Below are 72,089 nucleotides of genomic sequence, written 5' to 3'. Positions count from 1 at the left end.
TGTTTTGGAAAAGGCACAGATCAATCTGCTCTTCAATAAAGAGAGCAGAAACATATTTTCATATTTCCATGAAAGTGAATGAAGTGGCGTGGCTAGAGGGGGTACAAAGGACTAAATTTTGGAGGGAGCCTCACCACAGAGTGCAAACGGCCCCTCCCCCTCCCTTTTGGAGCCACTCCAGGTGGTGGGAGGAAAATGGAGGTGAAAACCTGTCTCCGAAAGAGGAAGGGCTGCTTGCACACTGCAGTGAGACTCCCTCTAAAACGTAGTCCTTGCACCCCCTCTAGCTACACCACTGAGTGAATGCAATATTTCCATTTTAAACATGACAGATTTCCTTTCACTTTTGGCATCCAACTAACCCACTTAAATTTCTTTGCAATAGATGTAATTGCTCAGTGTCTTTGTGTCTAATTTAACAAATCAAATACATGCTTTATTCCTGATGTTACACACTGTACTTCACGTTCCAGGAGTTCTAAGCCTTCCCTCTGAACAAAATGGGATTTTCCAGCATTTCCTGTGTGGTAGACAGGAGCCTAGATTAAAACGATAGGCTTGCAAGACGAATTCGTCCCCTCGTTGCAACCGTTCTGCCTGCTTTCCCTCTGCATTTTTCAGGAGCCAAGCTAAGTTTTCTGTTTAAGAAAGCATCATTTTTTCCACAAAAAAGGCCCCAAATTTGAGAGGTATTATTCAAATTCCATAATTCATTACAGAATTTCAAAAGACGACAACTGCCTAGAGAAGGAAGAAGAAAATAAAAATAACCCAAGTGCATATATATTAATTTCCAAGAAGCACGACACTCGGCAGGCCTGAACTAAAGGTTAAGGCACAAAAATGGATAAAATTATTGCAGAGCCGCAAAACTTGCTCCTGAACAGCTGTTACAAAAGGTAAAAAAAAAAAAAGATAAAATATTGAAAATTTCCTAGTGATGTGTGTTATAAATGTCTTGTTCAAGGACGCCAAATTTGTGGAACTCAGCTGCAAACATAGGGAGAGAGGATAGGTGTGGCAGCGATAAGTTTGTCTCCCCTCTGATGGTGGCTGGGTAAAAACCGAGAGTGTCCTGTGGCTTCCACACCTCTGAGACTGCGGAGAATGGCCCAGAAAGCCTTGCAGTGCCACAGCAAGGGCCACCCCAGCTGCTGACCTCGCCACATGTCACTGTTGTCCTGTCTGCATACAGAGCAATTTTTGCTTTTGAAATTGCACATTTTTAACCCTTTCCACTCCTTGTTCACCACACAGCTTGTGCCAGAGGTTATCAGGCCAAGTCCAATAGAAAGGAGGAGAGTAGGTACCCTTGTCTCATGCTCCTGGATACCTCAAAAACCAGAGTTAACAAATCGTTAGTTACTAATACTAATACTATTAGTAATGATTAATCATTTAATAACATTTTTAAAAGTTTAGATTTACATTCTCTGTTATAGAATCTGAAACCAGCAGATACATTCAAAAAGAAGTCTGAAACCCCCCCCCCCCAAATAGGGCACGAAGATTACTTTGGAGTTATCTATCAAATCCCAGAATCAAAGGACCAGATGTAAAGAAAGCTCATTCTGACTCATAGCCATTCAGTCAATTGGAAGATAGGTATGGTCTGATCCCCACCTCCCAGGGACAACCCCTACCTATCCCAGGTGAAGGAAATGCAACAAGGCAGCTCTTTAGTCCTTTGGGCTAGGACAGTAGAAAAAGTGTCAGAGGAAACATGAAAGATACAGGTCTATCATTATTATAACATAGAGGGGTTTTGATATGGACTGCATATCAAAGAGATCCTGGCATTACAATGGGCAGTGTATTTAGGTCCTAGGCCACTCTCACTGGTTTCCAAAGGTAGGGGAGATTTACACTATATACTGGGGCATACATACTTAGGGAAGATTTACTGGTCCTGAATGAGCTTGTGTGGCAGACTTGAAGGGGCCCTTGAGGATTCTTGAGAGAACAGGGTTGAGGATAACCCAGAAGAAGAGGCAACAGGCAAAAGGGACAGATACAGCTGCTTTATACTGAAACAGACCAGCTAGCCCAGGACCAGCCATCCCATCTCTGCTATTTATGAGCCTCTCTTACCTATCAGAGACTGAGGCTGGACTCTTCTGCATGCAACACATGTATTCTACTCACTGAGCTATGATCCATCCCATGTAGAATCAGACGAATGGTTACCCTAGTCCAGTAATCCACTGACTTACCCATGAACATGGGAGAAAACTGTTTAAAGGTTGGCTCTTGTTACATGCAGGGGTTCTGTTCCCAGACCCCCTGTGGATACCAAAACCCACGAATACAGAAACCCTTCTGGTTGTGTCTGGGACGCCATGTCATTTTTTATTTTTATTTTTGCCAAAAGTCCCCTGTGGATAACAAGGACCAACCTATAGAAACATTTTCTCCCACCCCTACACATACAGGATGAGCAAAATGCTATTCGCTTGGCTTCAGTGAATATCACAAGCCCCAAACTGGCAGCCATAATGACAAGCCCCCATATTTGCCACACATCCCAAACTAGGTTTCTGACCTTTGCCCTTAATTGGGGTGAGTGCCCTGGCTTTTCCCCATATTTTTTTTGCCCAATTTTCTATATTTTTGGAAACTTAACTCCCCAAAGCACTGTCTAGTTTCAGCAGCCTAAAAACCTGCTGGGGCATCCTTAGCAAACAAACTTTCTCCTTTGTTTGAAAACGCCATTATTCCCCAAACATGTTCAGTTTGTGGATTTGGCAGGACTGACAGCCATCTCTCTCCCCCCCCCCCCCCCGTAAAGACTGGCATAGTTTAGCAATTGGACAGCCAAATCTGTCTGTCGAGGCCAAAGGGTGTGATGGAGAGACCAGCTGGACTCCACTCCTCGAGTCGGGTAACCTGATGATGCCCAAAAAAAGTGATATATTTCCCAGCCCCAGAAGTTGTTTTCTGCCAGTCACTTTGAGTGTCCCACTCATTCAGAGCTCAGATAGGAGCACCCAATTGCTCACCCATAAATGCAAGGGCTGAGGATTCCTTGAGCAATGCAAGTAGCCTTAGACACCATCTAGTTAGATTGCAATCAAGGACTTTTTCCTGCTTTGCCTGTTAAGTGACTAGCAGAGGGGGGCTGTGGGCTGAGACTTTTGAGTAGCATTCCAGCTCCATCTGCTGGATGTTAATGGCTACTGCATCCATTTGGCAAAAACATTTCAGCTTTTCAGTCAAGCTCAGGCATTTTCCATCAGCCTGCTTGCACTTTCTTTCCCCATATTGTTTAATTCCCTTTTTGTTTAGCCTTTTAATAAACTAGTGACATTTTGACCCTTTGTCTGCCCTGATCCATGTTCATGGGTAATTCAGAGTTATATCTAGTCACCCTGCATATGCTACTGTGGGCTGGACTGTTAATAAGAATCCCCCCCTCCCGGATTCAGTGCTGCCTAGGAGGGTTTTCTTTCCCCAAACAGTTCTCCTCACCTGGTCTCTACAGCCTGGGGCAGTGGCAGCTGAAACAAACTGCCAAGGTTTTGCCCACTCTGCTTCTAGAATGTAAAGGGACAGCAAGGAGCAGAAAGAGTGTGTGCACACTACATACTAGATTATACTGCCCTTCGTCAGCTGGACTCCTCCCAAGAGTCACTTTCCCTGCTATTTATTTTCTTGTCAACATGTATACACTCAGAAAGGAATTTCCTTGCGAAGTGGCATGTTAGAACATACAGTTGGTGAAGACGTCAAAGATCCTAGTCTGACAGTGCGATCCTAGGCATGTCTACTCAGAAGGAAGCCTCACTCAATTCAACTAAAATTTAACAGAAGTGTAGGACTGAGTTCCCAGTTATAGGACTGCGACTTGAATCTCCTGCATTTCACTGATTCCTTTCCAGTAAAATCAGAAAACAGATATCCACTATTATTTGTAAATGTTGTAAAATACTACTCTAGCCACCTTCAAATGCTGTAAACCAGTGCATTTTAAATCTATGTCTGGAATCTCATGCATAAATTGGCCCAATGCACATCTATGTATGGAGCCAGTGGAGGAAGAGGGACAGAGAATTCATTAGAACAGAGTTGTCCTAGAAACAGAGTCACAGAACCTGGAAGAGTTTTTCAGTTATTTTCAACAGCTGTACCCCAAACTCCCATGGCACACCTGCAGACCTTTGGAGGCACACCAATATGCCAAGGCACAGTAATTGAAAATTGACCCATTAGAGCAAGCCCCTTGGTCACTTGGGTCTGGACAGCCACCACACCAAAAACCTAGGAACTTTTATCATACATCATTTCTTAGCCCTTGGTAGCAAGGATGCAGCTTCCATGCAACCGTCAAGGGGTTGCAACAGATTCCATGATTTCCAGTGCAGTGGCAGCAAAGTCTTCCCCATAATTTAGATCCCCCTCTCCATAATTTCACTGACAGCTCTACTTAGAACACTCCATAGCAGATACGACCATTTTGGAAATAATTCTGCTGCCTTTTCCTACTTCCGCTATCAATGCTCCAATTTCCTAATACGAATTATTTTCTTGTTCCAAGAAAGAATCAAGTACGTAAAAAAATGAGCTTTTACTACACTGGCAAAAAAAAAAAAATCTTAGAATTATTCAAAAAGGCTTATATTATAGTAGAATTTAAGCTCTGGCAGACAAAAAGCAGCCAGGCTTTTAAATAAGATTCCAGGCCCAAACCTGCTCATGTTTAAGTCAAACTTGGGTCTACCGATTCACTTCAACATCGGCTTAAGTCTGTGATGAACATGTGCCTTCACAATGAAAGCCGGGAATGGACCAATCTTGACACAACAGCCACAGATATGAATTTAAAATATACAAGTCCATTATTATCACATGGGGGGGGGGGAAAAGGTTGGTTGGCAAGCTACTGATCCAGGAGACCTGGTTCCTCAGCCTGTACAAATGGCTAACTGCAAAGCCGCTATACTTGAGCCTATATACATGAGAGCTTCAAAGCAGCAATTTGTGCCATATACACTTGAACACAAGTTCAAGTGAGAATAAATGCACAAGCTAGCACATTAATTGCACCTCAACGGTACAGATCAAAACCAATGGACTGTATGTATTCCATGGGTCATACCATTTTCCTCTTAGACAAACACACACACACGCGCGCGCACACACACACACACACTTCTTTGGATTGTAGTAAAAAATACCGCTTAAAAATCAAACATGTTGACATCATACAACTCCAGTTTTCAACAACACTTAAGGTTGGTTTGCACATGGCTATTTCTCACTTAGCAACTTGTGTGTGTGACCTAGTCACTGGTAAAAACAACAGGTAATCACCAGGATGTTTTATCTCTCATGATCTCAAAATGCAATGACCCAGTTCAGATGTTAGCAGGAAAGAATGGTTTGCCACTACACGTACTACCCTCTATGACAGCAATTTTCAACATTTTTCTTGTCATGACACGCTGACCTCTACGGTCTTCTCTATGGTCTTCACCTCTTGTGATGTTACTTCCAGCTTCCAGGAGACTGATACCAGGTTCTGAGACCCCGTTTCTAGGGCAACCGTCTGTAGTCACAAATTGTCTGCCCCTCTTTCTCTGCCAGCTTTGCCTCACACAGTCTCTGGCGTGTGCATATGTGTCTGCTGATGATGCCTGGAATGGCTCAGAAAGGGAGAAAGAGGGGCCCCTTCCATGCTGTAGTGAGGCTCCCTGAAAAACTTAGTGCTTTGGACCCCCTCTAGCTACGCCACTGGTTCTGGGTAATCCAAGGCATGGCGGTGCAATGCATATGGTGAATCAGCTCAAAAATGTTGCCAATAACTTCACCTTCACCTTGTCCTACTAGACCTGCAAACTTTGTGACCCACTCAGCCAAACACAGTTTGGCAGCGGTTCTCCAGAGACCTAATAAATCTAGTACTGCTGACTGCCTGGCACTTCAAAAAGAGGAAATGTGAGCTGAAATAGATGGCAGGTGGCCTGGATCCACTTCGGTGAATCTCGAGATGCTCAGACCTGATTAGTTTAAGCACAGAATGTAAAAGGTATTACTGCTCCGTTTTTCAATTAAACAAGACGGAGAAGGTGCAACATTAAATATCTGAATTTGAATAAGTTCTTTATGCTTACCCATAAAGTGAGCATTACACACCTTGTATTGCTTTGTACTAATGGAAGACAGTGAGGAGGCTCTAAAGAACCTCCTGATGAAGGTGAAAGAGGAAAGTGCAAAATGTGGCTTGAAACTTAACATGAAAAAAACTAAGATCATGGCATCCAGTCCCAACACCTCATGGCAAATAGAAGGGGAAGAAATGGAAGCCGTGGCAGAGTTTATCTTCTTGGACTCGAAGATCACTGCAGACGGAGATTGCAGCCATGAAATTAAAAGATGCTTGCTTCTTGGGAGGAAAGCTATGGTAAGCCTAGACAACGAAAAGCTGAGACATCACCTTGTTGACAAAGGTCCGTATAGTCAAAGCTATGCTTTTCTCAGTAGCAATGTACGGCTGTGAGAGCTGGACCATAAAGAGGGCTGAGTGCCAAAGAATAGTTGCTTTCAGTTTATGGCATTGGAGAAGACTTCCGAGAGTTCCCTGGACTGCAAGGAGATCAAATCAGTCAATCCTACAGGAAATCAACCCTGACTGTTCACTGGAAGGACAGATGCTGAAGCTGAAGCTTAAATACTTTTGTCATATCATGAGAAGGAAGGACTCTTCAGAAAAGACCCTGATGCTGGGAAAAACTGAAGGCAAAAGGAGAAGGGGACAGCAGAGGATGAGATGGCTAGACAGTGTCACGGAGGCAATGAACATGAATTTGGACAAACACCGGAAGTTAGTGGTAGACAAGGGGGCCTGGTGTGCTGTGGTCCATGGGGTCACAAAGAGTCAGGCATGACTTACCAACTAAACAACAACGCTTTGTACATTGCAGTGTATACTGTCGGTATTGGGGTCATTTTTACCCCAACTGCATTGAATGGGAAGTTGAAATTTAATATGCACATACAAATAACTGTTATTGATTTTTTGCTGCTGCTTTATCCTTATATTGCCAAAGGGAATTTAAAACAACAGCTGGCTTTTCATCTTTTGACCTGAAGGCAACTCCTCACTTTGCCAGCAGTCTGAGGCAAAGAGGCAAAGAAGGAAGGCCCATAGCCAGGGAGACAGACCAGGGACACACTACACTTGCTCCCGGTGTGGAAGGGATTGTCACTCCCGGATTGGCCTTTTCAGCCACACTAGACGCTGTGCCAGAACCACCTTTCAGAGCGCGATACCATAGTCTTTCGAGACTGAAGGTTGCCAATACAATACAACTCTTATTTTGGTGACTTAAGCTACATTTTATCTTAACACCCCATTAGTAAAGTACACTTTTTATTAGGGCAAAGATTAAAAGGAGGGATCCCAATGCATTCAACCTCCTTCAAGAATGCATGAATAGTTTCTTGAAGCTCATGTAAATCTACTCACAAGTGTGTCAAATAGGTGGAAACACTATTGCAGTTAAAAATAATGAATTGAAAACTTAACATCCGTATTTATAACTGCTCACAAGACTTATTTGGGGGGGGGGGAGTTCTGTAACTGGATCCAGATATCTAGAATCATGTATAGAATCAAGCAAGATTCTCTTGTTTTACTGTTGTTGGCATCCTTCAGTCTCAGAAGACTATGGTATTGCGCTCTGAAAGGTGGTTCTGGAACAGAGTGTTCTCTCCAGTGCGTGAAGCCTGGGTAAAGTAGGTATGGAGGATAGGCTGTTTCCCATGCAGCAAATTCCCCCTCTCCACGTCGCTGAAATGGTCCAATGGAAAGGCAGAGGCCAATACGGTTGGTTCCAGCAGCATCGCAGGAGTTGCCAGAACGTGACTGCATTCAGCCATGAACTGTCTCAGGGACTCCGGCTCTGGATTTTGACTCGAAGTTGACTCCTGAAGCCTTTTCCATAACTGGATGTAGCCACAAGGCAGTGGAGGTTTGGATCAGAGTTTTCCTTCTCTCAGATGAGCTGCCTTCCCAGGCTGACGAGTTCCATCTACCCGGTGGCTGTTTAGTCGCCTCTTACGACAAGTACAGCCAAACTGAGGGCCTATTCTTATCCCCCAGCCCCCAGGGGAATTGTTTGACTATTATCTTTACAATCCTTAATGGCTGGCTGATTTCACCTGACGGGTGAGGTTTCACTTTGATATTTTTTACATTTTAATACTGCCCTTACTTATATTAATCTATACAGCTGAACAATGTGGCCATCCCCGCCAAAACAGATGCTAACAATAGATTGTACACGCATGCCCAAACTTTGCCTATGTTCATCTGCATTTAAGACTAGGGGCCCAATCCTATCGAACTTTCCAGTGTAGATGCAGCCCCATGGTCAGGTTCCCTGACCTTGAGTAGGCCCCTGTACCTGCCCCTCCCCCACAGAGGGCACATGTCCTGTTGGCGTGGCTGGATGAGCACTGGGAAGTGGGATAGGATCGAGCCCTGAATGTCATTAATACACACATGCCCAACCTATGTCCCTAACCCACAAGGTATGCACTGAAGCCTACCAAGTGTTTGACAGCTCCCTTCCTTGTTTTCACAGCCACATGCAGGCACCAAACAAAACCATCTCCTCCTGGAGGCTTATTATGCACAAATCAGCCCTCCCCCCCCAGTTTGGTTTAGTGGATCAGGAGATGCAAAGGTCCAAATTACAGCAAATAGAGAAGCTGCCAGGGAGTGCGCGCAGTTCAATTCTAAAATGAAAAAGCACAATATTGAACTGTGTAGTCCTGGTTTCGACTGCATATCTACCTGTGCAAATGGAGCCTCTCACTGCTTACCAATTCCTCTCTTTGCTCTTTTGAGGGAATGTTTGTGGCTCTCAAGGATCATCCAACGGCAGCGCTCTCTTCATTTTTTCTTTTACGCCCCTAAATGCTCACTTTCCACCTTACTGGTAATGGTGACAATAGAGCTTATGGAAGATCCAGGAATTTTTTCCCTTCTCTCTTACTTACTGAAGAGTTGGGGAGAATATTCTAGCATTTTCCTCAGCATTCCTGCATGGTAAAATAGGTGCTTTACATATTGCCCCCATTTTTCCAATAGTCCTTTCACACAGCTTTGGTGGGCCAAATGATGGAGCAGAGAAAGATCTGTGTATTTAACTGTATGCATGCCACCATCGCACAGAAACTGATTTCAACAGTAAAATTGAAACCATTCGCCATCCGCTGTACCTCCCCACATTCACTCTGCTCAGGCACTTTTTCTCCCAATCAAGCTTACTTCTGGTATCAGAGCCCCACAGAAGGAAGACTATAGACACCCCCCCCATATCTGCAGGGGATGGGTTCATGCCTCCCCCACAAACCCTATGTCCCCCCACAGCCCCTTATATTCATCTGCACACTGGTGGGGGGGGGACAACTCAGTGAACACTGACAGGAAGCAGGGGGGTTGCACAGAATCACGGATACCAGATCCATGGATACCGAGGGAACGCCTTTGTATATATTGGCTAAAGTATAGGTCATGCAATGCTTGGAATCCGATCCCACTGAGTTGAAAGTCAAGTTTGGGATATAACCACATAATACCACAAACTGTGTTTGCGAAACCAAAATTGGATCATGATAGCATTTTTTTAGCAGATCTGAGGCTTGGGGAGCCTTGCAGAGAGGTCCGTGGGCTTCCCACACCCTCCAGAGAGCTAGTGCTGCCAGGGGTAAGTAGAAAAACAACCCATTTGTCTCTGGCAGCAGCGCAAACATAGGGTTGGTGTCACCACCACTGTCCAGCCCCTTAAGGGAGCAGAGATAGGGCTTCGCTGGCCGGGGCATCACAGTGTCCCAGTTTGGGAACCTCTACATGCATAGGGTTGCGCTGTTAGTTTGTATATGCATAATTGCAAATATATCCACAAGAGAGCTGCAAGCTGCTACACCCTTTGCTACTTAAGCAGAGCTATCAATTTCTGCCATGGGAGAAGCAGGAAAAAAAAGAAAAACAGAAACCACAAATTTCGCAACAAATGAAACAAAGCGCATTTGGACAAAAGCTCTCTCACACAATCACAATCTTAGGTTGCTGATTGAATCCTTATCTGGATACTTTAAGCCAGCACTGACAATACTAAGCTCGTCATACGTATCATATATGGCATGTTAATTGTGTGCAAAATGAGCCAAGCAATATGCATATTTTATTTATTTTTCCACAGTTTTATACAGCCCTTCCTCCAAGGAGCTAAGGGTGGTGCACATGGTTCCTTCCCTTCTTTAGTTCTCACAACAGCCCTGTGAGATAGGTGAAGCTGAGAGATAGTCACTGGCCCAAGGTCAACCAGGAGGCTTCAGGGCTGATGTACCAGTCCTATCCAACATTCCTGCACTGATGCAATCACGCAGGGCACGTCCTGCAGTGGGTGGAGGAAAGAGATGGAGGCCTCCTCAAGGTATCCTTGGGGCTGTGTTGTGGCTGCATCAGCACTGGAAAGTTGGATAGGATTGATCCAAATTTTTCTAGGCTTTCACATCTCTAGATGAACCTGCTGTCCTAATACTAGACCCACTGGTGGGTGCACCATCGATGCTGGTGCCATACTACACCAATGCACTTTCAACACTAGCACAACAATAGCCAGAATAAACCAACCAAACAGGGTGGAGATGTGGGTGGGATGGGGGGGTAGCAGACACACACCTCATCAACCTAAACCTCCTTCAGTTAGGCCACACATGCCAATGCAATACTATGCTAACAATGGTGCAGATGCAGTAACCAAAAACTAACTGAAACAATGGGGAAGGAGAAAATACCAGAAAAATTCAACTCCTGCCATCCTTTCTATGTGATGTCTACTCTTCAACAGCGGAACACAAGATACAGACTACCCTTGGCAGTCAATCACAACACACCAAACTCAGTACTAAAGCCCCTACTGAGAAGACCAGAGCTCATAAGTCAGGGTATGTGCCTTGGGGCTACACTTTTCTAGCCCCATGTCGAAAATTCTTAGAGCACACACAAGGGAGCCTTCAGGAAGGCAGCCCAACAGAAAGGGCACTGTGAACAACCGGCTTGCTCTATTGGACCATGCGTGACAAGACACTCAGTTAACAAGTTTATTATCAGAATTATTATTGGGGGTCCCAACAGGACCCAACAGGACTCCACACACAAACACCTACATGGAGCCTCCGATCCACCACCTCAACAGGGGGCGGAAGGACAAGCACTCCACACAGGTAAGCAATGGAGGGGAAAGAATCCCATGCTGCAACGTACCGTGTAGACTGTCAAATGGGATTTACTATGAACTATGGTGCCTAAACCTCCTTTCCTTCTGCAACAGCCGAGAACAGCGAGTGCCTGCTCTCTCTTAAGAACATAAGAAAAGCCCCACTGGCTCAGGCCATAGGCCCATCTAGTCCAGCTTCCTGTATCTCACAGCGGCCCACCAAATGCCCCAGGGAACACACCAGATAACAAGAGACCTCATCCTGGTGCCCTCCCTTGCATCTGACATAACCCATTTCTAAAATCAGGAGGTTGCGCATACACACCATGGCTTGTAACCCGTAATGGATTTTTCCTCCAGAAATTTGTCCAATCCCCTTTGAAAGGCGTCCAGGTCAGCTGCCATCACCACATCATGTTGTAAGGAGTTCCACAGGCCAACCACATGCTGAGTAAAGAAATATTTTCTTTTGTCTGTTCTAACTCTCCCAACACTCAATTTTAGTGGATGTCCCCTGGTTCTAGTGTTATGTGAGAGTGTAAAGAGCATCTCTCTATCCACTCTGTTCATCCCTTGCGTAATTTTGTATGTCTCAATCATGTCCCCCCTCAGGCGTCTCCTTTCTAGGTTGAAGAGGCCCAAACACCGTAGCCTTTCCTCATAAGGAAGGTGCCCCAGCCCAGTAATCATCTTAGTTGCCTTTTGCACCTTCTCCATTTCCACTATGTCTTTTTTGAGATGCAGTGACCAGAACTGGACACAATACTCCAGGTGTGGCCTTACCATCGGTTTGTACAACGGCATTATAATATTAGCCGTTTGGTTCTCAATACTTTTTCTAATGATCCCAAGCATAGAATTGGCCTTCTTCACTGCGGCTGCACATTGGGTCAACACTTTCATCGACTTGTCCACCCCCACCCCAAGATCTCTCTCCTGATCTGTCACAGACAGCTCAGAACCCATCAGCCTATATGTGAAGTTTTGATTATTTGCCCCAATGTGCATGACCTTACACTTACTGACACTGAAGCACATCTGCCATTTTGCTGCCCATTCTGCCAGTTTGGAGAGATCCTTCTGGAGCTCCTCACAATCACTTCTGGTCTTCAGCACTCGGAAAAGTTTGGTGTCGTGTGCAAACTTAGCCACCTCACTGCTCAACCCTGTCTCCAGGTTGTTTATGAAGAGGTTGAAGGAGGTCTGGTCTAGAGGGTAGAGCCTCCATTTGCCTGAAGATTAACATCCACAAGGTCGCCAGTTCAAGGCCACCGGCACCGTGCGACCTTGAAGCAGCTGGCAAGCTGCAGCTGAGCTGTTCCATCTGCTCGGAGCGTGGGAGGATGGAGGCCAGAATGTTAAACCAGATCGGAATGTAACAGCTTGAATGTGGTGGTTCTTGAAAGAGAGAACCTTCTTTCAATTTGTAAAAATCCCTGCGTGGATTTAATAAGCCTGCCTGTGTAAACCGCCTTGAATAAAGTCTTGAATAAAGACCAAGAAAGGCGGTATATAAATACTGTATATTATTATTATTATTATATTGAAGAGCAGGATAGATCCTTGGGGCACACCGCTTTTCACCTCTCTCCATTGTGAAAATTGCCCATTGACACCCACTCTCTGTTTCCTGGTCTTCAACCAGGTCTCAATTCAGGAGAGGACCTGCCCTCTAATTCCCTGACTGTGGGGTTTTCTCAGCAGCCTTTGGTGAGGGACCAAGTCGAACACTCTTGCTGAGCACCAGGTCCTCCAACCATTGCCAGTGCTGATCAAACACTTGTCTAACACCCTTCTGTCTTTTAGAACTGCAGCACCTTCACATAGGGCAGCACATCCATTTTTCCCAGAGTTACTACAGACAGTTGCCCTAGAAAGAGAGTCGCAGAACCTAGAAGAGTTTTCAATTATTTTCAACCACTGTGCTCCAAACTCCTGTGGCACATCTGCAGATATTTTGCAGCACATCAATGTGCCAAAGCACATTGCTGGGTTAAGCTTTCAGAATGCAGTAAAAATATAGAAGTGAGTGGATTTTTTTAAAATGGCGTGTGAGTGAATTATGCAAAAAAAAAAAAAAAAAGATGGTGTTATTCTTTAAAAAAAATGCAAGTTGTTTACCGTGTTATACAGCCACTGATCTAAAACTGTTATCACACTGAGCTGGAACAGTCAGATCAGAATTTCTAAACCCATTAGGTGCGTTTGTGAGCCAATTTCAAGTGAGTCCCCATTCATTTCAATATGTATTTTATTTTAAATATATCAGACGTGATGCGACCACGGTATGTGACTGCATTTGGGGAAAATGTGACAGATCTGTACTTTGAACAACCTACTATCTATCTATCTGCTTACAATTATAGTCAATGGGACTTACTCCCGAGCAACTGTGGATAGGATTGCAGCCTTTGAGATGTTAGGGGAATTTTTTTTTAAACAGATCAGCAACTGCTTGGGAGGTTAGGAGGGTTCTTCTTTAGATTAAAATAAATTTTAAAACTCATACTTATTGTAAACTTTTAATTTACTTAATTGATTTGACCTGATATGCTTTTGTTGGTATGAGGAGTGTTAAAAATTTTCCTACTTGATGATGTCACTTCTAGTCATGACAGCATTTCCAGGTTAATGACATCCGTTGCCAGTGCAACCAGATTGTCATTTTATTAAGTGCCATAAAGTTTGAGAACCACTGAGTTAGATATAGCAGCAGTATTGCATTTCAGATGCTCTTTGCATACATGAAAGAACAGTAAGCAGGAAAAGCCCTGAAATGTTTTGTAGTCAACCGATAATTATGATCTGCATACAGCTATTTAGTAAGCAGCATTTGTGCCGCTCAGTTACTGTAGTGCCAGTCTGAAATCAAACTACAAAATTATATTTAAATTCTGAAATTTGAAATTAGTCTGAAATTAGAGTCATTTAAAGATCAGATCATTTTTAGTGTTGAGAAAAGCAAGCGATCCCATCTTTTTGACACAGAATTCTTGTAGGTCAACATGTTTTGGAGCAGGCTGTGAACTTCAGTGAAAAGAAATACCTTGGAGAGCAAAGGGGGGGGGCTCATTCTCTGGAAGTTGCGCACAGTATGAAACAGTGTTATTTGGGGAATCACATGACATAATCGGCAGGACATAAGCCCTGGTAGGCCTCAAATGCACTGTTCTCATAGGTTAGGAGGGTTGTCAGTCACACTAGAACAAAAAACGCTGTCACAAATCAGCACTAAAGAAAGCAGCTCTGTCCATGGCATGCTTGTATCAAATAGAAGAGTATCAATTCTCTTAACATTTGACCTCTTACTGTAGGTGTGACCTGATGCATTCCTCCCCGATTCTTCCCCCTTCCCCACCACCCTCCGTCTCACCCTCCAGAGACCGCGTCGCTGTCCAGCAGTGATGCATCCTCTTCCTGCCAACGCTGGGTCTGGCACTGAACTGGTGTGGGCCCAGCACCAGTGCTTCCTACTCACCGGGTGCCGTGAACATGCTTTATGGTATGTTTACTGCACCCAGTGCCAACACTAGGGTTCAGTGCCAGTGCTGGCCAGGTTAAAGAACTGGGCCTTAACAGATGCCGTTTCTTGCCAAGGGCTTTCACCACCTCAGCTGGGTTCAGACAAGATTCCGTAGAAGCCAGGGGCGCCATGTGAGGGCAGTGAGACGCCGGCAAATTTTAAGGTTCATTGTCTGCTTGGAACATTTGGCACAAATTCTAAAGGTGCAAAAAGCTGGACAGGTCACTGTGAAGGAGCATTAGAGATGTGGGACCCGTTATCTTTCTAATCGCAGGTCAAAATGATTTCAGGTTAAAAACAAAAGCAAGGAAGAGGCCCAGTGGTGCCTTCCAGATATTCACTAATACAATGGAAAAGTTGCCAAGAATTCTGGCTCACCTGGGCAGCCAATTTTATTACTTCTAGTACCCAATAGTGAAATCCAATCTCATCACACTACAGTTTAATACGGATTTTCTAAGCGTGTATCCATTCCATAAAGATAAATGAAACTGCATATTATCTCAGGCTTAACCCAAAACTGTTACTAATACATAAGGGGTTTCATGAAAATGATTCTTTTTCCCCCCCTAAGAATCTAAACTTTATTGTTTGCCGGTAAACGCAGAGAGGAAGGGGATCAAGTATCAGACAACTGCCCAGGAACACCAGGTAGGCCGCGCTCAGTTTAGGGACCACCAAGTACATAATTCTAGATGACTCCACTCACCACTCAGATCTGTTTCTTTTTGCTACACTTGATCTTAGCCAAAAGATCTTACACCACTTAGCTGATACTATAGTGATTGCACAGAAACCCAGTGCCAGTGTTACCAGGAAACAATGAAAAACTACTCCAGGACAGAATACCATTTCTCTGCTCCAGCCTCCACATTTTCTGAAGCTTTTTTTTTTTTAAATTAAAAGACAGAGAAAACAAGCATTATGTACCATAAAGGTCCCAAAATGACTGGAACAGTGTAGGGTGTGGTTTAGAGGCTCTTTCTTTCTTGCTATCAGCATCATACACAAAGAGGAACAATGATAATTCTAGAAAATCCTTTACCTTTCTGCACATTAATAGCCCAATCCAATTGGGTTCTTACAGTGGCAAATCCAGTGACCTGCCACAGTAAATCCCAGAGCACCGCCACAAACACTACACTGCACCACTGTGTACCACAGAACCATGGGTGCAAACAACCAGAGGCTCCATGAATGTGCGAGCAGTTCCTACTTGCCGTCCAAAGCAGGTGAGGTGGCAGAAGGGGCAGTTCGGGGGAAATTTGGGACGAAGAGGATGCTGGAGGGATCTTGGGGGTGACTGAACATGCCAAGCTCCTACTTCCCTTCTCCAGCCCCTGGAATCTCCTTGGATGTATGCCAGCAAAACAGCTGGCACAGGTCCGAGAAGACTCACTTGAGATCACACAGCCTACAAAGAGGCAAGTAAATAACTTTTTAAGTTACCTCTCCAGAGCCATCTGGTTGCCCTCTCAGCACAGCGTGCCCCACCAGCTCTGGGCTAGTGGGGGACAAGATTTGCCCGTAAGCCAATTAAACACAAAAATTCAAAGAATTTTTAGACCTTCACTTCTAAGTAGCAAAATACTTACTTAACAATAATAATAATACACTCATGTATTATTCTTCATTTATTTGCAATAAATTTATTCTCCATATCGTCTGCTAATAACAGTCTGCTATGCAAAAGAAATTGAAATTACATATATCCAGACATCTAACCCATACTACATCTACAGTTCACCATTTTAATTACGTAGGGCACCTTATTTTACTATGAAGTTAGCTACTGCATTCCAAAATATATGGGAGCCCAGGGGGAAAAAATCTCTATAACATACTACTCCATTGAAAACACGAATGTCAATTGGTGTACCCTTTATCGTTACTAATATTATTTTGGAAACTACTTCCCTTTCAAAATTATGCAAGATGTGCCAGTTTGATGCGTAAGTCCAATTCCATTTTCTCCCCATTAATCATGAATATTTGGAAAGAAGAAAAGTCTTATAATACTAGCCATAGTTGCATATTGGTAGGACTGAAACATGCCTAACTGCACAGCATTATAATCCAAGAGACTAATAAGGTTATGAAATGGATATTTTCTAGCAACAGTATCTTAGCTCTGCTTGCTACAAAGAAAGCTACATTCTGTAAGCATTCTTACTGTTTGATGTATATTAGCTGCATTGTGCATACTATGAAGTGCACATATTTCTGGAAGGTGCACACCCAACTTCATTCATATGAAAGTTGCAATCCTAGACATGCATCGAGAAGAATTCAGACTGCCCTAAGTGAATAGCAATGAGTCCCTGCAGTCAGTGGAGTAGCTAGATGGGGTGCAAAGCGCTAAGTTTTGCAGGGAGCCTCAGCACAGCGTGCAAGCAGCCCCTCCCTCTCCCCTCTGGAGCGAACCTTGGCAGGGGGAGCAAAATGAAGGTGAATCCCTGGCTCCGAAGGGGAGGGGGACGGATCACTTGAACGCCATGCTGAGGTTCCCTACAGAACTTAGTTCTCTGCATCTCCTCTAGCTAGGCCACTGCCTGCAGCTCTATACGTGCAAAAAACGGGTGAAATGGGGAGTGGGATTACTGTAGTAGGAGAATTTCATATACAACAGCCAGCAGGAAGGTGAAGAAGGTTGAATCAATCACCCCCCTCATTTGGAAGCAAATTCCCTGAAAATCAATGGACCGTGGTTGCATTTGCATCCTACACAAATTTTAGATGGGAATTATGCAAATTCTACATAAAAATTGGCACTGCTAAAATAATAAAGTCCAACAAAGACCTGACTGGTCTAAGTAAATTTAGTATTGTGCTTATTACTAAGCTTTGCCTTCACAATCACGACTGGCTCTGAAGGCAAGGGGCAGAGGCATTTAGGTGTCAGCACAACTTGGCGTCTCGTCCCATTCCCCCAGGAACACCAGTGAGCTCAGCAGAAAACTTTTTCAGTTACTTACAGCATCACTAACATCCTCTATACAAGCACAATGCTTAACCATCGTTTGTTTTGCTTAACCATGGTTAAGCGCTATATCTTTGTACAAACATAGCAGACAGGCTGCCAACCTGGATGTGAAGCCATAGTTTGAAAGTTAAGCATTACATGTACAGCCAGCAAATCACCGCTAAGGCAATGTCCTAATCCCTCTCCTTGCAGGACAATATCTCACTGGCGATTCCCTATACATGTCCCTTGGGGATTGGCTTCGCTCAACCACCATTTTATTGTATGTTTGGGATCTTAGCCAAGGCTAAATCAACAATACCATTATATTTGCATCAGGTCAATTTCTGTAGTTCCAGTCAGGAAAAAAGAGCATAACAACTGCCCGAATTACGCCAGTCCATATAGTAGGAAATAGGACCAGTCCAAAAAGAAAAACAACTAGCCTTTTATATCGTATTTTTAAAATGAAGTGGTTAAAGGGAGTCTACTCTGCAGCAGTCCTTCCTGCATGTAATCAATGGGAAAAGGCCGGTATGATCTAACTCAAGTCCTCCCAACTCAACTACAAATTAAAAAGCAAATTCTACCATGATTGGTCTGAAGCATTTTTCAATTGATGCAAATTGCCAATGGCTCATACACTCTCTTTTTCATAAAGTGATACAAAGATATTTTTTCACAAATTATTAGCAGCTATTCTTTGTCCCTACCATTCCCTAAAACACACAGATCCCCCGCAGGTAACAAAATGCATAAAACAAAAGCCACACCACAACACATACCTTCTGAAAAATAATCAGAGATTGGGCCTAATAAGCCTAACACTTCACATCTTGTAAAAAGCTACCTGCTTCTTGTTAACTGTAGCTTCCAGTTAAACCCTGAGGGTCATGGCATGTAGAGCAGGATTTCCCTAAAGATCTAAAAGGGTGCGAGAAATTTAGTACATAAGCAGATACACCTGTCGGAGCCAAGCAGTTTTAGGCCATGAAGTCTCGTGTTCACTTAAGTGTCTATTCTGAAAAACCAGTTCAGAAAGCTGAGATTTGCATGGTCACAATACTACCACTTCACAAATTATAGAAATGTAGCTGTTGATCTGTCCAAAGGATTGGGACTCTCCATTGTCTTAACTTTGCTCTTGGAGATGCAGACCATTCACAAGAGACTGAACTCAGACATTTCTAATGATTCAGCCTTGCAGATGTGACTATTCTTTTCCGTACATTGACCTTTGAGAATCTACAGAATTGGCATTGCTGTTACCCTCCACGACCATTCTTCAAGCAGACGTATCTCTTGTCATTTGAAGTTTCGAGTTTGCCTATCTGTGCGCAGAACCATCAAAGGAATGCATTTAATTAATGGTGGCTGCTTTTGCAATACACAGTTTCATTTTTCGGTGCTCTTTAGGTGCACACTGTGTACACTTGCAATATTGGTATTAATCCACATTCCATGTTTTAAAAAAAATTATAGGGTTAAAAAAAATTATATATAGGGCTTCTCTTTTCCTAATAGTTTCACAAAAGACAGTCAAGTAGGATCGGCCTAGCGACACCTGTAATACTCAAAGGACTAAACGAACGATAGTTGGCTGCAGTTGCTTCAGAATACAAGCAAGGGATCCATTTCCAAGGGCTTGCAATTGCAGACACCATCCGGATATTTATTATGCCAGCAACATGCCAGCCCTCTCCCAGTCCTTATTCCTCCAGCCTCTTCCCCAAGTAACAGATGACCCAGTCACAGCACAATCCCTGGTACTGCCTGAACTAAACCTTCCTCCACTGCATAGAAGACAGAATTTCTCGTAGGACAGAAAGACGACAAAAATAAACTTGAGAAACTCCAAGCTATTGTTACGGAACACTCACAACAGCAAAAATCCCGTGGAGTAAATGCCAAAATTATTCTCAGTACTTAAGAGACTACTGGGTACTTTCATGTTGCAGACAGTTATGGCAAATAAAAGAATTCTACCAATGCCACCATGTCCTCTGTTTTCTATACGTAAAGACATTGATGTGCAACATCTATCATTAAAATTTTTTAACTAATTTCTGGTAATTTTTGCAGACAGATATATCCATATCTAAGTATACTAGTATATAAAAAATTGGTTTTCTGTTTTTGCAAGCATCCATATATTTTTGAAAAAAAAAAAAGGAATTATTACCAGGAGAAAAGAGGTACCCCAGCCCAGTTGCCCGCCCCCCCCCCCGACAATATCATTGCATTTTAAAGTCAGTAACATCACACTACCTTAACAATCAAGAAAAAAAGACCCTCAGTACCTAAATTCTAGTCTCTTATTTACTTATGTAGTTATCTAATCATAAATTATTATTACTGTTATTGCTGCCATTTATATAACATGCCCCGAATAAAACCCTTTTTGCATCAATCCAGTTAGGAGCACTACATACACGGAAGTAGAATTCTGCAAGTACATCCTAGCTGGATGGGGAAACAAGTACATTCTGATGTGTGATTCTCCTTGTTGATCCAACAGCCATGGCTGCGCATACAGAACCCCTTTTTAAAAGCTGAAATCCTGGTGACCAACTATTTGGGATGGGGAATACAATTAGATGTCAATATAAGGTTTACAGGATTTCAGCCTTAAAGCAAAACTAAACAAAAAAGGCCGTTCACACAGCCCCAGCCGTACATTCACTGCATTGGGACATTTGGTTCCAATGTACAGATAGGTAAATTCATTTACTTCAACTGGACTATCGAGCATGTAACTATTTGCAAAGCTCCCATCTGATTTACAAACCTAGTGCGAATTTTATCTTTTAATATTGCATCCTTTCCCACTCAATGACACAGCAAAACCGACAGTAATGGTAGATTTTTATGGACAATTTTTTTTGTAGACAATTTATCTGAAAAGGCCGTAGTCATAATAAGCAAGCAGGGAAAAAATTCCAAGTTATTAGCATACTCTTCTATGTTTTATGTTTAAAATTAAAAACTCAAAAATATGTATCACAGAGATACATATACCTTCTAATACATGCACACTTGAACAATCTGGGTATACATTCACATGATTGCAATTTCTGACTTAGCACTACCATAGTATCACATTCCAAAACAGCTTACACAGAAATTAATCCCATCCACTTCAATAGGAAATACTTTTGTCAGCTTGGCCTAGGACCACAACCTTTCTTTACAGTCACAGAAAAACTTACAAACTTGTATAACAGTAAAATATCTAATCATACTGTTCAGTCTTATCTCCTGCAACACTACATATATAGTACAAGAAAGTATTATTTCGTACCACATCTAGTTCCTACCACAGCCACAAAAATTCCCACAACTAGTTCTAAATATGCATTTTAAGTTGTGCTTTTAAAGAACTTGTACATAAATAATCTTAATTCGGGCATCCAAAGTAACTGTACAGTATTTCTCATAAAACAACAGAGTGGCAATAGAATTATAATTTTTAAAAAAGACACACATTACTGGAGATGGAGAATGCATCTTCTGTCATATAATTATGCTACAATTTGTTGATATTACAAATGTTATAAAGCCCAGTACAGAATACCTACACATTTACTATTCTTACTATGAAGATTATACAGGCCTCTTGAAACATACTCTTAAACAACTGATATTCACATTTCTTTTATTACAGTATATCTCCTTGCTATCAACTAATCACCATATCATGGGTTAATAGACAGTAATTGACAAAAGTTCCAATTTATCTTTCATGTAGCTAGCAAACAATTCCGCAGATACGTTTGCACAGCTACAAACCACATATTGGCTCCAACTAAGTTTAGAAGAGTCTTTGCACAAGCTAGAAGGTGTTTTCCGTACTTACAATTTCAGAAGTCTGCCCCAGTTTTTTAAAAACTTTTAAATGTAGTCGATACAAAAGCAGATGTATCAAAGTCAACCACACTGTGCTTTATGATGAAGCTGCACTGCTCAATGCACTGAACCAGAAAAAAAGCTTACAGCCAATGCCAGGGATATATAAACCAGCCAAAGGCATTTTTGTTTTGAGAAAAATAACAATATTCTTTTTTATCTCCACTTTTTTTTTTTTAATAGCAGGTACGCGTATAACTATAGGTATAAGTTCAGCTTAAATATAGCACTAATATATCCAAAGCATGTAGAGTGCTTGCTGGCTTATTGTCAAGTTCCTCAAAAGAGCATCAACACCCACATGTTGTTTTGATGTATACATTTCCAATAAAAGAGGAAAAGGACTGCATTTACATAAACGCTTGTGTTAATAAAAGGTGGCTGTACTAATAGCCATCGTGAGACTACATATAACTCACATGCACCTCCCTCATGGGTATGTAGCATGGTGATGAACTTTGGATCATTTTGGAGATTTCACAAAAACAATGCTTAGAAAAGCTTATAATTAAGCATCCTTTTCTCATCAATATGAGAAATATATGCCTAAGCACACAATTGTTGCAATTGTCAGGAAAGGTTACTGTCATGCTATTATGTTAGGGGAGAACAGGAAATTCTATAAAGCTATCAGTGCTGAAATACACATGCTCTCTTGCTCTCTCTCTCACACACACACAAGATCTCAGTACACAAACCTAGGGAGCCGAAAGTTCCGTATCTCAATGCTAAGAAAGATCATGGTCAAATAAAAGACAGGACATGACCAACACAATTTGATCTAGCATCTTACCTGTGCAACATGCCACTTGGTTAAGACACATCTATACAGCAATTATATCATTACTGCATACACATACACCACATAGTAAAAGGAGAGGGTGGATGGAAAAGATAAGGGCCATTCACAGAAGGAATCACACTGAAATCAGTCATAGCAAAACTGGCACCAGCCCTAAAGTTACATTCAAAAACAAGCTGTGCAATGGATCTGGGTCTGCTTTTTTTAAGAATGAGGCTTCCTGGCAAATGGAGGACTGAGTGGCACAAAACACAGCAACGGTGCACCCTGAATCTGAAAGCAATACTTTTTCACAAGCTGGGCCAAAATGCAGCTTGGCTGGTGAAGATATTGCCAATTCGGTGAACTAACTGAGATATTCAAGGCCGAGCCTCCAATGTCCAATCTGAGTTCCCGAAACTTGATTTTTTCCTGCTTGGTAATTATCCTAGCCATTCAGTCCGTGGCAGACGCTAATCATTGTGGAAAAATGTTGCCACATGATGATCTGGAGCCTCAGAAGGAAGCAATAGACCCTTACCCAGAGAAGAGTGGGGATTCAGCTGCAGATGCACCAGAAGCCCAGAAAGGATGCCAGCGCGTTCACCTTGCAGCTCTGCAAGCTCCTGTGGAAGCAGATGGAAGACGCTCTGTGATCTCGGTGGCATGTCTCGATTGTGCAAGTGCTTGCAGGCCTAGAGACTATGGGAAGGCGGTGCTTACCTAGCAACAACAGGCTCCAGCCACATGCTCCCCCCCCTCTGCCACCACTACCCCCCTGGCTGCCAGCTCCCAGCAATAACAATGGGAGAGGCTGAGAGGGGTGGCATGAGAGAGAGAAGGAAAGACATAGAGAAGGAGGGAGAGCGAGTGAGAAAAAGGAAGCAGGGGAGGAGAGGACGAGAGAAGTGTGTTAAGCTTGTCTGGCAGTTAACAAGTCTTGAATGAAGAATGTTAGCAAACAGACACACAGCCTGCCTGATGCATGCTAATGCTCCTGGCTTCAGCCCTGACAGTTTGAATAATTCAAGAGGCAGGGGGAGGGAGGCAGGGGGAGAGACACACACAGAGAGAAGGCTCCCCCCTTAGCCCCTTCCAAACATGGACCCAAAAGGTCCATTTCAACTTTTGGTCTTCCCTGATTTTGTCTGGCAAAATGCAATTCCCCAAATGGCTTCAGATTTTTCCACCCTTGAGTCAGTTTTGCAACAAAAGACCCCTCCCCTTTTTCCTGGCACCTATTTACTGCCTTTTACCTTAAAGGGGGCACCTGCCCTGGAGGAAGAATTATACTGCAAAACTCTCCCCCCCACACACACAAGTCTCCCTGGAAGTCAGAAAAAGAAAAGCAAAGGAAATTGACACAAAGAACTTGGAATGGGGTGTGGGGGCAGGAAAATCAGTTAGTGCCACTTCAACCACAGTCACATGGAGAGGGGGTGCACAGAATAATCACAGTGCAGCCTTTCCCATTCAGGGAGGGGCCCCCCAATGAGAAAACACACCACAGGCCTTGGATTCAGGCAAAACACCCCCCTATGTCTGTTTCAGGCCACACAATGGCAATCCAGATTCCTTATGGGTCAAAAATAAATACCAGAACAAGCAAGAAAAGGGGGGGGTTAAAAGGGGGCTGCAATCCTTATTCACACTGAGTTGGGAGTAAGCTCCATCGATTGCAATAGGACTTACTTCTGAGTAGACATGGCTAGGAGTGGGTTGTGAGTTGTGCAAGAATCCAGCGCTGCAGAACAACGTGCAGCAAAAGGGGTGGAAACGGCTCCAGATATTGGATGAGGATGAGGAGGAGGGCCGTGGGGAAGGGGGGGGGAGGCGAGCCTGATTGCAGGCTTTCAAAAGAAGTCTGGAAAAGAGCCATCTGAAGGGGGGGTCCTAGAGCAGGCGTGCAAGAAGCCAGTGGCGTAGCCAGAGTGGGAGCAAAGCAGTAAGTTTTGCAGGAAGCCTCCCCGCAGCGTGCAAGCGGCGCCTCCCCTTCGGAGCGATTCTGGGCGGGGGCGGGGGAATACTGCTTTGCCCCCCTCTAGCTACGCCACTGCCAGAAGCAACCCCCCCCCCCCCCCAGCAATGCCCCTGATGAGCAACGGGGCTGAGAAGGAGGTGATCGCGGGGGCTGGAGCTGCTGAAGACACGCAGGCCAGGCTTGTGCACGCGCGTGCAAGCGCGCCCCCGCCTGCAGAGTCGGACGCGCGCCCAGCTCGCTCCCCCCCCCTGCAATTCCAACGTTTGCTTTTCTCGCATGCAGCCAGGCGGGTCTTCTCCCTGCACAATGCAGGCGGGGTGGGGTGGGGGGTGCCCTTCCTCTGGACGCCTCCATGGGGGGGCGGAGACGTCCAGGGGAAGGGCACCCCCCCCCCACAGGCAGGATCCAGGGTGCAGTCAACTTTTGCAAGGCCTCCTCCTCGGCCCCCCCCGCACGCCGTGCATGCAAAGCGCAGGCGGAGACTGGCAGCGTTGCGCAGTGCGTGTGCAGGGGAAGGAATCGGGTCCTGCATGCGCGGGGAGGGGGCATCGAAGCCCCCTGGACTCTGCTGCTGCTCAGCTTCTCCCTCCCCCCCCAGGCCGCCGCCGCCGCCGGGCCCTGCTCGCTCGCTGGCACCGAGTCAAGGGCCGCTCAGCAGTCGGGCGAAGCGGCTCCGCTGCCGCCGCCCTGGAAGGGAAATGATCGCCATGATCGCGGGCGGAGGGCGCCTTTGCGCGCAGGGGGGCAGTGGCATAGCTGGAGAGGAGGGCCAAGCACCAAGTCTTGCGGGGAGCCTCGCCACCCCCCTCTTGGGGGCATTGCAGGCGGTGGGTGCGAAAGAGGGGACGGTGGCGTAGCTGAAGGGGGGCAAAGCCCAGCCCGCGCCCGGAAAGGCTCCGAAGGGAGGGGCCGCCTGCACGCCGCGGCGAGGCTCCCCGCAAGGCTTAGCGCTTTGCCCCCTCTAGCTACGCCACCGGGGGGCTTGTGCAGAATGCCCCCTTGCAGAGAGTGCCTGGGCCTGGCCGCTGGGGAGCCCGGCTTCTCCTCCCCCGCCCCAGACACTCGGGGCAGCCTGCCAAGCGCCCGTTACTTGTTAGCAGAGCTTGCAACAAATCCAGCGAGTCCCTGCGATGCCCTGTTCTGGCGCAGCCGGCCTCGGGGGGGGCGGGGGGTCAGACAGGCCCCCCCACCCTGGACTGGCCCGACTCGGGGGCTTCTTCCACTGCTGCCAGGCGAGACCGCAGGACGCCTCCCGGGCTGGGCCAAACTTTCGCGCCCCCTTCCTTGCCCCCCCCAAGATCCTGCAGCTTCGCCTCCCGCCAGTGCGGGGAGGGGGTGCTTGGGGGGCTCCGCACTGTCGTCCTTTCGGAAGGCTGCGCAAGAGACGCCCGGACCGCAGGCCGGCTGAAAAGGTGGGCTCTGCTTCCCCCGCCTGCCCCCTTCCCTCCCCGCTCCCCGCAGCACCAGGACTGAGACCAGAGGGGGGCCTTCCTCGTGCGCTGCGTTGTATCATTGCCCAGAATGGAGGGACTGAGTCGCCCCCGCCCTGGCTTCTGGCACCCTTCGGACCCAGTGGCGTAGCTAGTGGGGGTGCAAAGCACCAAGTTTTGCAGGGAGCCTCACCGCAGCGTGCAAGCAGCCCCTCCCCCTCCCCTTCGGAGCCATTCCTGGCCGCTTGCTGGCTGGGGTGAGGCCCCCTGCAAAACTTAGCACTTTGCACCCCCCTCTAGCTACGCCACCGTACTGACCCCTTCCTGCTTCTTTGCATATATCATGTCTGTCTGACGTTCTCAGCCCTGATTCACTCGCAGATACATGGATTCAGTGCAGTGAAAGTGGTTTGAGCGCACGCTTTTTGCATTCCAGGCATTTGTTTTCTAGGCAGCGCATGATGTTCTCCAACCACCTTCCCCACACTTCCCCATGCCTGCAGACACCCTATACTTGATGGATGGACTTGATAGCACACCACATCTCTCTGCCCAGGGTGTCTGATGCAAAGATTCACACAATGGCCTGTGTCAAAACAGAAGCTATCTGGGGCCTGCACAACTTTGGTGCACTCCCTCGTAATGACAGTGATGTCTCAGTGTGCCTGTTATGGCATACATCAGCATTTCTCCCCATCCAAGTGTCCTTTTGCGTCACATCTCACCATCACTATCGACCAATTGAAATCCCACTTTCATATTATTAATAGATAGATAGGATATTTAATTTTTCTTCCCATTGGTGATTTGGGAAATTGGGGTATTATGTAAGCTTTCCCACCCACAGACATATACACAAAAGCCTCACAATGCCATATTGCTTGATTAACCCAGCACAAACTTGAGCAAGGATACCTTGGAATACTCAATCATCTCATCTCCTTCTGTGGGGAACACTGATGTGAGGGGGGGGGGCAGAAAGACACTGTGAGCAGTCATGTAGTATTGCTGCAGGTTCAGCCATCATTGCTTTGACTCAACCACCTTCCAAATCTGCTGTCTTTAGTGTGACAAATGTGCTCCTTCTGTTTCTATGTACAAAATTATTCTTAGACGTAGCACCTATTATGCTCTCGATAATACTGACCAGGAGATTTATTTTTTTTTTACTGGCAGAAGTGAAATTCAAAGTCTGCCTAGATTGCAAGACACAGTTTCACCCTGGGGGTATCCCCCACTTCATCTTCTTAAAATCAATCAGTGTGCAAAGCTACCAGCGATCCCTTTTTTCTAAAAAGAAGTTAAGTTTCATCTTTCACATTTACAAATACAAGAAAGTAACAGCAACTGAAATTATTGGGTCTGCTGACCACCTACACAGCTTGGCTAAGTCAAATATATAAAATAGCAAAGTTTGCATTGTAATCGCAGCTAATCCAGTGTGCATCCAGCACTAGGAAAAGCTTTATATCCATTGGATAGAATTGAGTTGTTCAGCTGTATCTAGCTGCAGAATGCTGGGCGCTTGTAGTACATTTTTTTTCTCCTCTCTCTTCAAAACAGGCTTTTATCATACACGACTTGTTTGAAAAAAGGTCAGTTGACCAACTTTAGAAAAGCTATCTCAGCAAATATGGTTTCTCACAATTTGGGTCTTGGTTCACTCGTACCTTAGTGTGTGGCTGCTATCTTGCTTTCTTTCTGGAGAAGATTCACAAGTCTACTTAGCTGTTTTCTTTAGATGCTGCAATACAAACATTGTACAAGACCACTTAACTACATGAAACCTCATCCTCTCATATCCTTTTTTGTTTTGCTTCAAGAATAGGGGGGAAAATCTGCATTAGCCCAGTCTACAGTAGACAATGCATCTGTCTTAAAGCATCTGTACCTTTGCTGAATTTGCAAAAATGCACAAATTTGCACAGATGCAAACAGGTTTCTGCTTGTGACAAATACTTCAAGTATACAATTTTAGTGTTGCGGAGGATTGTCATGGTACTACAAATATTTTATTCTATTAGATCACAAGGACAATGATCTATTTACAAATAATACAAAAGTATATAGTATAATGCATTTGATCCGAGATCATATATATATGATCATATATATATATGATCTCGGATCAAATGCACAAGGACAATGATCTATTTACAAATAATACAAATATATATATACATATAATATATATATGACAGTAAAACATCAGAAGCTTTCCTAGCTGGGTAGCAAAAGGAAAATCTGAAATGCAGAAAATCTGAATTAACACTTTAATTTATTCCACTGTCTTTTGAGTCACCTTTTATTTGTTCTATAAAATTCATTGATATGGCTTAGGTTAGCAAGTTTACTCATATATTTGATTCTATTATTTTGAGTAACAAAAATTGAAAGTAAAAATTTATTCTAAATTATGCTACCAATTTTATCTCTTGGAGTTAACAATATCAAAAGATTTAAATAAGTGAAAGTTATTATCCAGAAGTACATAAGTCTCTTCTTTAAGCAATCTCTTAGTATGAGAACTTTAAGAGGAACAGCAAATTTCAGAGCTATTTTTTTGTCAGCAAGCCAAAAATCACATCATGGGTTTTAAGAGTCCATTTTTTCCCCATTTACTTCAAGAGATGCATATGAAAATTCTAAAATTGACTCTCTGCCTTCCTGTCAGTCTTTCTGATCATTTTTATTTTCAGTTTCACAATACTTTTGCTTTCTGATGGCAAACACTCAGGACTATCTAGTATTCCACAAATAAAAACAATGCATATTGGCCTCAATTTCAATATTTCATTTAAACTGGGAAAAGGAGCCCTTTTCTAATGCTAACATATGCAAGCTTATAATTATGTATTTTCTTCCTTTTCCAATCTATGTGCATATTTACATTTGTGATTGAATAAGGGGCAATACTCCCATATATAAAATATACCTAGTGTTCAAAAAGTCATCAAACATTAATCACAGTGCTTAAGGAGACACACTTCATGTTCAATTCAGAAACTCACAAATTCATTTTGTCAATGCACTATGGCACAATCCCCAATGAAATTTGGCCCATTCTTTTCAATGAGCTTGGCATGGCAGAACTTCCTGGTGGATTGTGGTTTGCTTATCTGCAGAACAGTCATATTTCATTGTAAAATTGTCCCTGAAGTAGTAACTCTATAAATTAAATTTAGGTAGAATAAAGTTTCCTAACCCCACTTGGCTCTCCCATAAGAAAGTATTGAACAACGTATTAAAAACAGTGCACTAAATTCACACTTTTAAAAAAGTGTTATTCAGAATAGTTAACTTTTTCCTTTAAAGAAAAATAGATAGGATAGAACCAGTTACTTCAAAATATGAAGTCAAAGCATTTCACCTTTGCTATCCTATTAAAGCAAATAATATTAACAGCACATTTGTAGCAGCAAAACACAAAATTAGGTGTCTGTTTAAACTACCGGGAACACATTTCCATGAAGTTTGACACCTGCTCACTTAACATGGTTTTATATTGGATTGAACCTTAACATTGAGTTACTACTGTTCTATATATAACTGAGATGGAAATAAATACATTTAAAACTGGAATTTAAATCTTGAGTCCCCTCTCATATTTAAGGAAATCAATGTTATATTTTTAATAATTGCTATAACTATAACCTGAGATGATTGCTGTATTTGCTAGGTGCATTCTTTTGAAGAAAGTAGTCATGGTTAAGGTATTAGGTGATAATTCAAAAATAATGTGGTCTGAGGGTACAGTCCTATCCACACTTACCTGGGAATAAGCCCCATTGACTATAATAAGATTTGCATCAGAGAAATGTGCATGAGACAGTTATTATTCTAAGCTATTATTCTACAATCCTAAACAAGCTTATTAGGGAGTAAGCCCCATTGAAGATAGCTGGACTCACTTCAGAGTAAACTGCATAGGATTGCACTGTAAGGCTGGTCTTATGGCAGTCCAGCAATGGATACGCTGAGTTTATTAAATGACAAAAATATTTAAATGTATTTCAATTCAGTGAGGGATTTCAGTTTATTTTCTTTAATATTTAACTTATAATGAGGAATGATAAGGCAAGTATTAGCTTATCATTAGCGACTTCATCACCCCTTAAGATATTGCATATATTCTAATATAGTGAATTCCAGGTTTCCTAGACATTCAATATAATTATATAGACTTGCATTAGTTTTTTAGAAAGTCTATGCCTTTGAAAATCTAAGTTGCTATCCTTCTGGCTTTTCCTTTTAGGGAAGAAATTTTACTAATTTCATTTTAACAAAAGCCCAATGGGACCCAAAATTCGGACATCCATTCAGAAACAGGTGACACCTTTCTCTTTCTACTGTGATAATGGTCTCTATGCATTTATGCAAAGTAAACATGCTGAAATAACTACCAAGAAATTTCACCAACTTTTAACAGTCAAAGCTCAGTTTAATCTTGAAATGTATTCCTCCTCTGACATATAACTGATAGACAATTCTTTCATAAATGAACAATATTCTATTTTTCCCCTCATACTTTTCACAGAATTAGGGCCTGGCCAGGAATTGTACTGTCAGCCAGATCGCTCTGAATTTTTCCACAAATTGTCATTTATTTTAAGATTTGTTTAAAAATAAATCCAAGAAACAATAACTATGAATAAAATGTATTTTAAGCAATTTCCATATTTATTTTCCTGTAAGTATTTCAACATATTTACACAGTGTGCTGAAAGAGGTGAGATATAGAAAGACAAATATAATGTAGTTTTGTTTAAAAAAATACACAAAACTGAGGAATAGAAGACAATTATTTTCTTAGGTGAAAAAAGACATTTTTTAGACTTGTAATCTAAAAGCTGTGATGTTAACTAAATGTTTGAAAACAATTATTATGAAAAATGATATTATTTATGCAAATTGCCAAATTTTAAACTGTTTAATATAAACAAGCCATAATAAAGATTAATACAAGGTTAATACCTTGTATTAATTATATAATATAATTATATTATATGTAATATAATTTTTATTTTAGTTGCATTAAAAAAGCAGTAACATATATTTGCTTCAAATTGTTTTAGTTTTAAAATTTGAGGCAGTAAACATGTGTGCTCTTACCTGTGATTAACCACCATTAATTCCAGTGGCATTACTCATGGGTAAAGATTAAAATTAGATTAACCGCTAATTTTAAGACCTCATATCAGGAAAAAGTAAACCAACAAAATCCTCATTTACGTATATGCGTGCATGTTTTTTTCCCCCCCACACAGGTAAGCCAAAGCTATTTTCAGATAAAAGAAGCAAATGTAAGTCCACATTTGCTGGTCACCCAGAATATTTTGTATTCATAAACACTTATAATTACAGCACGTTAGAACCTAATCTCTCATCCAACATTGGGAATTAAGAGTTGTGATCTAAAGGCTTAATAATACATTTAGGCTGCAATCCTAAACATACTTACTTGGGAGTAAGTCCTACTCTATGGGGCTTATTTCTGAGAAGGCATGCATATATTTGTGTTATTACTCTTCCTGAACAATACATAGGCTACATTGCAGAGGGTTTGTACTTTAAGAGTCATATACATGTATAATGTATGCAATATATATTTGGATATATTTCATATTTATCATATAGGTAAAAACATCATGAACTTAAAAATAATTTAAAAAATACCAATGTGAAAAGCTATAAAAATAGCTTCAACATAACTACGCACTTCTGTTGATAAAAAGCATATGAAAGTCCTAAAAATGTACCTTAATTTGTAATTGATGCACCTATTATTATATAAAGAATTATAAATTAGAATTATGAGCTAAGAAATAACGTCCAATTCTTAAAAAAATTTTGAGCAAGTGACACTTTTAACACATTGAAATATTCTCAAGATCAACTTTGAAAAAAATACTTCTCTTTCAATATTTAAAAAGCGTATAGTTTTAAGCACCTTAAATAACACACACACACACACACACACACACACACACACACACACGCTAAATTAAAGGAATAGAGATATCTGTAGATATTTAATGAGGTGAATAGGGCTGTCACATGTTAAAATTTGTTTTGTTAATCATCTGTTTTTCAGGTAATCAATCAGTCTAATTAGTTAATTGTCTCACTATAGGTGATTTTATGAGGACACTGAAGGCACAGTTATTGAACTCGAGATAACTTGCAATTTAATAAACAAAGGCTGCAATCCTGTAAATGCTTACATGGGATAAGCACTATTATATTCAGTTGAGCTGTGCACTCACTCTTAACCAAACCGTCTTTAGTATTTAGTGGAATATAGAACATGCATTATAATAATTATAATAATAGTGTGTGCTACACACACACACACAATAACATGGATTACTATTATAATATGAGTGTAAAAGTTTGAAAAGTAATGAACAAGTTCAAGATCCATCAGTATTCTGGAAAATCCCAAATTGCTAAAAATAGCAGCACTGATGTCATCTGTCAGCTTTTTCTTTGTGTAGAGGGAAAGCTATAAGTTTCACCCTTAAATGCACAGTAGCTGCCATCCCTTGGCTAGAAGCCATCTTTACACGGCATGTGGTGGGCCGCTGTGAGATACAGGAAGCTGGACTAGATGGGCCTGTGGTCTGATCCAGTGGGGCTGTTCTTATGTTCTTAACTACAATTCCCAGAAAGCCTTGCAGGTCTCTTGTTATCTGGTGTGCTCCCTGGGGCATTTGGTGGGCAGCTGTGAGATACAGGAAGCTGGGCTAGATGGGCCTATGGCCTGATCAAGTGGGGCTGTTCTTATGTTCTTATGCTTTCCCCTTCCATTTAACACAGGAAGTGGAATCCAAAGTTTCTATCTGGCTTGCATAGGGGTTTGCACCCACCACCCCTCTGATATCTATCAATTAAAATGCAGTAGAGTGCACAGTACTCGATTTTTCTGTGCATTGTGTAAATCAGTAATGCTTCTTTGGTAATGTTCTCATTTGTAGTGCAATTTGGCATGTCTACTCAGGAGTAAAGCTCACTGATTTCAGTGAGGACTTACTGTCAGGTAAGTAGATATAGGGCTACAGTAGTAGACTGCAATCTTGTACACAATTACATGGGAGTAGGTCCCATTGGACTGAGTGGGTCTTTTGATTAGACATGCATCAGACTGCACATTAGGTTTCTTTTTTAAGGCTTTCATACATTCTGAAGTAGAAATTGTTTTCCAAAATGGAAGCAACAGTTGGGAAATACTCATGTCAAGTTTAAGACAATAAAAATGTAAAGTACTTGTTACATTCATGGTGCTGTAATAATAATTTTTGAAAGTGGGGCTTAGGCATAAGCAAAAAAGGGGAATTTCCTACCCTCAAAGAGCTTGCAACAAACTATTAGCAAACTATAGCGAGAGAGAAAAACTGTACATTTTGAAGCATAATTGGTTCAGGCAGCTTTTATTGGCTGGCAATAAAAGCTGATGAAAAATATATCTTTTTTGCAATGCTTTTTTTTGTTTTGTTTATGCTGTCATCTATATAGTCCTTTGTTGTCCTGATAGCTTCTCTGATATGCAGAAAATAAAATTCATCTTGGTCGGAACAGATTTATGAATACCAGAGCAGAATCTCTAGCAGCCAGGCAGCGAGGGAGACACCAAGCTGTCTGCAGCTGTCTAGAAAGGCAAGGACATACATTTTGATTTATAGTTTAGGCACCATCCAGTGTTTTTAAGTTATTTTGATTTCAATGGGAGAGAGCTAAAAATGTGTTTAAATTTCACATTGAAATCAATAGGACTTGCACCTGCTAACGACAGTACAGTATTGGCTGGATCATGCCCTTAATATTCTGAGGCTCTGAAGTCTAGAAGATTCTATACATTACATATTTTTGCTGCACAACACTTCTCAGACAAAGAACGTCCCACTGCCAGTACAGAACGAAGGATTTAAATTTAAAGACACACTTTTCAGCAGGAACATTGCCAAAAGGTCTTAGACTAATTTTGCCAAAAGGCACATTTTGCCAAAATGTACCTTTTGACATATTTTGCCAAAAGGTCTTAGACTAATATCCAAATCAAATACCATAGGAAAAAAAATGTGCTGTAAACACATTGTAAGACATCTGTTAAAACAATGTCATATATACAGTACTAAGTACCTAAGTAACAGCTAGGTGTTACTGTAACAAAGAAGATTTGGTAGCAAATTGGTAGTAAATTGTAAGTACTATTCAAACAGCACAATCCTATACCTGTCTATTTAGATAAGAAGAGAATAGTAAAGCTCTTGCAAATTTCCCATTCATTTCAATGGAACACAGTCAGGAATACTTTCCAGTGGAGTACTGTGGAACCCAAAACATGCAGTATAGTTCTAAAAAGCTGAAAAACAACCACGCTTTTTTCCAGTAAAAAGAGTGCTACGTAACCGAAGCACCTCCACAAAGTACATGCTGGAAATGTCCTGAAAATATACCCTGAATTATATAGACAGGAAGAAAAAATGTAGGGTTTTTTAAACAGTTGCAGGAAAAAAAAATGTGTACAGTAATTTACAATACGTTTTTAATTTATTTTGCAAAAAAAGAAATCACCTTCCTTCTGTATTCTTGGAATAGTATATGCCTCCCCAGATAATTGGCTGCTTCTTGACTCAGACAAAATGGGCTCTCCCACAAAAAGTTGAAGTTTCAGCAGACTGTATTTGTCAGTCTTTGGGGTGCTACAAACATTTTCATTGGTCTTGTTGCCACAGATGAAATATGAGTGCCTCTCTGAAATTTATGGCACAATTCTATGCATGTCCACTCAGAAGTAAATCCCAATGCGGCCAGTGGGGCTTACTCATAAGTAAACGTGCATAGTATTGCAATGTTAGTATTACAGAATTATCCTCAAACAAATTCATTGCAGATACCCTAAAAGGCTATAGCAGAAATAATTGTAATTGGCAGTTAAAAAAGATATTCTGTATAACTACTTAGAAGGCAAGATGTCATTTTCAAGTAGTACTTGGATGAGAGAAGGATACCATCTAAAAAACCTTAAAACTGTACTGAGCTTAAGCATTTTTGCAGGCAATTCTATATAATGTAAACAATAAAGTATATATTTTGATTCAGGGATTTGTGTGTGCTGTTTTCTTTGTTGCAATGGAATCTATGAAGCATCTTTCTTTCTCTAAAAGAAACCGTTGTACTAGTCATAAAAGATCAGACTGCAATTAAATTCAGATAAATATTATCTCTTTAATCCAACACCAGGACCACTATGGACTTCTGCCCATACACATTTCATATCACTTCCTCTTTCATAACTGCCGTAACTATTTCAGTATAGGATTTTCTCTGAGATTTCTAGTAAAGGAGGAGTCAAAAGTGTTAAAAATTCAGGGACAGAATTTAAAAGTCTCTCAAGAAAATGTACTGTCCCATTCCCCCCGAATCCACAATGCACCACATGTAATTTTTAAAAATTGCATTTCTCATTATTTCTGATCAATCTATAAAATACATACATAAATGAGTAACCACCTCTATGCCCTTGCATTTGCAATCAGCACATTACCACATTTGAAAATTTGGATCTCCTAATACAGAGCACCTCACGTATTTTCTCAACATTGTCTTTGCCGGACATTCTTAGCTTTCGCAGGCTCAAGCACCACTGTTAGGGTTTTGACCTTGTTTTCATATTGCTTTTCTTAATTTCTGACATTTCAGTGTTTCAAAGAGACCATCTGCAATTGTTAACTTTTGACAATGAATTCCAGGAGGATGAAGTTTTGCCACCATCCAGCTAGCAACAATTGGGACAAATAATGACACAAGCCTTTGGAAGGAGATGCTCAGAATGACATACGTAATTGTTGTGTGTGAAAATAGTGGGATTGAAGAGTGTTAAATTAAGTAACCCCGATACTCTGCTTTTCTGTGCTAGCACGTGCCTGAATTAGTTCTCCATGTTTGTGGTGGCCCTCGGAGAGCAATTCCTATTGAGAAGGGAACAAAGGCCATGACCTTCAGGTCAGAGTGCAACGTAGGAAGCACGACCTTCCCTTTGTTCGGATCAACACTGTTTACTTTGCCTAAGTAAAGAGCACCAATACATTAACTAAAGAGGATTAAAAGGGTCATATCCTCTGGGATTGAGCTCAGACAAGTGGCAACACTCCCTCTCGCCACCAAAATAGCCAACTTTTCATTTTTTTTTAACTTCATACAAAGATCTCCTTAACTTTTTAAAAGAAAAAGGTAGAAGTTAAATATGTAAGATATTTAATGCTCTCCAGTTCATCAGAAAAATAGAGTTCTCCATTTGTTCTCCATTTCCATACACTATTAAGGAAAAAAAAAGAGCAATTGGTTGTACTTGTTTTGTATATCATCACAACGCAGTAGTTTTGCAGGGAGTCTCACCATAGTGTCCAAATGGCCCCTCCCCTTTGGAGCCATTCCGGGCAGGGGGAGCAAAATTGAGGCATATGCTTGGCTGCTTGCACTCTGCAGTATGGCTCCCTGCAAAACTTAGTACTTTGCGCCCCTCTAGCTACACCACTGCCTCAAGTGGCCCCCTCCTCTTCTAAGGAGAGCTCCCCTAGAATTCATGGGAGAATTATCTGGGTGTCAGGGGTAACAGTGGATCTTTTTGCTCAGCAACCACCATTTTCCCTCACAATGCCCCAGAACAACATTTATTTATTTATTTATTCATTCATTCATTTATTTATTTATTTATTTAATTATAATAAATAATGCTCCAACCAGGCTTATAGGTGTACTTGGATCTTTGCCAGCTATAGCTGGCAGAAATCACAGCAGCCCATTGTAATGCCACCTGGCCCAGGATTAGAACACAGCAGAGGAAGCCTCGGCAAATCCTGCTCCCCTTCTGGGCCTGATCCACCCCTGTTCTGCCCTCTACCCCGAAATGCCCCCTCCCCGCCATCTTCCCCACACCCCTGCGTCCATCAGTGCAAAACCTACCTCCATCAGCGGTCCTGGGTCAGGAACAGCTTCAGTGGGGCAGCACAAGCCTTCCCACCAGCGCTGCTGACCCTTGTGTCGTCATAGATGTGACACTCTGGGCCAGTGCAGCAGCCGCCGTGCTGGGCAGAGAGAACCTTAGGGTTGTACTCTGAGTCACATGTATGGAGATGTATACTAATAAAGTCTGGGTAAGGCCCTACACTTCAGAATGACTACTTTGAATGACCACAGAAATGCTAGAAAATAAGAGGAGTTTTTTAAAAAAAATAAAGTCAAGTACAGTGGCCTTCCTCTTGAGATGTCTACTGGGAGGAAAAACCCCTGCAAGACAATGGAAGCAACAACTGACCTTGGGGATGTTTTCCAGTTTGCTAAGTGCTCAAGAGAATGTATTAAATGATCATCTACTCTTGTAATGTGAGTTAAAATTTCCTGGCATTCATACTTAACTCTGGCAATTGTTGTAGGGAAAACCAATAACCTATGGGAAAGTTTCCCATACTTTCCCCTTCAGGCATGAGAAGTCTTCGGTTTGGTTGGTTGGTTGGTTAGAAGACAGCAAAGAAGAGAGTGACCAAAATAATGAGTGGACCCATTATTTCCTCATGAGGAAAGGCTACAATGTTTGGGGCTCCTGAGGGGGAACAGCAATTCTTCTCATGGTACACTGACCTCTATGGTCTTCGCCTCTTGGAATGTCGCTTCCTGGAGACTCTTCTGGGTTCTGCGGCTCCATTTCTAGGGCAAAACAGAGGAAGAAGGATGGAGAATTTGGTACTACAGAGTTGCTCTAGAAACAGAGCCGCAGACCCTGGAAGTTTATCAGTGATTTTCAACTGCTTTGCTCCAAACTCCCACAACACACCTGCGGACCTTTCATGGCACACCACTGTGCCACAACTTGAAAATCACTGCTGTGTGAGTAGGGGGCCCAATCCCATGGGCCGCTGTGCCAGCGGTTTGTGCACACTGTTGGCTCTGTGTGTCACATACGTGCCATAAAACATGTTTTCAGCACCTGGTGAGAAGGGAATGCTGGCTCTGGGCTAGCACCAGTTGGCACTGGGCCTTCACTTTGGGAGGATGCCACACAGGAGTCACCAATGGTAAGTAGCACCACCAGGAGATGGTGCAGCTTTTTAGGGTTGAGGAAAGGCATTCCATGGTGGGGAAAGGGCAGGGGAGGACAGGACAGGGGGCGGGTTCAGCCTGGGAGGGGTGTGGACAGGCAGAGGACTCCTCTGTCATATGTTATGTCTCAAGTTGAGCTGCAAAGCCCAACATGGGGCTTCTCAAGTCTGCACCAGCAAACTAGTTGGCACAGACTCAAGTAGCCCCATTGTGGGGAGTAGGGCTTTACTTGGGGTAAGGGTAATGGTAGTAGCCATTTTGGCGCCACTGTACCCAGCGCTGCTGGGGAGGATAGAACTGGGCTGTGAAGTAAAACTGCGTGGGGGAGGCATGCTTTGGAGGGGAGAACCACACACAGAGTTTCTCCAGTCTAAATTCCCCTCTCCCATACCTACTTTTGATTCTAAAAAGGAATGCCAGGGATCAGTTCCGTAAGTCTCCAAGCGTTGTGAAGTTAGCTCCTTAGGGTCACATACACCTAGTGGAGGAAAAAAGGTAGAGAGAGCTGAAAATCTGCACCATTAAAGGCAAGTGGACTCTGGGCCAAGCAGGCCAAACATTACAGCAAGCATAATGACATCTGTACTGGCCTGTTCCAGGACATTTGAGCTCAGTTTTCATACTAAACATAGAGTACCCCTGAGCTTAATTTGCAACTGTAATATCTGATTATATGGTTCAGTGATCTCGCGTAGTTATTTCCTCACACAAAAATGCACAATCCTGCAGTTAGTGCCACACAGTTGCCTGGTACCCAGACGCTGACTCGCAAGGCATCAGTGGCAACCGCGTTATAATTTTTTTGGCAGCGACTGTATTTTGCCAGTGAAAAGCACCTGCCCAAGACACTGTGACAACAAATGCCGTCCTGCTTTTGGCTGCACAAAAATCTCCACGGGAGAGTGGCAGGGATGTCACGACTGACCAGCAGCACAACTGCAAACCAACATTTGAAAACTGCATTTTGGCTAATTTACTACTTAAGAGCCTGTGTCTTTCCCCTGCTACACCACATTACATCAGAATAGTCACCTGGCCTCTAAAACCAGATAGTGGCAAATGCCAGTGGCATAGCTAGAGGGGGTGCAACGCACAAGCTTTTGCAGGCATCTGAATGTGCTGTGCAAGTGGCCCATCTGCCTTCCCTTTGGAACCATTCTGGGCATGGGGAGCAAATGGAGGCATTTGCCTCCCTGCCTCCCAGCATTCATCTCCATTTTGCTCCCACCACCTGGAATGGCTCAGAAGGGGAGAGGGCTATTTGCATGGCCTGTTCAGGTGCCTGTAAGTGCTTTGCACCCCCTCTAGCTACACCACTGGCAAAGCCATGGCATGCCAATTTGTGCATCATTTACTTCCTTAAGCACATTGTTTTTAGTTCTTTGAGGGTTGTACTAGAATGCATATTTCACCTGAAAATCATAACTTGCTAAAATATTTACACACCAATTAGTATGACATGAACTGGCATTTGATATTGAGGTGCATATATATATATACTCATTGATCAAATGGAAAACATGTCAATATTTGTAGTAATTCAGAAATTCCAACTGAGAAATCTCCTTATTACTGCAGCCATCAATAGAGGCTGAATTTGTTATTTTGCTATTGTTGCAAGCAGGGAAGAAGTTGAGACATTAGAGACGTTAATGAAGAAGATCTACTTTGTAGTTAAGGTATAAAGATACATCTTTTATAGGTTTACTCCAACCCAGTAAATACGAAGTGTTTGGATTTAAAACAATTTGTAGTCATATTTACTTAGAGGTGTTTTGAAATACATTTCTTAGGAGATAGCCTTCTGGCACAATGCTACTCAGTCCTTCTCAGAAGTAACTTCTGTGGAATTCTATGGGACCTACTCCCAGTTAAGTGTGCATAGAATTACAGGCCCAGTCCTACAAAATTAAACTGCCAGAATTCCAAGTAATCTGATTTGTTCAATAGTCAATTTAGCTGTAAGGGTCACTTTCTGGTTGTTATCCTTTCACTTTTAAAATTATTCCCTTCATAATAATACTTGATAACTATATAGCAATAAATATAATAATTATTCATAATAATTTTAGCAATAATTTTATGTTTAATGTATTTCCCTTACTGTAAACATTTTCTGTTTTATACTAGACATGTAAGGGCTGTTTTCAACAACACTTTCTATTTGCTGTAAATTCCACTAATTTCTTGCAAAATTTTAAATTAAGTAATCTGTGTAATTAAGTAAAAAAATTAAGTAATCTATGTAATCTTTTCAGCCACACTAGACGCTGTTCCAGAACCACCTTTCAGAGCGCGATACCATAGTCTTTCGAGACTGAAGGTTGCCAACAAAAATCTGTGTAATTACTATGTTTCTAGATAAGACATCGTGATATCTGATTTCAGTTTTCCCCCAAAGAAGCAATTTTTAAATTCATAAATTTAATGCATTTCTGTTTGAATATATTATTTGAGTTGATCTTCTTTGACTATTTTAAGCAAAATTGGTTACTTGGAAGCATATTCTATACTGAACTGCACAGACTCTAACCTATATTAAATTTGTTTAAAAATCACATTAGCTTTAAAAATATTGATGGGGTTCCCATCAATCAAACATCTCTTATTATTTTATTTTGTAATTTTTTCTGTCCTGTATGAATTAACAAATATATTAACACAGCTAAAATCTTTTAAAGTAAATATCTGAAAATAAAAACAGGGCAAAAGTTTATATCCAGTGCATTTACACTAGAGGCTCTTGAACCCACATTTCTCTCCTTCAATCAACCTCTTTGCACAAACAAGAATAGCTGCATAGGCTATGCAGAAATAGATGCATGTGTCCATAATGTGCAGATAATGTAGGCTTCCACAAATCAAAAATTATCAAATATGCAGTGTAATATGTACTATAGAATTTCAATTTTGCAATCAGAGCCCCCCCCATATAAATCTGTTTCACTCCTTTTTTTCTGAAAAGGTGGTATACAATTCAGATACAATATTGATGAAAATTATGGTTATCATGAATCATTGATTAACAGTGTCATTAGTATAGTTAAGTATTCTGATATTATTTTAACGAAACTCACCAAAATATCAAACTAACTAAAATGCATAAGAAAAACAGCTAGTAAAAGAAAGGGCTGCCAGTACTGTAAATTCAGCATTCAACAACACAGTAAAAGAAACCTAAAACTGTTAGGATTAATGCACATTCCTGGCATTTTTATCACTTTGGTATGCGTGATAATTATTAAAGTATTCATTATTCATGATATTATTAATATGTTAAACTAACCACTTGATTCACTTTAGAAAGAGTGCTATCATTAAAGCCATTCTTTTGATTATTAAAAAAACAAACCTCACCCTATGATGAGTCAATAAAAATATTATGAATATCATTCAAATGTGCTAAGAAAGTTTGGATTCTGAATGCATAAGAACATAAGAACATAAGAACAGCCCCACTGGATCAGGCCATAGGCCCATCTAGTCCAGCTTCCTGTATCTCACAGCGGCCCACCAAATGCCCCAGGGAGCACACCAGATAACAAGAGACCTCGTCCTGGTGCTCTCCCCTACATCTGGCATTCTGACTTAACCCATTCCTAAAATCAGGAGGTTGAACAGCATGAACAGCATATACAGTCAAACCAATGTTGACCTATGCCTTTGTGTTTATTATTTCTCCATTGGGGGGGGCACCAAAAGCACAGAATGCTGGTATTTCTTCATACACTATAGAAAAATCAATGGGGTCTCATTTTAAATACCAAAAGTACGACTAGCATCACAGGACTAATTAGTGAATGATGCAAAAGAACAAAGACAACTTTGTCAAATACCTATTATTATTATTATTATTATTATTATTATTATTATTATTATTATTATTATTATGTCCATAGACCTGTTGAGATGCACTCTCCTCCCATTTATCAAGCATATGCTGATGTAGAAAGTGCTAAGCATATTTAGCTAGGTGTTTGATTCTAAAAATCTTTTAGAGCATTTCCATACATTTTATGCAATTCAGTGTAGAAGTCCCATATCTACATTTCACCCCAAACTGGACCAGTTAAATAATGAGGCTTTATGGATTTCTGTGGGGGGTTAGGCATGCCTTCACTTTTTTGTTTCTGACTGTATTTTTTTATTTATTTAGACATAGAGGTGCAACCTGTAGGTGTTAATTAACAGCTTTCACAATAAGAAAAAAAACACGTTTGACATAACTGGCTCAAAATTTGTAACTTTAAAAACACTGGGCCCAATCCTATCCCATTTTCCAGTGCAAGTGTAGCCGTGCCAGTGGCGCATGCGCTCTATCCTGTAGTGGGAAGGGAGTAACAGAGGCCTCCTCAAGGCATGGGAACATTTGCCCCCTTACCTCAGGGCTGCATTGTGGCTGCACCGGTTCTAAAAAGTTGGATAGGATTGGGTCCTTTGCCTTTATTAATAGTTTACAGAGATACTATTTGCTTCTCAAGCAAGAACCTTGATAACTTAGGGTTTGATCTACTCCACCTAGGTGTAAGTCTGATTTTCAACCAGTGTGCCGCAGCACATTGGTGTGCTGTGAAAAATCCATAGGTGCGCCATGGAAGTTTGGAGAAGAAAATAACTGAAAATCTCTTCTGGGTTCTGTGGTTCTGTTTCTAGGGCAAGTGTCTGTGGCATCAAATTGTCTGTCTCTCTTCCTCTGTTTAGCTCTAGAAACAGAGCCATATAATCTGAAAGAGTCTCCCAGAAGCCAGAAGTGACATCACAAGAGGAGAGAGACCAGAGAGTAGACCATAGAGGTTAGTGTGCTGTGAGAAGAGAAATGTTGAATATCACTGGTCTAAGATCTCATTTCTTGATCAAGTGGCAAGAGAAGCTAGACCATAATACAAGAAGTCTCCTGTTGCCCCTGAGAAGGGAAGGAACAGGATTCTGTTATGCATTACCAGTGGTTCTCAAATTTCTTCGTATCAGGACCCACTTAAAAAAAAGTTTCATTTTACCAGCCACTGAAGCCTCTGTGGCTATAATGGTGATTAGGCATGACTGCTCCTCCCAAGCAGCAGGTTTTTTTAACCCTTGATGTACATAGCCTAATCTAGTCTATCAGTTTCACAAACCACCAGAAATTGGGTTGTTACTCACTGGTGGGCCATGGACCCATAGTCTGAGAACCACTGCATTATGCATTATGACAAGACCTTCTTGTATGGCATCTCTGCCTGCACTTGACTGGACTGAACCTTTAATAGATGTCATTACACCTCTTACTCAGCTAGAAGAATACAATTCCATAAGTCCCCACCCCTATGAGCCCATCTTTACTTTAAAATATTATATCACCCTGTTTGACAAGGTTGCAGTTTTCAGTGTTTTGCTAACTCCAAATTGCCTGTGCCAACAAGGATAATCCTATGCAAAAGGTGAGTTTGGCCACCTGAAAAAAAATACTTGGTAAAACTCAAGGCTAACAGGATGCCTAGTCATCTTCCCAGTTTCTGGATTGCTTTTCCAAATACTTGCTCCCTACATCACAAGTCAGTGTCATAAGATATAAGGGACTTCATAGGCTTTTCAGTAAACATAATAGAATATACTGAGCCCTTTGCCCAAACAAGCATTTTAGTGACCAAGATTGGGTTTTCTGCTTCTTTGTTTTGCAACAAACTGCCTACAAGATAATAAATTAAACTTAGCAGAAAAAAAAATAGTACAAAGAGATCAGAAACAGTCAATATCAACAGCGCTCAACATTTAAGGAAGCGAAACAGGGCCCAGAACTGATGCAGGACCCGAAGTTATGTAAATTCTGTATCATTTTCTCATTCTGCCAGCCCAATCCTAACCAACTTTCCAGCACCAATGCAGCCATGCCAACAGAGTGTGTGTTGTGTTCTGTGATTGGGGGGGCAGTCATGGAAGCCTCTTCAACATAATGGAATATTTTCTTTCCATAGAGAAAATAAGGGATTCAGTGTGCTAGGGCTATTCAGGCAGACCAAATAATAATCATTTTAATAAATATTGTTAACTGCAGGAGTTTTTTTTTTAAAGTACCTCATTTTCCCCTTTCTGTGTCCATCAGACAAGTTTTGTTTTTCTAGGATTGCCAGACAGAACTTTGCCAGAAAAAAAAAAAGCAGGTCTGTTAATTCTGGAATAAGAAATCATGCTTTGTGGGATAACTGGCAACCTATACTATTATTCAAACAGTTAGTATAATTTCTGAGATGCAAGATATCCTGCAGAAGACACCCATTTTTTAAATTGGCAGTTAATTAGAGAAGCGTATTTCTCTCCTCCTGGTCACTTTGGACTTGCATAGAAAATGCAAATTAAGCCATTTCTGCCCAGCGTTGCATTTGCACAACAGGGATCAAATATTTACACCTGTGGTCTGGGCAGAAATGGGTTAAGCTCCCAGTGCACTGTTCAGTGCCATATTTCTAAGTACTACCTGCTATTACAGTATTGGAGACAACTTAAAGTAATTATTGAGACAATAGAAGACTGTATCCTTTTCTAAAAATGAATCCTGCATCCACTTCCAGGGTGGAAAAATGTCTTCCAGAATATGCTGACAAAAATATAAAATACGTGAAGGCTGCAGCCCTTTGCATTCAGGATAAACATTTCTAGTATCCATCTGCATATATGGGCCCTTTCCAAACACCTTCCATTTTGAACGCCCTGCTTTTTCTGTTACAGACTCGGCTATCTCTATCTTCTGTGTTTGAAAGGAATACAGAAGTAGGGGGAGGAAAGAAAGAAAGAGCAAGTAAATTTGTGGATGCCAAAATAAAAGAAATTGTCTCACATAAATGTCAGCAGGAACATGTTGTTACACAGCTCTCTAGAAATGTTTCAAATTTCAATTCTTTTGTATTTTTTTTCCGAGATGAACTTGATTTTTTAAAAAGCCAGGAGGAGGTTTTGCAATGCACATGGTTAGAATTCTGTGCCCATTTTAACTGCTGCCTTTTTCCCCAGTAGGAAAAACAAAACTGGACTACAGCAGAGAATTGCAATGTGCAGGCTTTTTTTCTTCCTTTCCTTGACAACATTTATCCCTGCCTCAGTCTGGCCCGTCCTCCAACCTCTCCTAACCTAAAAAACAGGACTTATTTGGCACCCATCCCTGGATTCAAAAGTAAACCTGATTCACCTGGCATTTTCCGCCTCCCTCCTTCTCCCCCATCAACGTTGCTCATGTTCTAACTCTCCTGGCCCTTTTCCTTCGCTGTAATTCAGTTTTCATTCCAGCTTCTTTCACCTTGAAATGACATCAAAGTTGCACTTCAGTCTAATGCTGCACTTCTTGCAAAGGATGTGTTTGCAAAGATGTTGTCTGCTGTTTCATGCTAAGATTCCAGGCCAATATATATAGTCTTTTCCCTAAATGGAGGAAGGGATAATGTACAAGGCTTGTTTCTGAAATGCTGCAGCAGTAGGAAAGGGGTTTCTTCTCCATTGCAAAATTAATATACTGGCACAGGCTGAATGGAACAGACAGCTTTCAAATCCTGCAGCTGCAGAAGGCGGCGTAGGTTTTTTAAACGGCTGTATTTTTCCACCTCCATTTTTTCAGTCTGAGGCTGAGCTTTAGAGGAGCTAAATTATTCTGATTAGGAAGACAAACACATGCACACCTCGATCCTTGTGCCACCCACTCCTCCCACCCGCGACCGTTTTCTCTTTTTCTCCATTTTGAAGGTTCTTGAAATAATTTCCCACCACACTTGGCTATTTATTCCTTCTTTCATGAGGTCATTTAAACAAACAAAAAAAAGCAGTACACACAAACACATGTTTGATGGGTGGTTAACATGCCAGGATTGGGGGAGGGGAGAAAGAAAGGATAAGACATTTTTTTCTCCCCCTGCAGACTATGAGCAATCATCTTAATTATCCCACTGCAGCAGATGCTGGCATAGCCCTTCCTGACACTGGCGAATTGCTCTTTACTGTGGAGGTTTGGGGAGCAGACAGACCGAACAAGGACTATGTTGTCAGCATGAATCTCTACCCTCCTGCCCTGGCCTTATCACTGGGGCGAGATTCTGGCCGGCTGCCAAGTCTCTTGTCAGAAGGCTGGTGTCAATCAAGGGCAAAGTAGTCCTCCCTCCCTCCTGCACACATACTTTGGCTCAGATGAAGGCTTTTGTTTGTATAAGTTTTTTTTAAAAGGAGAATTCTCTAACACAGCAGTCTCAACCCTAACTTAACTCTAACTTAAGCAGTCTTAAGTTTGTGTTCTTAACCAGCCCACAGGTGTACACATCTGATCCCTTTTTGCGTATATGCAACGTTGGGCAGAAATGTTAACTGCAGCGCCACGGGCATCAGGCAAGCTGCCTTTGGCCAAGAATCGAAGACAAAAACACTCTTCTTCCACCCTCCCTCCCTCTCTCCCTCCTTCAGTACGGTAGGAAGAAGACACAGGAAACATGGAGAGGATCTCATGAGAACAGTCATGTGCCCTGCTAAGGTGGCAAACAAAAAAACCGTCGTTTATTTAGTTCATGCATGGGTAGAGGAGCATTGCTGTGTCTGCGTCTGCGCATGGTGCCACCAGATTATTTCACTCACACACACTACAAAATGGGAGAGACTTCCTGTGCTGCTGTTTGTCTGCAGGGCAACACAGCTCTGACTCGAGACGCCACAGGACAGCCTCGAGGCTCATTAATAATTACAAACAGCTTTCCATTTCCATATTTAAATTGTGGAGCGGCATATGATTAATTAAGGAGCAGACATAGAAAACTCCATTCCTCCTCCCTTCACTACCACAACCCCTCCAGAGAGAGAGAGAGAGAGAGGCAGGCAGGGAGGCAGGCAGGCAGGGAGGAAAGAGAAGATCTGTGATGAATCAAAATTTCCAGAAAGTGCTTCAATTCGCTCTCTGCTGGGAATGCACAAATATGGAAAAACAGAGCATGCTTTGTGAAATTTACAGTAGGTATCAAGAGCAGGAGAACTGCCTTGTTGAGATGTGCTCCATCCTGTTCTGTTTCCCACATTGTCACTGGGTACCCTCACGAAGGGACAACCTGTGCGTGTTTGTCCACATTTAGGTTGTATTCAATTGTTATGGAAAACGGCTGTAGGTAGTTTGTCCAATCCTTTCTATAAAGACATATTGCGTTAGCAGCCATCATCACCATTCCTTGCGGTAGTCAATTCCATAGCCATAACAGGGAGTTCATTCCATAAAGAGCTCTGCCCCTTTTAAAGGCATTTCTGCCCAATGTTGCATATACGTAACAGGGATCAAATGCGTACACCTGTGGGCTGGACAGAAATGCTGCTGGTCTTGTGTTTTATTATGGTTTTAAGATTGTTTTAATTAAGACTATTTTAATGTTTATATATAACTTAGGGTGCAGTCCAAACCTGAGTCAGTATTCAGCACAGGTTAGGAGGCTGCTGGAGGTCACCTCAGGGTAAGGGGATATTTTTCAAGCCCCAGCTTGCAAAATCTTGTGAGGTCCAAGACGGTAGTGTCCAAATCTCATGAGATTTCATAAGATTCATGATGGCAGCTCCTGGGGGAACAGGTAGGGGAGGTCACTGGGGACATTCACCCCTGTGAGTGTGCCACAATGCCCTAAGGCTTCCTGACGCACTTTTGGGGAACCCCTGCTTTATATCCATGTTTCTTCTCCCTGGTTTACCCTCTTCCATCACTTCCGAAACCTAACATGGCCAGTGATGCACTTTCCCAGAAGTAAATGATGCAAAGTGGGTCACATGATATCATCACCAGCCACTTACTTCCAGGTTGGGTGTCTGAACGGAGCCTAAAAATAGCGGTAGGGAGGCTTCGGTGGGCAGGATGGCTTTATTAAGTGGATGGTTTTAGTGTGCAACAGCTCAGCCTGCCGTGCCAAGCCTCCTGCTGCTATTGTCAGGCTTGTGCTGCAGCCTCACTGCTGGGTGGTGGGCCTTCCGGACGCCACTGAGAAGTGCCTTGCAACTCCCCAGGATGTCGTGACACACAGTTTGGGAACTCCTGCCCTATCCCTTTTCCTCCCTTCCGTTTTATGACAGTTTTCTCTAACAATGTAAGTACCCTCTTTCCCTTCCATTTGCCCATCTTGTGGTGGGGAGGCTCTGCCTCACCTGCCTCCCCACCCACTGCATGTCCCTGAACTTCACATGAACCCATCCAGTGCACTGCCCTATTCACCTAACCTTCCCATCTTCTCCATTTCCATCTCTTTGACCTGACGAGACTAACCATTTCATCCATCTAACCATTTCTCCCTTTCTCTCAAAAAATGGCCAGCATCAGCAGTTTGTCAGGGTGGAGTATTTGCTGGGGACTGAGACTGTCACCCAGCACTCCTTCCCTGGTGCCACTTCCCATTTGTGATCTGTGATCTTCCAGTAGATTCCACACCAGCAGTAGGAATCTGTGGTGTAATCAACAGCTGTGGATCTCATAAATCTACGGAATGAGAAGAAGTACCTGAAAACTATATTTTACTATGTAATATTCCTTTGTTTCTTTACGGAAAAGGCATAGTCAAAGATGCAAAGGGTCTGTGCTAAAAGGGAATGAATAAAAAGGTTAGAGTTACAAGGCCAAAGATACATACAAGAAATGTGGTGGACCCTACAGCACTGATTCTTTCAAATATCCATTTATTTTGCAGATTCTGAAACACTACACATTTAATAACACCTACACGTCAGCAAAATAAAGAAATAAATACCTTTTGCAACACGGTGCCAAAAACTATGACTAGCATTTGACAAGGATGACTCCATCATTTTTACATGCTGGAAATCATTTGTTTCCATGGGAGCATTTGCCTGCAGCAACAGGTTAGCCAGCCTGCATCACCGCTGAATTTGCACGTCTGAGTCTTTACTGAAGTTGCACTATATCTTTATGGTCTCTGCTTTACTATGCCTGACTTTGTCAAAGCTGACACATAGATTAAGAGCTGGTGTGGTGTAATAGTTCGAATGTTCAACCACAATGGGGGAGACTCGAGTTCAGATTCCCATTCAGTCATGCAGCTCAGTGGGTAATTGTGGAGCAAGTCATTCTCTCTCAGCCTAACCTACCTCACAGGGTTATTGTGAGAACAAATGAGAGGAACCACATATACTGTCCAGAGCTGCTTGGAGGAAGGGCAGAATATAAATGGAATAAAATTTTATTGTTTTGTTTGTTGAACACAAAAAATACTGAATAAAAAACGTACAAATAAGATTTCAGTAAAAGTTTTTATACTGTCAGGTACCTTTTAAAACCTGACAGTTTCTCATGAGAAGGGAGGACTCTTTAGAAAAGACCCTGATGCTGGGAAAAACTGAAGGCAAAAGGAGAAGGGGACAGACAGAGATGAGATGGCTAGATAGTGTCACGGAAGCAATGAACATGAATTTGGACAAACTCTGGAAGTTAGTGGTAGGCAAGGACCAGTGCGTCACGAAGAGTCAGACATGACTTAATGACTAAACAACAACAACCTTTTAAAATAAAGTTTTAAATGCATCAGCAACTTCAAGTTTTGTTTTTTTTTTTTGCAAAACTGAACTGCCACTACCTTGAAAGCTGGCGCCTTCTTCGTGATATTCTCATCAATACCCTCAAACAGAAATACATTTCCAAAGCAGCTGCCTAAAATGGAGATCTGGCAAAAATCCAAACCAATAAAGCTTCTCTAGCTGAACTATACAGGTCACATTTAAACTACAGGGTGACCCCCCCCAAAAAACAGAACCCACAAATCTTTGAATAAAACTGTTAATTTTAATTTTTCTTCTTTTTTCTTTCAGGGTATACAAGTCGACTTTGTGCATGAAATATTGGAACAATAGTCTTCCTCAAACTCAATAAGTTTGAGTCCAGTAAGTTTCTTGAAATTTACTGGACCTTTGTAGGATTTAATAAAATTTTTATGGGTTCTGTTTTTTTTTTTTGGGGGGGGGGGGGGTCACCCTGTACTATTAAGGCAGATCTGCAATATCATAAGAACAGCCCCACTGGATCAGGCCATAGGCCCATCTAGTCCAGCTTCCTGTATCTCACAGTGGCCCACCAAATGCCCCAAGGAGCACACCAGATAACAAGAGACCTGCATCCTGGTGCTCTCCCTTGCATCTGGCGTTCTGACATAACCCATTTCTAAAATCAGGAGGTTGCGCATACACATCATGGCTTGTACCCCGTAATGGACTTTTCCTCCAGAAACTTGTCCAATCCCCTTTTAAAGACGTCCAGGCCAGTCGCCATCACCACATCCTGTGGCAAAGAGTTCCACAGACCAACCACATGCTGAGTAAAGAAATATTTTCTTTTGTCTGTTCTAACTCTCCCAACACTCAATTTTAGTGGATGTCCCCTGGTTCTGGTGTTATGTGAGAGTGTAAAGAGCATCTTTCTATCCACTCTGTCCATCCCCTGCATAATTTTGTATGTCTCAATCATGTCCCCCCTCAGACGCCTCTTTTCTAGGCTGAAGAGGCCCAAACGCCGTAGCCTTTCCTCATAAGGAAGGTGCCCCAGCCCCGTAATCATCTTAGTTGCTCTCTTTTGCACCTTTTCCATTTCCACTATGTCTTTTTTGAGACGCGGCGACCAGAACTGGACACAATACTCCAGGTGTGGCCTCACCATCGATTTGTACAACGGCATATATATCGCCAGAGACATAGGTGTGATCTATAGAATTCTAATCCCAAATTGAATTCCTGTTAAGAATTCCTGTAGTCATAGATTAAAATTTAAGGCCAAACTACCAGAGACATGCAGTAGGTGGGGAGGCAGGTGAAGCAGAGCCTCCCCACCAGAGTCCTTCGAGAAGTGCCACCGCCGTGTGAGGTGTGCAAGCACTCACAGCCCATGTGCGCAGCCTCCCCCCCCCCCATGGCACATCCCTACAAACTACAGGCATACCCCTGTGCTTAAGAACATAAGCAGAGCCCTGCTGGATCAGGCCAAAGGCCCATCTAGCCCAGCTTCCTGTATCTCACAGTGGCCCACCAAATGCCCCAGGGCCAAACGTTTGAGTCTTCAGTTAAGCAAGACTGTTTAGGAAAGAAACACTCACACTCTAAGCGCTTCTTCAATAAAACTCTGGTGATGTAGTGGGCACAGAGCAGCCCCCCACCACGGATTCACAGGTAACTGACTCTGCGGATACCAGATTCACAGATATGGGAGCATGCTTGTTTATGTACAGCTCACTCATTGGGTTGTTCCATCCCCAGGTGTCTGGCCCAGCCAATTACACAGCGCAGGACTGAGAAGCTGACTCATGCCTTGGCAAATGCGGTGGGCAGGCTAATCGCACCCGCTGTGCTTCCTCGTTTTTACTGTTGTGACCTCCATACAAGAGTGAGACTCCGTTGCAGCCATTTTTAACCAGTGTGCTGCAAAAGGTCCACAGGTGTGCCACAGACATTTGGAGCTCTGCAGTTTAAAATCCCTGTAAACTCTCTGGTTTCTGTGACTCTGTTTCTAGGGCAACTGAGCAGAGATGGTAGAGTGGCAGAGGAAGAGGGACAGACAATTTGTTACTGCAGACAGTTACCCTAGAAACATAGCCCTAGAACCTGGAATCGTTTCTGGAAGTGACAGCAGAAGAGGCAAAGACCATAGAGAAGACCATAGAGATCAGTATGCCACTAGAAGGTAAATGTTGAAAATCACTACTCCATTGCCTCACCAATCCTACATCTCCCCTTATCCAGCATTCTTCTGTGGTCTCGATCTCAGAAACAGAGCTCAGAGAGGTTATTCAGTGAATGAAGGAACATACAAATCAACCACTGGACAGTGTTGTGTGAGACATGGGAAGCAGGAGACACAGCCTGAAAGCAGGCAGTGATTTCCCTCTGTGTGCGTGGTTTGTGTGTGCTTGCACACCTCACATGCAGTGGTGCTTTTCAAAGGACTCCGGTGGAGAGGCTCTGCCTCACCTGCCTCCGCACTCACCACACATCCCTGGAAAAAGTCCTGTACTTTTGCAATGGTCATTGGTTGTAGGAATCAAACTTGAGTTCACTGTTTCTTCCAGAAAAAAAAAGAAACAAAACAGAATGAATAGCTTGAACAGAGATGCCACTGTAGCACACACAAGCACAATTTAAATGTCGTCTAGTCTTTCTCAAGCAGACTGCATAGAAACGTTTCAGAGTCTCTCGTTCACCACCCCATTCTCACCACCGCTTGTTTTTTGCTGCCAACCAATTGCAAGGGACATCCTTTGTTCTTCTTCTTCTCCTCCTCTGCCCATCGATTATCAACACCATAAAAAACTCCAGCTTGGCACTGGTGGCCAGACAAATATGCTAATTCCAGAGCACCCAGTTGCAGCCTTGGCATCCAAATCGCCTCTGTCTGCAACTCCACCTTCCAATGAGAGTCTTTCCAAAGTGGCTGGCAACAGACAGGACCAGTCTGCGTGCAATGAATTGGATGTCTGGTTCTGTTTTTTTGTTTTGTTTAAAAAAAAAAAAAAAAGCTTCACGTGGCCCTGAAAATAATACATTTTTTTTTCTTTTCCTGTCTGTAAAATTGTGGTGGGAAAAAGCACAACCAATGTGCAGATTAAAGGGGCTGAAAATCAGCACAAAATTATTCACTGTGTGATAAATGTTAGCTGGCATATGCCCACGATATTGCCGCGCATAGCTGTGCATGTGTGTATCCTTGTGATTACTGGGCACAATTCAACATATATGACTCATCACTTTGTACAGACCAGGGGTCCCTCTAGTACTGATACTGCCTGCTCTAGCACAGTGGTGTCACCAGTGCAGGTGCCACTCAGGGCAGATGTCACCAACCTGTCCAGCACAACACCCCTGTATTTACCCGCAGTGAGGTGTGGAACCCAGAAGTCATTTGGCAATGACATTCTGGTGGATGAATTCTGGTGGGGGAGGGGAAGGGCAGGGAAAATGGTCCACACACAGCCCTCCACAGTCCAGATGGGGACCCTATAGCCACTTTTTGATCTCTAAAAGAGGCCTGGCCTGAGCATGCCTGGTAATAATGCCCTTCACACTGCAAAGTGGTTCAGCCTCAGCCCAATGCTCTGCAGCAGAGACATAACTAGAAGCCCCGGCCCCCTCAGCAGTGACATCACATGGCATCATGATGTCACTTCTGGGTTCTCGCCAGAGGAGGAGGCACTGGCAGCCTAGGGTCCCCAATCTGTCTCATGCGGAGGCTCCCCTTTGAAGGGCAGGACCCCCAGCAGCCCCAACTCCCCCTGTTGGGATAGTTAGGACATACAAAAAGAAAATATTTCTTTACTCAGCGTGTGTTCGGTCTGTGGAACTCCTTGCCGCAGGATGTGGTGATGGCGTCTGGCCTGGACACCTTTAAAAGGGCATTGGACAAGTTTCTGGAAGAAAAATCCATTACGGGGTACAAGCCATGATATGTATGCGCAACCTCCTGATTTTAGGAATGGGCTATGTCAGAATGCCAGATGCAAGGGAGGGCACCAGGACGCAGGTCTCTTGTTATCTGGTGTGCTTCCTGGGGCATTTGGTGGGCTGCTGTGAGATACAGGAGGCTGGACTAGATGGGCCTATGGCCTGATCCAGTGGGGCTGTTCTTATGTGGGATGCAGCAGAGATTTTGATAGGATTGGGTCACCTGTGTTGAAAATAAGTGGAGAGATGAGACTAGGGAACTGCCTCCCCCTGGAATTGAGAACAGCTCCCTCTTTAGAATCCTTTCGGCAGGGGCTTAAGACCTTTTTATTTAGGGAGCCCTTTTATGCTGACACCAGGGGGGCATGGCATTTTTTGAATGGATTTTAATTTGGGTTCCAGGTTTTTATTGTGTTTTATTGTTTTTAATGTCTTTTATATATGTATATTTTATGTTTTTGATATGTTTTTAATTGTGAGCCACCTTGAGTGTCCTTCATTGGATAGAAAGGCAGGATATAAATCTCTAAAATAAATAAATAAATAAATAAATAATAAACAGGGACGTTTAAGCAAACTGTAACTGACACAAACAGTTATAATCCAGGTTGTCCACTAAATAATAGATTTTTAGTTACTGACAGCCCAATCCTATCCACACTTTCCTGGGAGTAAGCCCCATTGAATCTAATGGGACTTACTTCTGAGTAGATGTGCATAGGATTGGGCTATTAAACATTTGCCTTTCTGCTGAACCAACTACATATATATATATTTATATAATTACCAATTATAAGTACCTTTCTTGAAAAATTGAAAGAACCAGAAGATAACTTACAATCTAAGAAACAAAAGCCACCATTCACTGTTGGAAAGTAAGGCTGGATATTAATAGTTCCCTTTCCATTATCTATTACAGTTATATGCCATGAGGAAAATGATAACCAAGATGTCCCCTAACTTCCTGTATCATTGATTAAAACTGGTCGCCGCCAATTAATCAATTTATTACATTATGCAGACCTAGTTAGCACATGTGTATGAGTGTGTGCTCAGACCCCAATAAAATTTTGATATTTAAAAGTCATAACAAATATGGAAACTGTATTTATAATGAACAGGGTCTGTACAAAAATAAACTTTGGATACACTTACACTGCATCAAGGACGTGTGGTGGGTGGAGAGGCAGGTGAGGCAGTGCCTCCCCCACCAGAGTCCATCAAAAAGCGCCGCCCACAGTGCATGGGTTGTGTGTGCTTGCACTCCTCACATGGCGGCAGTGCTTTTCGAAGGATTCCGGTGGGGAGGCTCTGCCTCACCTGCCTCTCCACCCACCGAACATCCCTGTACTGCACTGAAAATATTTTAAACAAACAAAATGTGCAGTGTTTAACTAGAACAGCGGGGTATGGATTAAATAACTAAAGGGACATGTTTCCTAAGTCGATGCAGCAACAGGGCCTGCCTGAAGCCGTGCAAGACAATAAAGTGATTGTACCTGAACATTTGGTTTGGCCAGTGTTGTTGTGCAGGCTGTACAGCTGAAGAGTTAAAGACATGGGCTGAATTTTAATCCCTCCGTGAAAGGCAGTGCCAACCTGGCAGCGGTTCACATATTCAAATGGCTTTCCCTGGCTGTTTCCAAATGGAGGCATCAATATGAGACTGAGCCCGGGTCTGGCTAGTTTACAGATGCCACCTCCCTACCCAGTGAAGCTGCAGAAAGCCTCTTTCAAGTTGATTCAGAGAGGGAGAGTCACCGTTTGCATTTAAATGGGAACATTAAACACCAGCCTTGGCACATTCTGGTAGATCTGTAAGGGAAATCTCAAGACTTTTGATCTCAGCCACAACAATGGGATGGACTTTTGCAAATCGAAACTGATCTTCTCATCAACTTGGGAGCATTTGACATCCAAGCCCATGAAAAATACATTTCAAGCCTGAAACCTCCTGGAAGCCTGCCTTTAAGAGCTTAGCATTTTACTACCTTTAAATCTGAGCAAAACTTTGCCATTTCCAAATGCAGATTTTTCCTTACATCCTGAAATTAATCATGTTTTAAAGACTGTTTCTGTCCAACCCTGCAATCCCAAGCATTACATCAAAGGCGCAATTTTATGATGACATTTCACAAATATCTTTATGAAGATTTTCTTTGCGATGCCCAAAATGCGGGAGCTCTTTGAATTAGTGAGTGCATTTAATAAAGTGGATTATTTATCCGTCATTTAACCCTTTGCTTTTCCCTACATTGCTAAGGAGGAACCTCTTCAGGAGGGGTGAACCTGCAGGAACCGAAACCCATCGTGACAGCAACAGCATGGAGATAAGTCCCCACCGAGCTGCCAAGGGAAACGGCAAATGTCACCTTTTATTCATCTGGGTTTCTTGCTCAGAAGAGAAGAAATGGCAGCTACCCAGTACACAGGTGAGCACTGCCCTCTCACTGTTCCTGGGTGTACTGACATTCAAGCAGCTGCAGCTCCGTACAGGCAAAAAGAATAAAGAGCGTGGAAGAGAAGAGGCCGAGAGTGAGGGAGAGAGGGGCATGCAAGTTGGCACCAAGCCACATCCCTCCATCTTCCTCCCAGCTGGTACCAAGCTCCCAAGGAACAAAGCAACTTCAGACTGCGCCATCATATATTCATGGCCGAGAAGAAATCTACAAACCAGCCCGTTTGAATTCCTGACAACCATAGAAGAATGGGGCAGAGGCATGGTGAATTTTTTTTTTTCCAGCCAGCTTCCACTGACCTATAAACCTTTGTGACTGGAACAAATGCAAATTGAGCTGACTTGCTTCACAAGCTACTGAAGGGCATTCAGACTGAGTTGTGTCTAACAGGCTAACAATAACCCACTGTCCCACCCGTGCAAAACACACAGTCTGGGGGGGAAAAACAGCTTTAGAAAAGCACTTGACTGAGACACAAAACCAGAGAGTGTTACAGGGGGGGCAGTTCACTGCATGGTGCCCCAAGCCCCAAACCAATGAGTATGCAAGACCAAACCCCCACCCCACCCCCAAAACAAAACAAAACAAAAGAGTGTCCCAGCATGGTTTAATGTGCACTTTGACTGCATGTAAGATTGCAGAGAGAAAATCCAAGTTGAATTATTTTTTACAATGAGTGCAAATATGACAACGCAAGGCAACGGAAAAATAGACTGTTTGCCTTGCTGTGAACTGCACCCCCCCCCCCGATATTTCTGTATATCTCTATTACTCCTCAAACTCTACCAATCTCAGCCAGAGCTGTAACAGGGCAGTGACATCATGTGATATAGTGATGTCACTTCCAGGTTCTGGCTGTGGTCACTTTGCGCCCTCCTGTTCATAAGAACATAAGAACAGCCCCACTGGATCAGACCATAGACCCATCTAGTCCAGCTTCCTGTATCTCACAGCGGCCCACCAAATGCCCCAGGGAGCACACCAGATAACAAGAGACCTCATTCTGGTGCCCTCCCCTGCATCTGGCATTTCCTCCTGCACAGGAGAAGGAATGAGGTGCATGAAGTTGCTAACACCCCCTCCATAACTAGGGTAGAGCCTGGGGACTGTCATATACCCTTGCTTGGGGCAGATGCCCTTCAGGGTCCACTCTAGTTATGGCTCTGGTCTCAGGCACCAAAGATCTTGCACATCTCCTGATCATCCCTTCCTTCTTCCCATTTTGCACAGAATTCCCAAGGTGGTGACTGGGTGCTTTTGTTAACTTTTGAAATTCGCTACCCCAAGATGTGGTGAGGGCCATCAACTTGGATGACTTTATTGTCCTTAAAGAACTTATTTTTTTAAAAAAATTAACGGACGAGAGGTCAGTCAGTAGCTGTTGGATCTGACAGCTAAATGGGACTTGTGTGCATCCAGTACAGAGGCTGTTTTTCTCAGAGTACCAGAAGCTGGAGACAAGCCGGAAAGTCATCAGGAAGAAATCGTTGATGGTCAGGGTGGTTCGGCAGTGGAACAGACAGCAGAGGGAGGTGGCAGATTCTTCCTCACTCTTCAAGCAGAGACTTGGCAGGCACCTGCTGGAGATGCTCTGGGAGAACTTCCTGTTACAGGCAGGGGTTGGACTAGATGACCTTGTGGGATATTTCCAAAACTATGATTCTGAGCAACAGGAGCACACCTTCTCAGAAGCATCTGTCTACTGTTAGGGAAGGTATTGCTGGAATACATGGACTTTGGTCTCATCCAAATGTGCAGATGTGTTACCTTCCAAGCTCTTCACAGCCCAATGGACACATATAGGTGCCTGACACCCATTAAAACAGTTCCAGCCAGCAGGGGGAAAAAGGAACAAAACACAGAAGCGTTGAGCAATTGGTGGGTTGGCTGTTGAGCTCCTCCCCCCATTTCTGGCGATGACAGGGTGCCACACCTGGTGTGATAAAGACCACAGTCAGTGGCCCTTCTCACTTGTTCTTGGAACCATTCTGGTCATCTGAAAGAATTGTTGCTGCCCAGAATGGCTCCAGTCGTGAATGGGGGGGGCCGCATACAAGGCGCATTGAGGCACCTGCAATCCTGACTGATCCTGACATCCCCCCCCATATCTATCCTACTGCTGCCAACTGCTTCCCATGAGTTTAAATTGGGGGGGGGGGTGAAGATTCAGCTGGGGTGCCACCACAACCAGAGGTGGTCTGGTCTGTCCTAGAAACAGGACTCCTTTGCTGGGACTCCCATTCAGTGGAGTTCCCTCCTGAAAGGGAGACTTGTTATATTTGCTCAATTAGTGCTCTGTAAAAAAGAAACGAACATGTTTCTTTTGCAGGAGGTCTCCAAGGACACTGCATGCCAATCACTAGTCCTAAATGTTGCCACCTGTTTCTGAACTGAATTTTTTCTCTCCTACTTTTCCTCATAGCATTTTTTTTTTCATGGCTCACTCTTGGATTTCATTGCATTTCTTTGCAGAATGTTCTGCGCCACTTTGAGAGGTCTGATTAGCGGAAATGTGAGGTTGAAATGTAATAAGTAATAAACCTTAACAAGATTATCTCAATCCTCTAGTACAGTGCTATTTTTTAAAGTCAAATTTTTCAGAACAAAATTGGGTTAAACCATTTAGGTTCAATTTGTAGCAATCAGTAATTTCACAATATTACTATGTACTGAGCTGTGCAAGAGACTTATTTTTTTTAAGTCATTGCTCCTTAATGTTAAAGGCGTTTATTAAATTATGGCATTTGCAAACGCATTCAGGTGTGTTTAGCTGATGCTCTCAGTGAACAGCACTTCAAATATGTGCACCTGGGTCCATTTGTATAATGATTTGATTCTTTCTGTTCCGATCAATGCAGGTGCCTGTACAATATAGGCAGCCATAACTCTTTGTTTAGCTTTCAGTTAAGGAGCAAGGGCTCAGCAAACACTTACAGCATCATAATGTCACTCACTGTGGAATTTCTCAAAGAATAACACTTGGTGTAAAAGTCTCGCCTGCCAAGTGAACGGACGGAGCAGCACCTCAAACCCACTGAGAATAACACCAGGACTGTGGACTCCATGCAAGAGAAAAAGAGCTTAATAAAATTCTGTACTGAAATAACTCAAATGTTGTGCAGAAACAGAATTTTTTTAAGACTAGGATTGATTTTAAAAAATAGAATAGAGCCTTATAAATTATGCAGATTGAGAAACATGGATTATAGTTTCCCTTCTTTTGTATAATTCTGACTTTTTTGTTTTGTTTTTCTATTTTACATTTTCAATCTTGGTATCAAAGAAAATAGTGAAGACCTCTGTGAGGCACTGAAGACCCACGAGCCACCACTGTAATCTGATGCTTTTCCTCCCCCTAGTTTATAAGTTTTCAGGAAGTAAAGTTTATTTTCCTGTATACATTCAAATCTCAAAGGCAGTGGTTCCCAAACTGGGGCGTCACGATGCCCCAGCCTGAGGGTCCTGGGCTCTACCCCCTGAAGAGGCTAAGGGCACAATCCCAACCCCTGATGTCAGTGCTTTCCTGCACTGGCACAGCAGTGCCAATGGGACACGTGCTGCATCCTGCGGTTGGGTGTCACTCACAGAGGCCTCCTCAAAGGAAGGGAATTTTTTTTTCCTTACCTCAGAGCTGCATTGGCCTTATGTCAGTGCTGGGAAGCGCTGACATAAGGGGTTAGGATTGTGCCCTAAGGGGGGCAGAGGGGCTGGCATGCACTTACAAGTCCCTGCAGCAGCCCCCCGGGGGTGTGGGAAGCCCTCTGCGACCCTCCTCAGGGCTCCAAAAAAGCTTTAGAAAATGAAAGTGGAGCGATTGCGCCCCACCTTCGGTTTGTGAATGCAAACTGAAAGTGGAGCGCAATCGCTCCACTTTCATTTTCTGCAGTTGGGGAGCCCCTCGGAGGGTCACGCAGGGCTCCCCGCACTCCTGGGAGGCTGCTGCAGGGACTGGTATGTGCCAGCCCCTGCGCCCCCTTAGCGACGCTATCCTGGTGATCACTTTCCCCTGCCTCCACTGCCTTCCGTACTCCCCTGCAAGGACTTACAGCCGTTCTCAACCTCCCTGGGAGCTGCTCTAAGGCCACAGTTTTCAATGTTTGTCTTCTCATGGCGCCCTGACCTCTATGGTTTCTCTATGGTCTTCACCTCTTGTGATGTCTCTTCCACTGACTGAGGAAGAGAGACAGACAATTCATTACTACAGAGAGTTGCCCTAAGAATAGAGCAGCATAACCTGGATGTGATTTTCAGATATTTTCAACTACTGTGCTGCAAATGCCTGCGGCACACCTGGGGACCTTTCACAGCACACGCAATGTGGCAAAACACACACACACATTGTGCTGGAAAACACTTCTGGGTTCTGCATTCTAAAACCCAGAGGTTGCACATTGTCATTGCAACTTTGAGTTCCAGTAGTACTTGTGAGGCCAACACTGCACAACAAACTCCTGCTGGGGGCCCATTTTGTCCTGTGTTGTCCCTCTTCAGGTTAAGCGGGCACTACTCTCAGGCCAAATTCAAGATGGCAGAAAACATTCCCATCAGCCTCCACCAGACAAGTGGGATGTCACAAAATTAGTCAAGTGCCAGGTGGTACAAACAATAGAGTCATATAAATCCCTTTTCATTCAAGACATCCAGAGGGATGGAATTCATGTGGAGGGAGGGAGAAGAGGAGCAGGACCATGATGGCAGATTCTACCATATCTAGTGGACTATGTGACCAAACCCTATATGTACTCTATGAGTGAGGTCAAGGACCATGCCAAAAGCAGGGTCTTGATTGCATTGGCAAGACTAAGGGCACAATCCTAACCAACTTTCCAGCACTGGCCTAGCAGCAATGCAGTCCCAAACGAAGGTAATAAACATGCCCTTACCTTGAGGAGACCCCCTTGACTGCCTCCCCACTGCAGGATGCAGTGCACACCCCACTGGCGCAGCTATGTCAATGCTGGAAAGTTGGTTAGGATTGCGCCCTAAATCTTATGCATGCAGGCTGCTACTGAAGACGTTGCAGCTTGCCACTGCAATTCCATCTCCCCCCATATGCGTTCACTTACCTGGGTATATTGTGCGAAAAGGTACTGAGTTAGCAATGCGCAGAGTACTGTGAGATACAGCAACAAGACGGAGATAGGTAAATGCTGTTAATCGAGAACAGTGATTTTCAATCACTGTGCCTTGGCACAGTGGTGTGTCACGAATGGTCCACAGGTGTGCTTCATGAGTCTGGGGGAGAGTCATTTGTTAGTAGGTCCATTGGAGGATGTGAGCCCCCCCCCCACCAGCAGTTTGGTGTGCCTTGTTCATTGTCAAAAAATGGATGGTGTGCCTTGATAACTTTAGTGCCTTGTCAGTGTGCGATGAGATGGAAAAGGTTGAAAACCACTGATTTCATTTTCTCAGATTTTGCCCTTCAAGCAGTCCACATTCACCACTCTTTTTTTTTTCCCCCTCTTGGCTTACGTTCACCTGGACCATATTCACACGCCAGCTGGTATTTACCCTGCATTTCACATCTTGAAGATAAACTGACACTGTGCCCTCTGCCTATTTTTACACAAACAGCTTCTAATGTAAAACAAACATAACAAATATCCATACTTGTTGTGATATGGGGTACGTGTGCCAATAGTGATTTATGGAAACGTAACTCAGCTCTGAGGAAGGAGCAGTTCAATATCTTTGCACATTAAAAAAATTTTTTAAGGTACTTCTAGCAATTTTAATCACAACAGAAGTGCAAAAGGTTTTAAGTAGGAAAAAAAAACACCATTGTAAATTCAATGGTTGTTAATGGCCACTATAAGTTAAGCTGCTGATTCCCAAACAGTGTGCCAGAACCACTGGGAAGACAGAGAGGCCAAAGGGACTATGTTAGATGCATCAGCTTCCTTTCCCTTTTGCAGTGAGGAGATTCCATAGAGCACTGATCCCCCTTTCTCTACCACAGCAAATTTCAACGTTTTCCTTCTCGTGGCACACTGACTTCTGTGGTCTTCTCTATGGCCTTCGCCTCTTGTGATGTTACTTCTAGTTTTCGGGAGAATCTTTCGGGTTCTGTGGCTCTGTTTCTAGGGCAACTGTCTATCATAACAAATTGTCTGACCCTCTTCCTCTGCTGGCCTGACAATTTGTTACTACAGACAGTTGCCCTAGAAACAGAGCCACAGAACCTGGGAGAGCTTTTCAGCAATTTTCAACCAGGTTGAAAACAGGTGCGGCACACCTGCGGACCATCCATGGCACAGCTATGTGCTGCGAAAACATCTGTATACAGAGGGTGATATTATCTGAGGGAAGAAGTACAAGCCAGACACCATTCACATTTTGACTGATTGGTGTGGGGCGCTAGACCTCCATGTTGGTGGGACAACCACCCAGAGCCACCAGTAGTGAATATCCCGCTGAGTGGTTGGCAACCTTCAGTCTCGAAAGACTATGGCATAAGCCTACAGCACCCGGTATTCCCAAGCGGTCTCCCATCCAAGTACTAACCAGGCCTGACCCTGCTTAGCTTCCAAGATCAGACAAGATTGGGCATGTGCAGGGTAACAGTTGCTGTAGCAAGAAGACATCCTTTTGACATCCGAAGCGGAGTGAAGCAGGGCTGTGTTCTTGCACCAACCTTGTTTGGGATTTTCTTCGCTGTCCTGCTGAAGCAGGCCTTTGGAACTGCAACAGAAGGCATCTATCTCCGGACCAGATCAGACGGAAAGCTCTTCAACCTCTCCAGACTGAGAGCAAAATCCAAAGCCCAGCTGAAATGTCTGCGTGACTTCCTCTTTGCCGACGATGCAGCTATCACTACCCACTCTGCCAAAGATCTCCAGCAGCTCATGGATCGTTTTAGCAAGGCCTGCCAAGATTTTGGACTGACAATCAGCCTGAAGAAAACACAGGTCATGGTTCAGGATGTGGACTCACCTCCCTGCATTACAATCTCTGCGCATGAACTGGAGGTTGTCCATGACTTTGTGTACCTTGGCTCAACGATCTCCGACACTCATTCTCTCGATACTGAGCTAAACAAGCGCATCGGTAAAGCAGCTACCACATTTTCCAGACTCACAAAGAGAGTCTGGTCCAACAAGAAGCTGACGGAACATACCAAGATCCAGGTCTACAGAGCTTGCGTCCTGAGTACACTTCTGTACTGCAGTGAGTCATGGACTCTTCGCTCACAACAGGAGAGGAAACTGAGCGCTTTCCACATGCGCTGCCTCCGACGCATCCTCGACATCACCTGGCAGGACAAAGTTCCAAACAACACAGTCCTGGAACGTGCTGGAATCCCTAGCATGTATTCACTGCTGAAACAGAGACGCCTGCGTTGGCTCGGTCATGTCGTGAGAATGGATGATGGCCGGATCCCAAAGGATCTCCTCTATGGAGAACCCGTGCAAGGAAAGCGCCCTACAGGTAGACCACAGCTGCGATACAAGGACATCTGCAAGAGGGATCTGAAGGCCTTAGGGATGGACCTCAACAAGTGGGAAACCCTGGCCTCTGAGCGGCCTGCTTGGAGGCAGGCTGTGCAGCATGGCCTTTCCCAGTTTGAAGAGACACTTTGCCAACAGTCTGAGGCTAAGAGGCAAAGAAGGAAGGCCCGTAGCCAGGGAGACAGACCAGGGACAGACTGCACTTGCTCCCGGTGTGGAAGGGATTGTCACTCCCGGATTGGCCTTTTCAGCCACACTAGACGCTGTGCCAGAACCACCTTTCAGAGCACGATACCATAGTCTTTCGAGACTGAAGGTTGCCAATACAAGCAAGAAGACATTCTGGGCTGGGGGGAATGCAAGGGAAGGCAGGCATGGGAGGAACTGGGCAGGGGGAGGGCAGCCTGGGGCAGTTTAGGGCCAGGAAGGGGGTGGGGATGGCAGCAGAAGCAGCCACTGAATCCTATTCCCCCACCTGGGCCTTAGAGCCCTACACGGGTCTCTTTGGTTCTTCACTAGCTAAATTGTTGGCACAGATCTGAGTAGACCCATAAGGGCTGCTGGCGTCCCATAAAGGGGAACCAATGTTCCCTTACATTGAGGAGACCTCTGGCTGCTTCCTTGGCCCCGTGGCATACAGCAGTGGCCATTTCGGCACCGCTGTACCATGGAGTGGCAGCCAACATAGGACTGGGCTGCTTGTGGGCAAAGTAGAAGGTATGATGACACTTTCCAACCACTGGTAATGGGAGGATGGCTGGCAGCGAGAGGCCTTCCTGCTCCAAGAGGCAAGAAGCATCCAACACAGATATTTAATTTCCAGTGCAAGGCAGTGTTAACTGGACAACCACACAGCTCCAAGGAGGATGCAAGAATGAAATCTGTTTCCAATTTTAACACGGGGGGAAAAAGCCCCTGTGACCCAAGTTTGACTCCAGGACTGACTCCAACATCTAGATGAACTTCCTAGACCAAGATCTTGTACCTTTCTGCAGACTATGTGAGGTTCATACTTGCAAACTTGCTTCCCTCCTGCCAGGTGCTTTACCTCAGATAATGTCACAATGTGCCTGCACATTTTTACTAATTATCGCATCTGTACGATGGAGGACACCTCACAGCTTTTCTCCTCCTCTCCCAATTAAATTGGACCCTTCATTTAATAAATACTACTGGATTTGTAAATGACAACATGTTCCCTTCAAGTGCTAATGAATGCTTTAGCAAAACAGAGAAGGGGTAAAATTTCCAGTTGATAAAATCAAGTTCAGAACTGGCTGCTTACAAACAGGGAATGAAGCAACTGACCTGAGAAAGGTTGGACTGTTCAAAAAAATACTTTATAAGAAACTATCAGCAAATCAGACACCAGTCTTGACATGTACCTTGACCCCTTTTTACACAAATCCTCTATACCTTTTAAAAAGTTAAAAAATATTATCCACCCACTTTGGTGGGTGAAAATATACTGCTTAAAAATAATGTGCTAATCTAAACTGGAGTTGCTGAGAGTCCCATCCTCCACTTTGGATACCATATGGAAGGGGATAAGGATGGGTTCAGGTGCAGAAAAGATGATGCCTACAATTTTTATAGATAAGCACTTAGCTAAGCACTTATTCCCAAATTTACCTGAGTCACAAAGCCCATGCAGCCTCTTCTGCCTGGCTGAGCCATTTGCTGCCATCTTGTTTCTTGCAAAATCTCATGAGACCCATAATCGTTGTGCCCGAATCTCATTTGGGCACCGCCATCCTGGATCTCATGAGATTTTGTGAGATCCAAGATGGCAGTTGCCAAGGGAGAGGGATAGGAGGGGCAACCATGGACCTCCTACAGTGTCCCTGTGAATGTGCCGCGATGCCTAAGGCATCATGATGCACACTTTGGGAACTTCTGGAAAAGGACATTTCAGAAGATTTCAGATGGCTTTTCTTACTCCTACATGACAAGTTGTATCGAAATGCCCTCTTTATGATCCATACAGTGATGTAGCTAGAGGGGGTGCAAAGCACTAAGTTTTGCAAGGAGCCTCACCACGGTGTGCAAGCAACCCCTCCCCCTCCCCATTGGAGCCATTCCGGGCAGGGCAAGCATTCCTCTCTGGTTTACTCCCCCCCCCCCGAGAATGGCTCAAAAGGGGAGGGGGAGGGGTCATTTGCATGCCACAGTGAGGCTCCCTGCAAAACCTAGTGCTGTGCACCCCCTCTAGCTACAGCACTGGATCCATATTTATATACCACGCTTCCTGCCTCCTAGAAATGGATGAACAACTCCGTTCAAGGCAATGACACACCTAGGGAGACTATACCACTCTTTTGCTGTTTAAAAACAAAACAAAAAAAACCCCTAGATTCTCCATTCTCTTGCCAACTGCTGTATATCCTGTGCTGAGCAGAACTGCTAAATCTGCCTGGTGATTCATTCAGAGGCATTGGAAGGCTGCCAGTGACCCAATCCCACTAGCCCTTTCCACAGATCATAAAATTATAAAGTTGGAAGGGATCCACGAAGCCATCTAGTCCAACACCTGCCTATAGCAGGAAATCCTCCACTATTGAACTGAGTGGAAGGGAAAGTGGGGCTGCTCTTTCTGGCCCCCACCTCCAGCATTGATGCACCTGCCAGCTCTGCCCTGATCGTGAAGGATCCCAGGTCATATGGAGAACCTGCACTCACACAGCTATGTGCAAATGTTCAGCCACCCACATGGACATACACTGAGTCCATTTCACCAAATCCAGTGAACTTGAGCACTTTGTGAAAGGGGTGATTGTTTTGATTGGCTGGAGAATTTCAAACATACACAAATGTCACATGACATGTCAACAAAGCAATAGTTAAAAGGTCACTGCAAAACATGGTACAGTGCTTACCCAAATTGGGTCTACTAAATAGTTCTTTTCATAGGACTGTGAAATGCTTTCCCCCCCCACCCCTGAGTTATTAAATCACATGCAAACGATAATTTGCCTATAGCTGTGATAAATATGAATTAATAGGGAAAAAAGCTGGAGTTTATTCACTTGAGAATACCCAACTGTGCATCAGAAAATACTTCAAACACTAGTTGAAGGAGATGAGGGTGCGGCAGAAGGAGAGAGCGATTTGGACTAAACCCAAAACTAAATATGATAAGATGAAGAAATAATTCATAGATATAAAACAGCCTATATAAATCAGCATAAATTTTCTGGAACAAATCCAGAATTTCTCAGATACTGACAACATCCGGATATATTGATAGCTATTGACAATCTGTTTCCACAACACATCGTAAAAGGTCTTAAGACGCACAATGTAGGCAATTTGGCAATATTTTCTTTCCTAATGTCTCCTGGATCACCCCAATGTTTCTTGGCACTCTGAAAAATTCCCAGAGGTTGGGGGAACAGGACCAAGCTTTGTAAAAGGATTTTTCTTCAGTGAAGTGTATGTCTTCTGTATGGTTAGTAGTTTGGCTAACAGTATCCTTAGTAATGCTTTCCACCAGTTTACCCATAATGGACATCAGTGGCACTGCCAGGTCAGGTGCCACCTGAGACAGGTGTCATCCACTCCACGCCAAGTGACCCCCCCCCGTACTGACCCATCATCTTCCAAGGCACGTCACCCAGGGCAGACTACCCGCCCACTTGCTATGCTATTGACAAACATCATGGTACATGGCCTGCAATTTCCTGGACTCACCCTTTTTTTAAAAGCTGGCATCACACAGGCTGCTTTCTAATCTTTTGGTAAGGAGGATGATTTCACTGACATGTTGTACATCTTTTGAGGGGGAGATCCACAATTTCTAATTTGAGTTTGTCAAGCACACTTGGGTGCCTGCCATCTGGACTCAGTTACGTTAATTTTTAATTTGCAAACTGGCCCTAAACTTCATATTCATCTTTTTTTTCCTTTTTCACATTTTTATACCATGCTTCATCCAAGGAGCTCAGAGTGGTGTACATAGTTCCTTCCCTCCTAACCTCATGAAATCCCAGGACACTATTACCACCTTCTAAATTGCTTTGAATAGCAAACCACATCCTTAGATAGAAGTATTTTAGAGCACTATTTCGTCCAGTTATTTGCTTTGAGTCTCACTTGAGGCAAAATCTGGTGACAACTCACTCTCACCCCACTAAAACAATGTTACAGAATCTCTTCCCTTTCCCATAAAATTTCTCAGACATTGCAGCTGAGGAGGAATGTAATACTCAGGTTTAGCTCCTGCCATGAATTTTTTTTTGCTTGGCTAATGGCTGGGCCGAGTGAAAGTAGAAGCAAAAGGAACTCCAGGGAATTTAGAAAATGCAAGGCAATTGAAGAAGAGCTGAAAAAAGATTACTGCAGAAAAGGAAGAAAAAAACCAAAGAAAAAAATCTAAGAGATACCCATCCCCATTCTGAGTCAACATGACAGCTTGGGTGAGAGAGTCTAGGAAAGAGGCAGGTCTGACTCTTACAGAAATAATTTGAAAATTCTCCTGGGAGACTGAAGTGGGTTCACTTCTGATCCTGAAACATCCAAACCACTCCTGCAAGCAGTGGCATAGCTAGAGGAGGTGCAAAGCACTAAGTTTTGCAGGGAGTCTCACTGTAGCGAGCAAGCAGCCCCTCCCCTTGGTGGAATAGCTGGAGGGGGGCAGAGCATTCAGTCTGCCAGGGAGCCTTGGCGAGGCGGGCAAGCGGCCTCTCCCTTCGAAGCCTTTCCCGGTGGGGGGGGCAAAACAGAGCCACATGGAGCCTCCCCTCCAGAGCCATTCCAGGCAGTGGGTACAAATGGAGCTGTATGTTGAAATGGCTCTGAAGGGGAGGGGGAGGGGCCACTTGCACACCGCAGTGAGGTTCCCTGCAAAACTTAGTGCTTTGAACCCCCTCTAGCTACACCACTGCCTGCAAGGGCTAATGGGAACTGTTCACAGCGAATATGGGTTTATGTCAACTCTGGTCAAGATGAAGGCTATTCACCACTATGCGCAAATGGAGCTGGCTGGAATTCAGAACACAGCAAATCAACATAAGAACATAAGAACAGCCCCACTGGATCAGGCCATAGGCCCATCTAGTCCAGCTTCCTGTATCTCACAGCGGCCCACCAAAAGCCCCAGGGAGCACACGACAAGAGACCTCATCCTGTGCCCTCCCTTGCATCTGGCACTCTGATACATAGCCCATTTCTAAAATCAGGAGGTTGCGCATACACATCATGGCTTGTACCCCGTAATAGATTTTTCCTCCAGAAACTTGTCCAATCCCCTTTTAAAGGCATCCAGGCTAGATGCCATGACCACATCCTGTGGCAAGGAGTTCCACAGACCAACCACATGCTGAGTAAAGAAATATTTTCTTTTGTCTGTTCTAACTCTCCCAACACTCAATTTTAGAGGATGTCCCCTGAGTCATATAGAGAATATTCTCTATATTCACATATAGAGAATGTATATATATATTCACATATATATTCACATATACATGTGAATACATGTATATTCACATGTGAATATACATGTGAATACATGTATATTTACATATACATATACATATACATATACATATACATATACACACACACACACACACACACACACATATATATATATATATATATATATATATATATATATATATATATATATATATATATATTCACACATATAGAGAATGCGTGAAGCTCCTGTTTCAACATCCATATAAGAACACCTTTCCTTGTCTTCAAAACCCTTTTAAAATTCTTCTATTTGTGGCCTAGAGACCTGAAGCGACTTGACTGGTTGCTGGTTATGATTTAACCTTCCTTGCAGTCAGGATTCAGGGAGCTGAACCCCTCCTTGAAGCTTTGTTAGCTGCACTACCAAAGGCAAGGCATATTGTTAATTATTCTCTTCCTCTGCATATATATATTGATACTGCATCAGCACTACTCAGTGAGGATCCAGAGCTCTTTGAAATCAAGATAGAACATTTTGTTGCTAGTGGCATCCAGAGGATGAAAGAGCAAAGTGATGAAAGTCAAGTGGATGAAAGTCAAGATATTGCTGAACTTGGCTCTTCCTCTCTCTCTTTCTCTCTCTCATGTGCAAACCCTTCAAAAAAACAGGTTGAGCTTAAAGAACGTGCATTCATACTGGGCAGGTCTCATAGGCCCTACTAACTCCACTGGTTAGGGTCTGATCAACTATATGATCTTTTGGGTAATAACTGGAATTTTTTTGACAGTGAGCCAGCAGCAGATATTTTGCTACAGTTTGCTATTATTCTCAGCCCAGCATATAAAGAAAGGAATATCAGAAAATCTGTAAAACACCTTTTAAAAAAAAAAATTGGTGACAATTTTTGCCAATAAACAGCGGTTACAATGGCAAGAGCATGCTCTCAGAGTTTCACCGTCTCTGGAATGTGAAGTATATTTTACTGAAATTTTGCAGAACTGTTCAAGTGGGTTAGCCTGACCCCAATTGATGGGCACAACAAAGAAGAAAAAAATAATGCAACAATGGCCAGGAATTTCTACCCCATCCAGGCACCTTCAAGTACAGGTCCTCCTACAGTACAGGCTTAACATCCTTCCGCTTAACAACAGACTGCATATATCACTGTTGTTAAAGCACAGCAAAGAGGCTCTTAATGAGGCAGTCAGGTTTCTCACAGCCAGCAGCAGAGTGTCTGTTTACACAACAAAGAAGAGGCTCTTAATACAAAGAAGAGGCAATCTATCTCCAGTAGCCTGTGCAGTCCATTTCTGGCAGGCACTAGATTGGGCTGAATGTTTGCTTAACAATCCCAGTGATTTGGTCTGCAAATGGTCTGCAGATGAGCTGTGGGAATTGGGGGGTGGGCCATTAATTATTAGGGCCATTGAGGGATTTGAATCCCCCTCCAGCAGCAAGGTGTGCCTTGTCAATTATCAAAAAGCTGATGGTGTGCCTTGACAATTTTAGCACCTGGTCAGTGTGCCCTGAGATTGAAAATCGTAGACTTAGGGTGCAATCCTAACTGCACCTTGGGCCAGCATAAGTCCTTTAGCCATAAAGCTAAGCCGTAAAGCACATTTGCGCCTTGGCTGGACTGGCGTAGGGACGCATGCCAGCCCACAGAGGCCAAATCCAGCCTCCACACCAACATGGGCAGAGAGGGTTTTGTTGGCCGAGCTCATTCCGAGGCATGGGAGGGTGGTCCTGAGGGGTAGGTGGAGAGTGGGAGGTGGGACTGGGCCTTGGCTGTTATGCTGGATCCCAACCCCATTCCGTGAGCTGCGTAGAGCAGCTGCAAGCTGCTCTGCTCGCCTCAACATTTTTTTTTTAAAGATTTAGAGACCTTTATTGGCATCAACTCACGTTCCAACAAATGAGTCATTAAAGTAAAATAAGATGTAAAGTAAAGAGAAATAATGAATTAAAAATACAATAAAAATAAAATAAAATAAAGGGCACATGAATTTTAGGATTAAAATGCAAACAAACATGACACCAATCTCTTTCCATACTTTTCTACGACTGACAAAAGGAAATTAGCAGTGCCCTGCAACACATCTACTGGGCCGTCATGTAATAAATATATATACTCTAGAGGTGGCGCAAGTCTGAGGAAACCCATTGGGGCTGTGGTGGCTTACCTGGGGGTAAGCGGAAGAGATTCCCCTTGCCTCTGGTTGAGCCACTTCAGGCCCCAATCTTCCGATCATGCTGCCCAATAGTGCAGGCCTCCTGGCCTGCCTATTCCAGCATGAGATAGGACTGCGCAGTTAATCACATAACAGTGGGTATTGGAGAACACATCCCTGTGGTTAAGTGGTTGACACACACCTGTATTGCTTATGAACATAGGTATAAAGTCACTCTTAGGCCCAAACCCTAACCCACTTTCCCGCACTGGCATAGCTGTGTCAATGTGGCATGTTTTGCATTCTGCAGTTGGGTGGCAGTCACAGAGGCCTCCTCAAGGTAAGAGAAGGTTTGTTCCCTTACCGCGGAGTTGCATTGCCCTTATGATGGTGCTGGAAAGTGGGTTAGGATTGTGCCCTTGGTGTAATAAATAGAGGTTTGTTTGTTTTTGTTAAAAACACAAAGCACTCTTTCCTCTGGGAGGAACCCAGAAGTGACATCACAATGTCATGTGACATCATTGTCCAGGCACTGGACAGTGTGTTATGGCTCTAAAGCCAAGTTGAACTTTGCCAATCCTTGTTAAATGTCAGCCAGCTCCTACCACAGCCAGAACATGACCTGGACCTTGGGGCAAGTTCTCATTGAAAGAGCAAACCTATGTCTGAGGGACTGTGGAAAGCAGTTGGACTTCACAGGATGAAATGCTCCTTCGTGGGGAAAAAAAAATCCTCTCACACAGAAAATTAGGATGTCACCCAAAATGGTTCTACCATGGTGCCCTCTCCATCATGCTCATTTTGTTATGAGGGGCCCCTCCCCTTTGGAGCCATTCTGGGCAGGGGGAGCAAAATGGAGGCAGTTGCTTTGCACCCCCTTTAGCTATGCCACTGAGTCTTGTAGACCACCTCAGTTCTCACTGCTAATGTTTTCTAAGAACTCCAGAAGCCCTAAGAACAAGGTCTGCAAACCCCTAACCTGGACAACTGTGACACGAGTGACACAATCCTCCAAGTTCTTGGATTGACAGAGCCAGAGGACTCCTCACACTCATTCAGTGAATCAGCTGAGCCACAATGTGACCCAGGTAGTGACAGTCATCCCTAAGCAAAGTATGTACAGTCTAAGGATTTTGGCATCATTTATCTGGCATCCAAGGCAACCCCTATTGCCTGGGAAAGAATTTGCTGCCCCCGTTCTTCCTTTCTTTTCCGGAATCCGACGATTGCTTCTTGTTGTGGTAAATCCAAATGTGTTGCTTACAAAAAGCATGAGAACA

The 72,089-nt window shown here is 43.4% G+C and overlaps 1 long non-coding RNA gene and 1 pseudogene across 1 annotated transcript; one reads left to right on the top strand and one right to left on the bottom strand.

Annotated features, from left to right (window-relative positions):
* The first annotated feature begins 25,424 nt into the window (after positions 1 to 25,424).
* On the top strand, positions 25,425 to 49,764 carry LOC136656020 (uncharacterized). The gene is made up of 3 exons (XR_010794693.1): positions 25,425 to 25,793; positions 42,612 to 42,703; positions 49,701 to 49,764. It is a non-coding gene; the product is annotated as an uncharacterized lncRNA (long non-coding RNA).
* A 12,462-nt stretch (positions 49,765 to 62,226) lies between these two features.
* LOC136656317 (5S ribosomal RNA) lies at positions 62,227 to 62,346 on the bottom strand (annotated as a pseudogene).
* Positions 62,347 to 72,089: the final 9,743 nt, after the last annotated feature.

Source organism: Tiliqua scincoides, chromosome 6 (assembly GCF_035046505.1).
Source record: "Tiliqua scincoides isolate rTilSci1 chromosome 6, rTilSci1.hap2, whole genome shotgun sequence".
NCBI classification, from domain to species: Eukaryota; Metazoa; Chordata; class Lepidosauria; order Squamata; family Scincidae; genus Tiliqua; species Tiliqua scincoides.
The sequence above is the reverse complement of the archived record's forward strand: the minus strand, read 5'-3'. Positions and strand labels throughout refer to the sequence as shown.